Here is a 70,871-nt window from a genome sequence, read left to right on the forward strand (position 1 = left end):
GCCTCGACTCCACACCACGCGAGACACAGCGCTGCCTCGGTGCCAGGATGGCTGCAGAGGTGGTTCCTGAAGGCCTGGGGCGTCGCGCTTTGAAATAAAGGGGCTGCATCCCGGGTGGACAGCAGCCCTGTGCCCGCCCTCCCGCCTGCTGGCTTCGCACGAGACATCCCCAGTGCCCTGGGCGAGGGTTGGCAGAGCAGGACCAAGTGCCCAGTGGAGCAATGGGAAGGCAGGGATGCCTGCCACAGAAGGAAGTCAAAAAAGCAGCCAGCCCGGCTTGTCCTGCGTACTTAGCTGTATCAGAGCCAGAGACGGGGAGAGAGAGAGAGAGAGCGAGAACAAGAGATGGGGGAGGGATGGAGGGTGGAGAGAGGAAGCAAAGATTCTTCACTTTCCCAAGCATGGCTTTGTTTCCAGGTCCAGCAGAGGTGAGGGGAGGCGGAGGGTGGGGCTTCCTGGGCAGAATCCCTCCCCAGCCCTGGGCTCCGGGCAAGGGACGTGGGACAAACTGGGGCCCAGAGAAGTCTGTCATTAAGCATTCCTGGTAAATCACACATCACAGCCGGGTGGGAATCCCAGGGCAGGGTGACCAGGAAGCCCTGTCCTGGGCAATGCACGCAGCTTGGGCCACCTGATGGCGCAGTGTCCTCAGGTGCCTGCACCTGCTGTGCGGGGCCCTGCCGGGGCTCGAGTCTCTGAGCGGCAGCCCCCTGATCGCCTAAGGCAACTGCTGAATCTGTAAGTAGCAAAATACAATAGGTGACGCCGCTGCCCCCACCCCAGCCTCCTGGCCCCCAAAGCTCTGCCAACACACACACACACACACACACACACACACAGCGCCACGGCTCGGCAGGGCCCGCTAGACTGGTTATTACCAATTGAATTTTCAATAGCCAACTTTCCAAGCCCTAACTTTGACAAATTTTATTTCACATTTGTCAGAGGAAATAAAGCTGACAGCATTACAGGGCCTGTGTACCCTGTAGTACCTCAATTCCAGCAGTCTGTCCAACCTTTTGTTCCCGAGGGGAGCATTAAATCTAGACCCAATTCACAGCTTTGTTTGAACACTATATTTTGCCTTTTCTTTGCACCTTTGATATTTATTTCAGTGTTAAATCTATTCTTCCCTTCATCTATTACCCTGTTTTATTTCTGTTTTTGAGAACCTATATTTTTGCTAATAAGTATTCACTGCACCGTTTCATCCCTGTACTTAATATGCCCAGTGCACGCTGGCTGTGCTAACTTCGCAACAGATTGAGTGGACATTCCACTGGTGCAGCATAGTCATAAAAATCAGGAACTTATAAAACCTGCCTTTGCCTTGCATGGCCGCCGTGCCACCCGCCCGTTGTGCCCTGGCCTCCCCGCGCTGCCGCGGCCCTGAGCAGCGCCAGAGCTCCCCCCAGTGGCCTCCTGGGGGATGGCTTCCTGGCCAGCTCCCAGGCTGTGGTGGCCGCCAGGGCCACCCAGCGCACATCCTCCTGGCAGGTGCCAAGCTGGAGAGGGAACTGTCCTGGGAGCCTGACCCTGCGCCCAGGAAGCTTGCCAGCTCTTTGCCCTGCTGTGCAGCCCGCGCTCACACAGGCTGTTGGCGTTCCTAGCGCTGGGTGGGGACCCGGGACCCTGAGATGTGCGTTCCAAGCCGTTTAGTTTGCACCCAGAACATCCTACGCAAGCTCGTGGCCAGCTTGGGGGAAATGTTATGGAACGGAAGCGCGGTGCACTTGCGGTAAGGTGAAATTATAGCCAACGTAAAAAAAAAAAAAAAGCTTACCATATGACAGCAACTCAGCCGGAACCCTGGAACACATCCTCACGTATCTTTGATCTTCCACATCACATTAAGTAACAAAGACCCGAGGACTTCAGATGTGTGCTAGATGGCTGCGTTTGATCACAGTAAAATGCTTCACCCCGTTCTGGACTATAGATTCGTCATTGATTTTTCTTGTTTGGGCCTCCCCTGCCCTGCCCCCGTGAAAGCAGGGCCTCTTCTAAGTACGTCTGATTCATTTAATTAGATCATTACTGCTATTGTAGTGGCTACTGCAGCCTGTTCTCTGACCAGCACGGGCTTCTCAGCAGTGCATGCAGTGCTGCCCCCAGTATCGTTTGGGAAAATACACTTAAATGGTTAAGCCTGAATAATAGATATAGCAGCTCGCGCTCTCTCATTCACACACACACACACACACACACACACACACACACACACACACGTGCTTTAAAGTCACTTTTGAAAAACACCATCATTTGGTGTTACTTAGGGCAGGCCTGCTGAGACAGCGGCGCCCACCCTGTGTCCTGCGTGTAGTTGCCGCGGCCCACGGAGCTGCGCTGGCCGAGCATCCGCCTGCGTCTGAGAACTGCAGAGAAGTTTGGGCTGCGCTGCCCTCGCTGCTGCGCAGGGGCCCTGCTTCCCAGGCAGCGTCCAGCTGGCCCGGTGGCCAGGCCTGAGTTTGCGTCTCCTTCTTTACCCCCCCCCCCCTTCCTGCTTCCATTATTCTTCTCTTTTATTCCCTCTGCTGCCTTTCCTGCGCTCTCAGCCTGGGTCTGTGGAGTCTGGGACCCGGACTGGCTCTCGGCGGACAGACTGCCGGCCCGTGGAGCTGGGCCGCTCCTCGAGCGTGCGGAGGACACGCACCAGGCAGCATCCCGCTCCCTGGCTCGCAGGCGCTTAGCAGTGACTTCAGACTGTGGCTTTGCTGTAGACTTAAACAAAACAAAACACAAAACCGTGGCCACCGATTTTTAAGTCAGTGCCTCCTTGAGGTAAGGATGTTAGAAGCCATTTCCCAAGACAGCGGGGTCGTGGTGTGAGCGGACTCCTCCGGGAGCCAGCGGGCGAGGTGAAGCGTGGCCAGCAGCTCCTGCCCGCACGCGGACAGCCGAGTTCGAGCCCCAGACCTGAAGTCAGCCAGTGGATGAGGATGAAAGGCCGTGTGCTTAGTGGGTGCCGGGTAACTTCCGTGGCCTTGCCTCTTGAAAGTATGTTAAATAATAAATAACTTATTAAAACATGTTCGATGTAATAATGGCCTTTTTCATGAATTGTTGTAAAGGAGAGATTAGAAAAGTACAGGAAGCAGTCTTTGGGGGAAAATAACGGAGTTCCTAGCAGTAGAGTTGTGTAATGGTTCTATATTTTTAAAATGTGCCTGCACTCCATTCATACTCATTTAAGTGCTTAAATAAGCACAATAAATGTAAATAATTTACTGCTTTGCAAACAGAAAATTGGGCAGAAAAGTAATTTTGAAGAGCAAGTTGGCTTGCAACCTTGGATGATTTGGGACCCTGTAAAATGGAACTGACACGGCTGTTCATTAAGCTCGCCGCTATTGAGCCTTCTTCACACTCATTAGCGATTAATTCAGACAGATATTTAACTTAATAAGGTAAGCAAATAAACAAAAAAATCACTTTCTGTGCCTTAAGGTTTGTGGACCTCTAATTGCTTTTGCGCCCCAATTACCGAGATTAACACCTTAGACTGCGCTTACTCCGCTCTGCCTTGAAAAGAAAGAAGTGTGGGGGTGGGGAGAGGTTAGGGAGAGAGAAAGAGGGGCGAGGGGGAGAAAGAGGGAGAGAGAGAAGAGAATCCATCGCCGTAATAGGAGTGTTTTGAATGACATCTTTTAAGTGGGAAAAGCTAAGAATTGTTCCTGCTGAAACAAAATGACCAGGCACGTCAACGCGAGAGCCTGGCGGAGCCGGGCACGGATTTTTTAACCATTAGCCGATCTGAGGAGCGGTCTGTGCTGAGAGGAGCGCTTGGACAAAATGCTAAGACAGCAGAGGCTTCGGCTGCACAGGCAAGCCGCCTGCAGGAGCCGGGGCTGGGCGGCGGCTCGGCTCGGCTCGGTTGCAAGCGGCAAGCAGACAGAATTCATCACAGATCGGCTGGCTACGTGGCGGTTACAGCTTCAAGTTGATGTGAAGTTCAGGTCACAGGTGATTGTCAACACTGTGTAATGAGGAACAAACCACTTGCAGGTCCTTTCGTATTTACTGTAATAATATTATTCATCACGGAGTCATCCGCTATTCATGTAGATATAATATGTCATTCCATTGTAATTTAGCATTAATTAATGTCCACTTATTGCAGCATATTATAGTATAGGAAACAATTTCTGAGAAGAGGCACCAGTGTCATTTAAGGGGGACTCCGGCTGTCATTTGAATAATCATATGCGCTGCCTCGTGCCTCCGTGGCCCTGGCCCTCACCCTGTTCTCTGATTTGCACAGGAGCTGAGGAGTCCTGCCATGGAAGCCCCGTGCACGCTCACACGCTCATTGTGCGTGTGTAACCAAGCCCCTGCTCGTTCGTGCTGTTGGGGTTCCTTTCATGGGTCTTGCTGATGAATGTCGCCATTTCTCGCTGCCAGGGCTTCTTAGGGCCACCGCGGTCCCTGCACAAATTGCTTTAGTGCAAGGACAACTATTTGTAAGTGACAGTTACAGAGGGACTTGATAAAGAAAAGTAAACACTGCCAACTCCCCCTCTTTCTCTGGCTGGAGCGGTAGCCTAGTCATCGGTCTGTGGGGGGTATTTTCCTGGGTCTCTTTGCCTCGGTCCCTCCCGGAAAGTGGCCGTCCTGGGGCAGGCCGCGTGGAGAGCCGAGCGGGGACAGGTGCTTCAGCCAGAAGAGGCCGGCTGGCCGTGAGACGCTGGCTAGAACGCTGCTCCTGCACCAAGCCCGCAGCCAGCAGATTGCAAAGTACTGCCTGCTGGTCTCGGGAGGAGCGGGGACGCTCTGCCACCACTCTCACTTGAACTTGATACCATATTTCACTCGTTCCTGTAGCATTAGGGGATTTGAAGCCTCCTTTTCCTTTAATTCTTTTCTTTCCTTAATGGGTGACTGGATAAATTCAGCGGTGGATTTCCATGACACTAGAACAGCAGATAAGTCGATGATGCACTCTCGCTATGCGGTTTAAAATCCCTCACCATATGTTTTCTCCCTGGAATGCCTCATGCCTCGTCTTGCAAAATTACAGGAACCGAAGCTTAAAAACACAATTAGGTAGTTTAAAATGAAGTATTAAAGAAATACCACGCATATTCACACGCCCACGGCGCTTTCTTCCTCTTTCCTTTCAGGGTTTTGTTTTGTTCTCGGAGTATTCCAAAAGCCCCGCTGTATTTGATTTTCACACTCATCATGCCCCATGCTTTTTGGATTATGTTATATAGGCTGTGGTTAAATTATAAATGAAAGAGTGGACTACCAGGCTTCTTGTCATAACAGCAGCTTTTGTGTTGCTACAGAAAATGCAAAAAAGCGCCTTTTGCCACGAAGGGTCCCCTCGCTTATTTTGTTCAGATTAACATATACAGGCAGACAAGCAAAACGATTTGTAGAAATGTTTTTTTTTTTTTGGCAGTATTTTTAAAATTACAACACCCCCTGCATCCTCTGAGGGGAAAAGGAAAGAAGATTAAACACACTGCATAGCTCGACCCCATCCCAACAGCTCTCTGTGCTCAACTGCACTTCATGCATTGCTTCTTGGGGAGCACGCAGGCGTGCGTGTGCACACACCACACCCTGCCAGCCAGCCACTCTACCTCTGCTTCCCAATTAGGCTGGGGCCCAAGTCACAGGTTTCCTGGATGGCCTTACGGGAGCCATGGCCCCTCGTCTCGAGTTCCTTCTTGGAACACGGAAGAGGCAGCCTCACGCCTACAAGCTCGGAGCACTTCAGGAATGGAGCTAAGCCGTGGCTCGCACGTGCTGGCCCGCAGCTCAGGGAGCCGTGATCGACCTGTCGTCACGTGTCACCCCGCACCTAACACTTCGATGCACACCACCTCACGTCCTGATCCTAGAAGGCTGGGATTTTAACTGGTAAGACAGTGAGTGGAGGAAATATTTGGCTGATGGGCTGTGGCACTGTGGCTCCACCGCCACTGTGCTGCTTAAAAGCCATCGCTGTGGTCACAGGCACCAAGCGTGATTTCCTGCATTCAGTCCACTGCCAGGCTGAAGTATTGGGTTAATTCATCCCGAACTTCCACCTGCTGGAGGGGGGGCGGTGAGGGGCCCCGGAAGCCTGAGGACGCAGAATGGACTGGCCTCTGCGCCAAGGCGGCTGTTTGGGGTTCTTCCTAACAGAAGTGGGAGGTTTCACCGACTGTTCAGGTGCTTTCCACAAAGAGCGGGTCTTATGCAAAAATCAATAGCTTGGCTGATGCCCTTCATTTGTGGAGAGATGTACTCCTGGCTGTCGGCGGGAATATTTGATGTGCAACTTGAAACAGTCGTCAAAAAATATCTTTGCCTTAATTGCCTTTCATTCAGGAGGGATGTGAGCCACCTCGCGGAGCGAGCGACTGCTGGGTACAGCAGCTAGGGCCTCCTGGATGCTGTGCGGTGGCTCTGCGCTCTCCCCCACCCCGACCCCCTGCGGCCTGCCCCAAGGGCTCTGGGTGCTTGAGTGTTGGTGTCACTGGCTGAACTGTCTTCCAGGGAGAGCAGTGAGCTCTCACATGTGGTGGAGTTTGGTTAGGGGCTACCTCTGAGCAGCATGACTTGGCCCTGCTCGCACCTTACACCTGCACCGGAGGCCCTTAGGAATCAGGGCGCTCGGGAAACAGCCTGCAGCCAAACACCTGAAGATCTCACCGCATTTGCATGTTTTCAACAGTAATGGGATGGCTTCCATAAATGCTCCCAGGCTTCACTGAGGTGCTAAGTGGTGGTTTCCAGTTTCTTCCATCTCTGCTCCCTAGAGGGCTAATTCCACCCACCCATTCAGAGCCCGAGGTCTGGCTGGTTGGCAGAGGAAGCCCGCTGGGGCCTGGCAGCGGGTCCCAAAGGCCAGTAGTCAGTCAGCTGCCAGGCAGGATGTTGGAATGGGGGCAATGTGCCCCCCAGGCAGCTCTGCCTCTCCTGGGCAATACCCACCGTGGGAAGGGGAATCACCCAAGTCCCACCTTGGTCTGCTGTGTTGGCTGCTGCGGTGGGGAGCAGGAAGGTTGACTGCCAGAGGCAGGGGGTGGGGGCTGGGGGTGGGGACTGTGGTGAGTCCCTGGGGAGGGGCCCGGCCTCGGTCCTGCCAGCTAGCTAACAGAGAGGGACAGGTTATTGAAAAGAGCAATTGTGCATTTTTAAAGCATGATTTTGATCAAAGATAAGACCTAGAGGGAGCTCCACGTCTGTCCTGATGCCTTTGTGCCAGCCCCAGCTGGTCCTGCGGCACACGTGCCTGTGTGTGGACTGCCCTCGTCAGCGGTGCGCTCCGTGGCTTCGCCGGCTGTCCCGTGGGCCTGGGATCCTCGCTGCAGGGATGACCCTGGAGAACCACATACTCGTTGGGACCCCAGCGAGGGATGGGGGCCTGGGGTGTGGAGGGCAGCCTCCACACGCTTCTTCAGAGGCTTGTATACCCAGGACCCCTGTAGCACCTGTGGGACCCCGGGCGGGAGAGTATGGCAGGTCAGGTACCCGTGGAGCAGCACAGGGCTGCTGTCCTGCCAGCCTGGCGGGTCTGCTGAGCTCGTCCAGCCTGGTGTGTGAGATGTGGAAATGTGGAGTGTCCCAGGCCCTGCGAGGCCACAGAGCATTCTTTATAGGCCCTGTCTGCAGAACTTGTGTACATGGGTGTGTGTCACCCCCGAGGCCTGGGAGACAGGGGGCATGGGTATGTCACCCCCCGGAGGTCTGGGCTGAATTGTCAGCTCCAGCGTTGGCCTGGGCCAGTCCTGACCATTGGGAACATTGGGGAACAGCAGAGAGGCACTCCGTGTCTACCTGTGTGTCCCTCTTGGACCAATGAATAGCCAGCATACTAACACGACACGCCCCAGTGTACAGACCCCTCAGCTCTGCGATGGCTGACAGCCGATGGGAGCCTCGGTTCTCCTGCATGGCTGATGTGCAGTGACATCACTTTTGTCCAAAGATCACCGTCTCTGTTTGTGATATGCGCATGTGACTGTGATCTAACGGGGACGTCTGCTCAGTGAAACTGGCCGCGTGTTGCTCTTTCTTGCCCGCTGGAGTAGCAGACTCTACAATACAGAGCTTAACTTCAGAAAGCCATCAGCCTTTTCCGAATTTTATCTGTGCTCTGCAGTGGTAGAAATCAAATACTTAACTGTACTTTTCTCTTGTTTTGAAGGTCTGTTTATTTTTATTGGAAGGACAGATTTACAAAGAGGAGAGACAGAGACTCTTCCAACTACTGGTCTGCTCTCCCGGTGGCCGCGGTGCGGAGCTGAGCCAGGAGCTTCTTCCCGATCTCCTATGTGGATGTAGGGGTCCAAAGACTTGAACCCCGCTTCCTGGTTTTCCTAGACCATACGCACGAAGCTGGGTTGGCAGTGGAGCAGCCGGGACACAAAGCAATGCCCTTAGGGTGGCAGCTCTACAGGGGAGGATTAGCCCGACACACTACTGTGCCAACCCCTTTGTGCTTCTTTCATCAGAGGGACACCCAAATGAGGACCCGAGCCTTTCTCTCTGGAAGGCCCACCTCGCTTCCTATGTTTGGTTTCATTCCCTTTGACAAGGAGAAGAATGAGACGGAGTGATGCGGTGAGAAGCTTGTCCTTGGTGAACTGCAGAAGGGCAGAGCAGACCGTGGCTCTGTGAGCTGGAGGCCAGCTGCTGCCACGCTCACGCTGAAAGGGACTCTGCCAGGAGGGACTAGACACATCAGAGGCACCTGAGCACAGGAGTCTCTGGCCGAGCCTCGGCACAGCAGGAGTGCCGGCCCTGTCCAAGAGACGTGGAAGAAAGGGCGGCCCGTCCATCCCTTCTCGCCATCCTGGCTGGGAGGCGGGCAAAGTTAATTCCTTCTCAGCGCAGATAGGAAGCAATTGCTATTGATCTCCAGCTTTCACCAGGAAACTGAAAACAACGGCAGAAGAGGGTGTCGCTGGGCTGCCCTGCACCGTCCTCCCTGGGCCCTGCTGCCCTGCACCGTCCTCCCTGGGCCCTGCTGCCCTGCACCATCCTCCCGAGGGCCCTGCTGCCCTGGGCTTTCTTCCTTGGGGCCCTGCTGTCCCAGGCCGTCTTCCCCAAGGCCCAGCTTCCCTGGCAGTCCTCCCCAAGGCCCTGCTGCCCCAGGCTTTCTTCCTTGGGGCCCTGCTGTCCCAGGCTGTCCTCCCCTCCCCAAGGCCCTGCTGTCCCGGGCCATCCTCCTCAGGGCCCTGCTACCCTGGGCTATGCTTCCTCATCTGGCTTACTCCATAGCCAGCTCCCTTCGATCACCTTGAATCAACATTATGCACAAAAATCCATGGCTTCGGGATACTTCCTTGAAATTCTTGTTTCATTTTGTGTATCAGGCTAGCGCCTTGAAAGCCGTGTCAGCAGACACAGACTAAAATTAGAACAAAGCACCCACTTTGCTGTTTGTAACAAGGTAAGATGATCGCTTTCCTGTTTGGAAAACAGACTTTGTAGGCAAGTGGCCTGTCCTTGGTTTAGCTCGTGGAGTGGCAGTCATGCACACACATGGCTGTATATTGCTTGCCAAGCGTTCTGGCATTTGGCTTTTCCTCTGCTGTGCTTCCATGGTGTGTGTTAGCATGTTGTGTGTTTACATGAAGGCACCCATGGGTGCTGTTCTCTGTGTTTGCCCATGCACTTATCTGTAATCAGACCCGAAAATACTAGAACGTTCCACAGCCTTGCAAAGGTCGCTGAGAGTCTGTTTTTTCAGATGCGCCCGAGTTCCGCCCCCCACACTGTGGCTTTTGGCTCCCCTTCTGCTCCCCGCCCTTCTAGCTGCTCTGGGAACCCCATCACTTCAGCCCACACTCACGCTCTGACCTGTGCTGCTCAGACAGTTTGGGGCTGAAGTCATCGTGGCTTGAGTTACCGAAGGGATGTGAACTCGTCCAGCTGGGCCGGCTCAAGGCGGCCAGCTCTGAGCCCTGACAGCCACTCTAAGTGAGAAGCCGCGCCAAGGAAGGCAGGGGGAAGGCTTTTCTTTCCCCAGAAACAGTTGATGCAAATGGACTGAACGAGACAAACGTCAGCCTGGCACGGTCTTTGTGAAAAGAGCCTTTTTAAAAAGCCGGGATTTGAATGAAGGCTCATTTACAGTAGGACCAAATGAACAATGAAGTATCCCTCTAACTACAGGCATTGCCGCAAACGCACGCGCTAACGCGGGGAACACAGAACTCAATAGTGCAAACGTGTCCACAGTGGTTCCAAAGCCCTGCGTGCACGCTGCGAAGTACCTGTGCTGCCATGTGTAGAATGTGTCGTGTGAAAGACTTGTGCCCTGTGCTGGGAAGCGAGGGCTGAGGAGGCCCCCACCCCCAGGTTGTGACATGCCGCTGACCCCCACACGTTACAACATAACATCCAGATGTCCTAAAGCATTTTTGTGTTAACTCTATGAAATTCGATCGAACGTGAAATGTGATAGTACATGAACTCAGTGGCATAAATTGTAAAGCAACGCCCATGTTCTCCATCTACAAATGCAGCAGTGTCCTCCCAGGCTGAGACCCCCACCGAGTCCTGAGGGGCCTCACAGGGGGGTCTCCCCCTGCTGCCCCTGCTGGTCCTGCGCACACAGGGCATGGGGGGCAGTGTAGGGAGAGGAGGTGGGGGCCATTTGTCCCCCAGCTGTGACCCCCGGCTCACGGCTTCTGGGACGGTGAGATGAGGCTCCCTGCCCCCGCTTGTGGAAGCAACTGCAGACACAGCCAGATGGAAGCAGAAGTGTTGAGGACATCCCCCGGACCCCAAGAAGGCAGCGGGGTGCAATCTCCGGCACAGGCACCCGGACTGGAGGGGCGGCTGGCGTTCCCCAATTCAGCTGCTGCTTGGGTTAAGAGCACAGGCAGCCCCTTCTCTCCCGCCTCAGCCTCCTCATTGTAGTTGGAGACAGTTAATCAGGCCAGCAGTCCCAGCCCGAGGTGCCAGGTCCGTGTCCTGCTCATGAAAGAACCTGAGTGCTTGTTACCAGCTGGAGAACAGCGGTGCTGAAGGAAGCCTCTCTTCTCTCGGACATTAAAATGTTGCTTTTAAGAATCACAGTACAAGTGCTTTCTAGAGATGGGGTAGCTGTGCTTGCTTGTAACCTCACTTCCTTTTAATACATTTTGGAAACAGACTGCTTTCCATAAAAACGACTGTATTGATGTCTGCACGCGTGACTTTGCACACCGTTGCTTTCATGCAACACTCAGCCATCCCCTGTTATGTGTGCAAGATGCCATGAGCACCCTGGTGAACAGCAAGCACCTGCACAAGCAGTGCTTCAGCTGCCCGCATGGCTTCTCAGGGCTCGGCTGCTGGGATCCCGTGCTTGGGCATGAGGGACAACGATGCCCCGAGCACCTGTGTGTGGGCTGCTTGGCCCGGCTCCAGGGCTGTGGCTTGGTGGTGGGTTTCAAAATGGAGACTCTCCAAGTGAGAAAGCCTTGCTCCCAGCAGCGCCCCAGCAGCCGGAGCTAGCCAGTGTGTGGCGTTCCTCGTGTTGCTGTCCAAAGCCGCCAACAGTTGGGATTAGGATTTGCTGTTAATTTGAAATATTTTTGTTAGTTGTGGCATCAGACATTTTTGTTTCAGAAACCTGTTAACTGTTTCTTTTTCTTTCAAGATTCAGTGTAGATGTGAAAGCCTCAAAATGTAACATTTGGGGAACCATTCTAGTGGTCAACTGGGATTAGTGCACAAAGTTGCAAAAGTTCCCCCTTGAAAAAATGCACAGAAGTAAGGCATTAGGCAAAGACTGTTCCCTTCCCTCCAGCCTTTTGTTGCCACTAAATTGTTTCCATCTCTCTGCTTTTGCAAAAGGCATTAAGAATGCACCAGCGCCCTTATGATTCTACAAGCTGAATAAAGAGACACAATATCATCCAGTTTTACCAAACAAATATTCCCATGTGTTCCACAGGAGGATAGCCCAATTATGGCCATTTATAGGTTAGCATTGTTAACCACTTCACTGCCGACCCCACTGAGAGAACATGTGTGAATCCGGTGAGAAGTTGACCTACCAAAATGTGTGCTCAATGACTTAAACCTGGCGTGACAGTGGGACCAGACTTGCAGTTTGAGTTGTGAAAATTGTTCCTTGCAAAACGAAGACACGTCTGGGGATGCCTACACACGAAGGGGAGGCTGAGGCTTGCTTCCGCATTGGCTAAAAATATTAGGCTTCCATAAGTGGGAGTTGTGGAACTTGCTGAAGTTCTACAACATGTTTTAAAAGCAATAGACTCTGAAAATTTCATTTCGACAAATTGCATGTTTGTGGTACCAAACAGAATTATTTTCAGCACTGAATGAAAAAATTTGAAAAGCATTTTCTCCTGGCCCTCTGGAGTCTTGTCAGTGAGGAAACACTTGTCACCAGGGCGTGGTCTGCAGCTCGGGAGGGAGATTTCTGGGTGGGCCGCCATTTTGCTCACCATGTTCCCAACCTTACATTGGCTCCTCGGATGTGTACAGCCTCCATCTAGGGCCTCATGTGGACACCGACATCCAAGAGTGCCCTGCTGGAAACTGGCCTCACGTTTGGACTTGTCACACGGCGTCTGAGCTGTGTAGGTAGTTGCCATTCTGCATTGCTAAGTGGATAATGACAACACAAAGTCTATATATGCCAGTGCAAGCATGAATTTTTTTCCCCCAAATCTTCGATCCATAGTTTATTAAATTACGAGGTGCAAGGTTGGATTGTACTTTTATAGGACTGATACATTTAAAGAAGTTAAAGAGTGGGCGATCAACCTAACGGTCAAGACACTCACTAAGATACTTGGATTACACAGTGGTTTCCTGGCTCCACTCCCGAGTCCAGCTTCCTGCACATTTCAACTCGGGGACAGTGATGGTGGCTTAGGTGGGAGGCCTGCTGGGAGCCCCCAGCCCCCTGCCTCAGCCTGACCCAGTTCCAGCAGTTATGGGCTTTGGGGGAATTTTGGGCCAGCAGACTGGAGTTCTTTTTATATATCTTTCCCTTTGTCTGCCTTTTAAATAAGTAAAATTTGAGCAGAAATTAAAATGTCTGAATTGAGAACACACGCTTTATTCTGCAGCTGTCACGGGGTTTTGGAAGATGTCCCAGCTGAACTTGACATGACTTCAGGCCTTGACGAAAACCTGGATAAAGCAAGTGCTTAAAGACGGGGAACTCACGGTTGTCCGAGTGTTGAGTTTCAGGAGTTGTTTTCCTTTTGACTCTCTCTGCTGATATCCAGTGTCCTTCCCCACGTGGGAGATGAAGGCGAATGGGGGGCTGGGAACGCTGGTGATAAATGTCAATTAACATAATACATTCATATTCTAAACATAGGAAATTCCTCAAAGATGGTGACCTACATGGCTAATAAATCTTATTGGGTCTCAGAATATCCAAATTGGCATCTACAGAGGAAAGATTTCTGTTTTTTGTATTATCCCATCCTAAGCAACATGCAATTATTGTCATTTTAATTTGGAGTTTTGGACATAAGCCTGTGAAGTGGCGTCTATAGATGAAGTTTGCAGCTGAATAATAAATAAATGAGTTGCCAATAACTCCGAAATGGTGGAGCAGTACCTCTTTTCTATTGTCAATCATCTTTAGCACAAACTTCTGTGGTTAGAATGTCCTAATGAGTCCCTCCCGACTGTGCAAAGCTCCAAGTTTTTGCAGCAGAATCACAAATGAGGTCAGGCCCGTTGCGGGGGCTGTACTGAAGGAGTCTGGGCTTCGCACGCTTAGCATGGTCATAGAGTGCACATACACACAGGCTCACAGCACGCACATGCACGCACGCACACGCCAAGACCCAGGGAGGATGACCACCTACTCAAGTGGCTCTAACACAGGAGGATGGGTAACACAGCAGTCAGGCTTGCAAAGCCAGTTCACACGTATGCACACACTGTGACCAGTACACACGTATGCACACACTGTGACCAGTTCACACGTGTGCACGCACTGTAGCCAGTTCACATGTATGCACTGTGACCAGTTCACACGTATGCACACACTGTGACCAGTCCACACGTGTACACGCGCTGTGACCAGTTCACACATGTACATGCGCTGTGGCCAGTTTGCACGTATGCACACAGTGTGGTCAGTTCACACGTGTACACGCACAGTGGTCAGTTCACACGTGTACACGTGCTGTGGTCAGTTCACACATGTACACGCACAGTGGTCAGTTCACACGTGTACACGCGCTGAGACCAGTTCACATGTGTACATGCACAGTGGTCAGTTCACACATATGAACACACTGTGGCCAGTTCACACATGTACACGCACTGTGACCAGTTCACACATATGAACACACTGTGACCAGTTCACACGTGTACACGTGCTGTGACCAGTTCACACGTGTACATGCACAGTGGTCAGTTCACACATATGAACACACTGTGACCAGTTCACACATGTACAGCGCTGTGGCCAGTTCACACGTGTACACGCACAGTGGTCAGTTCACACGTGTACACGCACTGTGACCAGTTCACAGTATGCACACAGTGTGGCCAGTTCACATGTATGCACACACTGAACTGGAGAACGGGCTCCCTAATCCGCACTATGACCTGATGACCACAGCCTTGAGCTTGATTTTTACAATCAAATTCAAACAGCACACGTTCTAACTGCTGACCCCTCTCCTCCCACTCATAGGGTTTTTTTCTTTCCCCTTGTGGGTTTCAAAAAGCATTCGTTCCCAATATTCCACTAGCAATCTCTCTTTCTTATTATGGGTCGCTAGTTCTTTTCTGAGTATGGGGACAGCAAATTATTTACTCAAGTTTTAAATTTAAAAAGCAGTCAGGTAATCTGGTGGAGAAAGCACTGTCTCAACTTAGGAAAAAAATGAGTATGTGTTTAATTCCTCTGTTGGCCCAGCACTGTGCAACCCCTGTATAATGGAAGGGTTGAGACAGAGTGGTCCCCCTCCACCTTGCCTTGGTGTAATGCAATTTAGCTTCATTAAATTACTGGAGGACCAGTTACTTAAGCAGAATATTGATTTTCAGTCTGGTCCATGTTTAACATAATTCTGCGTAGGCAACAGCTAATTCTGCATTTGAATCTAACACCCTAATGGAATTACAAGATGCTCCTGACCACAGGCAACCAGTCAACCATCCACTGCACACCTCATGCAGCCTCTCTGAGACCCAGGGCTGAGATCCACAGACACGGGGCCACTCTGCCCCACGGGCACCCAGTACAGCTGCTGCTCGCTGCCAAGGAGGTAGAGGGAGAGAGCAGAATGTACATGGGCAATTCAAACAATTTGGGGAAATTGGAAGAAAAATAAGTCTGCTTGATGCATTATATTTTTGTAGTCAATGCAAAAAGGTCTTCAAAAATTCACACACACACAAAAATGTGTATTTACAAATGACTGCAAGATTTTAAAAAGCCTAATTAAATCTAATTACCATTGGCTCTGTCTTTCATGACCTTCAAGGAGTACCTGTCTTTTCAGGTGGCAACTTATTTCTCAGCAGCTTTACCTCCTGGTCCAACTGGACGCTATGTGTGTCACTTACTGAAACTTGGTGGCTTGCATCCTCTGAACGTGGGAGTAGCTTACTGGTTGGAAGGACTCAGTCCAAATACTGATGTGTTGTCATGTAGGGGAAGTGACCTACAGGAAGAGACCCAACAGGACACCTCAGACAATGAGTACACGGCAGACAGCCCGGCCGGGAGGTTCGAGGAAGGAAGCTTTGTGCTGCCCAGAGAACTGGCATCCCTATCTGAATCCAGGAACCCAGGGCAGGCGTTGAGGAGATGCTGAGCCAGGTAGTGCCCTGGGAGGGCTGCAGCCCTTCTCCCCAGAGGCTCAGGGAGCCCTGAGCAGGGCGGGAGATAGGGCCGTTGGGAGACGGAGGGCGCTTGGCACCTGCTGTGCCTGCCCAACCCACCTGCTCCCATCGGAGTCACTGGAAGCTCTTGCTGCTGGTTTCTGCTATCCTTAGCCAGGCCTGGGACTTCTCCCTGAGAATCTGCACGTCCACATGTCCCCTGGGTTCCAGGATGCAGTAAAATGTCGGGGCGCATGGATGACCAGCTTAAGGGCAGACCCCATTCTTCTTTACCGTGGCATATGCAGCTCGGGCACTCCCAGGAGTCCCAGATGGTAGGCGGCCCCCTAGACCGTAATTGGCAGATTTCAACAGCTTTGTGACTCCTGAGGATACTAAAATGTTTGAGCTCATCTTCCCTGCTGTAGGCTAACCAATCAGATCACATCGTCTTTGTGGGCTGGCCAATCAAACAGCTCCATCCTCTTGGACTGGTTAATCAGATCAGTTGCTCTCCAGGCTCTGCTTTGTCTGGCTCAGTGACCTGGTCTGAGGTTAGGAAGGCCGTGGCACCTATCCTGACTGGACGGGACAGTTGGGGCAACTGGAGCCTGTGGGAACGTGGACCCAAACCAAGAGAAGCTGATTCTTAGCGGTGAAAAAGGAGAACACGAGCACTCCATTAACCTCAGGAGCAGGCCCAACTAGACCCGCCTCTTGGCTCCAAGCAGTGTCTTTGTTTTGTTCTAAGATTTATTTTTTGAAATACAGAGTGACAGAGAGGGAGAGATAGACAGGCAGGGAAGCCCTCGTCCCTGGCCCCTGCATAGGTGACCCTGCAGAAGTGCTTGGGCCGCTCTCGGCCACTTTCCCATGCTTCAGTGGGGAGCTGAACGGAAGCAAGGCAGCAGAGGACTCAGCCTGGCGCTCTGACGGATACCAGCACCACACATGCTGGCTTACCCCATGCATAGCATTGCCACATACCGCGATGTCACAATTGAGTTTCTATCCTTAAAATCCACCCAGCCATGCCTATGCCTCCTGCTGCCTCCCACGGAAAATTCCATTCTCCACAGAAAACTGCCTCTGCTCAGCCCCGGATCGAGCCAGCAGCCCTCCTCCCTGCCAGAGAGCCGGGAACGAGAAGTTGTTGCAGCAGCACACGGCCGAGCAGAGAGCGCCGGGCAGCGGGCAGCGGGCAAGCTGTGCCTCTGCGACTGCGTCTGAGCGCCGTGCTCCCTTGTCATCCCCTGCTCGCAGGCACAGCTGACAGTCCCTTCCTCCTTTGCCCCTGCAGCAGCTGCCTCTGTGCGGCCAGTGGAGATTTCTATGAGCCTAAGAGAATGTGGCATAACGAAAACACATCCGGCGAGCACAGAGCTGCTGTGCCAGACACATCCAAGTTCCTTGCAAGTACCCAGGTTTTGTTTCTTTCCTATAGGGTCCACCTTACCCTGTTTTGAATGTGTAGTTTCTGATCTACATGCGAGGACAGGCTTCATACTCTACAAATCATTTTTAAGTCAGACCCACAAAATCAATGACTTTCTAGTCAGTGCAGTGCGTTTTCTTACCGGTGGTGGCCTGACATTCGTTAGAAAGAAGTTTCTGCATCTGCGGGTCAACAGCAAAAGGATGGGGAGCAGGCAGAGATGGTGGAGGAGGAGACAAAGGCGGCAGGGGAAGGAGATGCACAGGGCGAGATGTCAGGCTGAGAGAGGCTGCAAGGTGATAGGATGGGAGAACAGGCCACGGTCTAGGGAGATGGTTCTGAGAGACTAAGGGGATGGTGGTGCGTAAGGGCCACTGCTGCCCTGACAGTGCACAGTGGAGTCTGTGGGCAGCACCCAGGGTGCAGTTTACACAAAAGCAATGGCTGGGAGAGTTGGGGATCTGGAGGCCCAACTTCAGAGAAAAGGCGTGGAAAGATGGCAGGTGGAGTGACATCAATGAAAATAACACGGTAATGGTGCTCAGTCGACTCCCGCACCGGGGCTCCCCATGCACAGCCAACCACCAGCAGCCAGGTGATGGTGCTCAGTCAGCTCCCGCACAGGGGCTCCGCATGCACAGCCAACCACCAGCAGCCAGGTGATGGTGCTCAGTCAGCTCCCGCACCCAGGGCTCCCCATGCACAGCCAACTACCAGCAGCCAGGTGATGGTGCTCAGTCAGCTCCCACACCCAGGGCTCCGCATGCACAGCCAACCACCAGCAGCCAGGTGATGGTGCTCAGTCAGCTCTCGCACCGGGGCTCCGCATGCACAGCCAACCACCAGCAGCCAGGTGATGGTGCTCAGTCAGCTCTCGCACCGGGGCTCCGCATGCACAGTCAACCACCAGCAGCCAGGTGATGGTGCTCATTCAGCTCCCGCACCCAGGGCTCCCCATGCACAGCCAACCACCAGCAGCCAGGTGATGGTGCTCATTCAGCTCCCGCACAGGGGCTCCCCATGCACAGCCAACCACCAGCAGCCAGGTGATGGTGCTCAGTCAGCTCCCGCACCCAGGGCTCCGCATGCACAGCCAACCACCAGCAGCCAGGTGATGGTGCTCAGTCAGCTCCCGCACCCAGGGCTCCGCATGCACAGCCAACCACCAGCAGCCAGGTGATGGTGCTCAGTCAGCTCCCGCACCGGGGCTCCGCATGCACAGCCAACCACCAGCAGCCAGAATCATTTGGGGAAGAAAGAGAACATCTGTACAGAACATGTTCAGACTTTGTCTTGTCATAATTCCCTAAATCAAGAAGTACAACAACTATTTACATAGCATTTACATTGCGTGAGATATTCTAAGTAATCTAGAAATGATTTACAGTGCGTGGGAAGATGTGGCTGCGTGGATACCAAGCCACCCATTTTCTGTAAGAGAAGTGAGCAGCTCAGAGTCGTATCCCAGGATGTCTTGGAATCAGTCTGCCATGAAAACCAGTGGACAACTCTTGATGTGTGTAGGTGTGTGACGCACGCAGACGTGTGCATAGAAATCCGTATTCACCATGCAATATTATGATATTACTCCTTTTACTGATTCTAATAAGTACTGATTCTTTGTTTCAGCCTCTTTGGTAGATAAGCTGGCCTCTGTCCTGGGGTGCACTGACTTGACGGAGTGGGAAGTAGTTACTGAAATGTGGGGGTGGCCCCCTTTCTCAGAGGTGCTGGGGCAGGACCCCATGGGAGAGCATCTCTGGCCCTCGCAGGTGGTTCTCTGGTTGACTGGGACTTTGGCTGGCCCCCACACAGAAAGATTCATGATGGTAGTATGAGTGGTGGCCTGTGTGGGCTCCCAGGGACCTGGGCCCAGCTCCCGCTGCCGCTCACTGCTGCCTTCACTGTCCAGCAGGCGTGGCGCGTGCCATCTCCTGGATGTGCAGGTTGACAGTGGAGACCATCGGCTGCCTTCTGCACCTGTGCTGAGCCTGGACTGGGTTTGGAGTGGCAGTCTGAGAGGAAGCACAAGGCTCCCCGGTGTACCCTTGGGCGTGGCCAAGGACCTCAGGGTCTGCGGGACCCTTCAGGGAGCAAGCCTCAGTTGATAAGTGACTTTGTGCCATCAGCTGTGGGAGGGGAGGGGTTGTTAATGTGTCTCTGTGTCTCCTGGGAGCTGGCTGGTACAGGACAGCCATGGCAGCAAGGTGGTGCACTGGGACATGGGCGTCTGTCTCTCCACACCGTCCCCCTCAGCTCTCTGCAGTGCAGCAGCCTTCCATGAGGGAAAGAGAGGAAGCTGCTAGAACTGAGGAGGTCAAGGCTTACCAGGTGCATAGCACTACTGCACACTTCTGCCAAGAGCTGTGCAGTCGAGTCAGGCCACCCAGCAGGTCTGACACAAGGGCTCAGAGGGGAGACCTAGTGGCCGGAATTCATCAGTCACACCAGGCAGTTGTCTTAGGCTCAAGGCACTGGGCCAGCTCAGGGTGCCTCCTGAACCCTGGCAAGGGACAGTCCAGAAGGCAGGGGAGGGGCAAGTGCATGCTTTGAATGGAGGGGTGAAGTAAGAGAGAGGAGAAGCAGTCACCACGGCAATGTTGTTCGTTTTGCCCCAGAGGTGAGATTTCCCTGATCCCCAAGTGCTTGCCTTCATGCTCAGAGGAGCAAAGCTGGGGAACACATTTGAATAAATACACAAAATCCTGGTATTGTTTTTCCATCTGCTTCCACTAACAAGTCTCCATCTCCCCTTGATAAAACACAACGTTGCACCAGAGGACACACTCTGGGTGGGAAAACAGGCCAAGAACTTGTGGAAGGCTATGGGTGCAGTGTGGTTTCTCTACCCCAGAAGCAGCCTGCTACAGAGCCTGGCTGCTTGGCCAAACGTCAATCATTGGATGGACTCCGGCATATCCTGCCCTGCATGCTGCCGGACTCTTAGGTGACTGAGGGAGAAACCTGTGCGCTGGCAGTGTCAGTATGTACTCTATGTGCTTGGAATGAAGGAGTGATTGTGTGTGTGTCACCTTTCTGTTACTATAACAAAACACTGGAGGTTCATTTTGTTTCATTTTGGCTCTGGAGGCCCGAGGTCCCAGCTGCACAAGCCAGGCTCTTGTGAGGTCTCCCCAATGCTCTGCATCCTGATGGGTCCTGTGTCTCCAGGTCGATGTGATTTTCTATGTGACCACAGGCTAGGATGTGTCTCTCTCTCTCCTCCTTATAAATCCCTGCACTCGGTCAGGGGAACTCTGCTCATTACCTAGTCATGTCCCAGTGGTCCCACCTCTGAAGTCCACAGTCACATGAAAACTCCAGCCTGCACCGTTAATACAAGGCTTTTCGGATTAACCCCTGCAAAAGATGGGAGAAGGGAACCACCGCACATTTAGATCTACTATAGGCATAAAGACAGAGTTTTGTTTTTTAATTTATTTGAATCCCTTGTGGTAGATTAACTTCCAACAAGCATTAGCTGATATTTGGAAAATATCCTAGAGAATTCGCACTAGGAACTAGTAAAAATACTTATTCAAAATGTCATTAGGTTTAATATAATTGATGGATGTGCAAGATTTGGAAGTTGTCAGCTTGACACTTAATATCAAAATGCCATTTTGCATTTTTCTCTTTTGCTCTTGAAGTAGAGGCAGTCAGTGACGTTGGATTCTTTCCTGGAGTGCTGTGTCCAGGCTGTCCTTGGGGGTCAGCGCTGCGGCTAGCACTGGGTGGTGTTGGTCTCCCTGCACTGTGCTCTGCACAGAGAACATCTTCTCCTTCTTGCACTTGGAAATGTCCTCGGCACTCTCCGGGGGCTCCCTGGTCATGAGGGGAGTTGGTGAATCTTGTAGGAATTGCTGTAATCAGGTGACTGTGCTTGGCAAACATCAGCACTTTGATTGAGAGAGGCATAGGAAGGGGAAAAGCCCCGAGGGTCTACCCAGAAAGCCAGAGCTCCAGCAGCCCACCCCCTCCAGAAAGCACACGGCAACCTGCAGCCTCGGGTCCCAAGGGTGCTACTTCTGGGTGCCGTGGTGCTGGCTCCATAGTTGCTAGCATCAAGGTTTAACTTAGGGATGGTTCATGGAGTGTGCTTCCACGTGGCTGTTGCTACCAGTCAGTAAACCCTGTCTTCTTATTGCTAAGCACAAGAAAACATGGGCTTTCCTTCTCTTTTCCTGCCTTTTCTGAAAGTCCTGTTAGACCTGGGCAGCCGTGCGAGGTGTTCCCAGCACTAAGTTAATGCTTTTTATCCTCTTCTGCTTGTAAAACTTCTCAATGTGCTCCAAAGTCTCCTACAGGTCCCCCTCCTCATAGTGGAGCCTCATCTCAAAGTCCTCTGTCCTACAGTTCTTTTTTTCTTTTTAAGATTTATTTATTTTAATCGGAGAGGCAGATTTACAGAGAGAAGGAGAGACAGAACGGAAGATCTTTCATTCACTGGATCACTCCAGCTGCAATGACTGGGGCTGAGCTGACCCAGAGCCAGGAGCCAGGGGCCAGGAGCCAGGGGCCAGGAGCCAGGAGCCAGGGGCCAGGAGCCAGGGGCCAGGGGCCAGGGGCCAGGATCCAGGGGCCAGGATCCAGGGGCCAGGAGCCAGGGGCCAGGAGCCAGGAGCCAGGGGCCAGGAGCCAGGAGCCAGGATCCAGGGGCCAGGAGCCAGGATCCAGGGGCCAGGAGCCAGGAGCCAGGAGCCAGGAGCCAGGAGCCTACAGCTTCTGCCGGCCTCCCACAGGGTTTGTTCCCTACCGGAAGCTGTCACCTTTTCTTATTTATTAGTATTTTCATTCCATGATGATGAATTTTGAATTTTACTAAAATTATTGCAGTTGACAGTCTTTCAACTCAAACGTGTCTTTGTGAAAAGTCTCTTCCATTAACTTCTCTTCTAGTTTTCTGGCTGTTTCCCGTGAAGTTCACGTTAGTTAGAAGTGAGATGAGTTCAATGTCATCTGGGCATTCTGACTGGTTTTTGTCTCGATTCTGTTTTTTCTTTACCTTGGATAAAATCTTCAGTTTTATATTTCAATCTAATTATTACTTTGTGAAGAAAACTCAATATATTTGAATTTCAATTTACAGAAGCCTTCCCTGTTCTTTCTCATTCTGTTTTCTTCCTGTTTCACGTACAGGAACTTCCGACCTTTGAGAATATCGATGATTGCTCACATCTTAGTTTCTGATTTGCCCGGAGTGGTGGTTTCTGCTTATCATGGTTTTCGTTTTTTTAAAGATTTATTTATTTTTATTGCAAAGTCAGATATCCAGAGAGGAGGAGAGACAGAGAGGAAGATCTTCCGTTCAATGATCCACTCCCCAAGTTACCACAATGGTTGGTTCTGTGCTGATCTGAAGCCAGGAGCCAGGAACTTCCTCCAGGTCTCTCATGCAGTTGCAGGAACCCAAGGCTTTGGGCCGTCCTTGACTGCTTGCCCAGGCCACAAGCTGGGAGCCGGATGGGAAGTGGGGCTGCCGGGATTAGAACCAGTGCCCATATGGGATCCCAGCGTGTTCAAGGCAAGGACTTTGGCTGCTAGACCACCATACCAGGCCCTACGGTTTTCATTCTTTATGTCCTATTATAAGACTTTTCCTTTAGTGCTTGCCTTTGTGATATCGAATTCTAGAAGGATCTTTGGGCAGCTGTGGATCATCTAATCATCTCTTTAAAAAAAGATTTATTTATTTTTATTGCAAAGTCAGATTTATGGAGAGAAGGATCTTCCGTCTGCTGGTTCATTCCTAAGTGGCCGCGATGGCTGGACCGGAGCCGATCTTCTTTCAGGTCTCTCATAGGGAGTGCAGGAGCCCAAGCCGATCCCACAAGAGTACAGGAGCCTGGAGCCTCTTCCTGGTCTCCCGCATGGATGCAGGGTCCCAAGGCTTTGGGCCGTCCTCGACTCTTTCCCAGGCCTCAAGCAGGGAGCCGGATGGGAAGTAGAGCAGTGGATCTGAAAGCCAGTCTTGTTCCCGAACCTCTTGGGCCCCCTTGGGCGCCCCGGATGTCTTTGCAGCTGGCTCTGTCTTCCGGAGTCTTCTGACCTTTGACTCCTGCGTCCACCCCACTCTTCCCATGGCCACGTTTGTCTTCTAGAACATGTGGAAAGCTCTCAGAGGTTTGCAGATGTGCTTCCAGTCACACTTCGCCTGTTCAGGATTCATCATGCCTAACTCGCCCCCTCTTTTAAATGAGAATCTCCCAATTCTTTTCCAAACTATGTTTTTGTTCATGTACTTTATCCAGTTAGTAGCTTGCAGTCACGAGTGGGGTGGGGATAAGAAGACGCGCCTCCTGCAGCTGTACTTTACTCCGCAAGCCCTGTTGGAAGTCTGCAGTGTTGGAACCCTGAATGGGAAATGCTGTGGTTTGCACTGAGCACGGGCTTAGGCCCGGGGAGCTGAGCGCAGGGCGGGCGGCAGCGTTCTCTGATGAGGCCAGAGGCAGATCCTGCTGCTTCGAAGCACGTAGTCCTCCTGACCTAAGGATTAGGCTTCCTCGGGAAGACGATGTGGAGCTGCCGAAGCTAGTGTTACCCTGCAATTCCGACGATTGGCGGAAGCAGGATTGTCTGGATTTGTGCCTGAGGCCTCCAGGCTCAGCCTGCACCTGCCTGACATGGAGGGCTCCAGGAGGCAAGCAAGCACTGTCTCCAGCGGGCGGGGGCCTGCTGCCCCATCTCAATCCCCGCTCTGTTTCTGGGCTCTTCCTTTTCCTAGGTCAGTGGGTCTGGACTCTGTCACCTGTACAGTCACAGATGGGGAATGACCCAGTTTACCCACCGCACAGGGACACAGAGGCCTCCTGCCCCCAGGCAGCCTGGCACTCCCATTGCCCAGTGGGTCCCCCAGCTCCTCCATCTTCTGCTTCACACCTGCCCTTCCAACACCATGGAGACCTCTCCTTGTGGTTTGAAATGCCATCAGCAGACGCCATGCAGAGTGCACTTGTCACTGGGAGTCACTGAACAGCTGCAGGCCCTTCCTGGTCTTCTGCCAGAGCTGCGGGTTCCCGGTAGCAGGGAGCCGGCCGTGTCCTAGGGATGCAGAGCAGGGTTTGTCCTCTCCTGCATCCGCAGCACTTGGACCAGAGTCTTTTAGCAGCTTAGGCACGTGCTTTTGATTTTTTTGAATCTTCTCAAGATAATAATCTTTAAATCAACCAAACCAAGCATGAGAGCCAAGTCATTCGCAAGATGGCTCTGGGCAAAGTGGACACAGCCAGAATGGGCATCTTCGGAGCATGCTGAGGCACTCACAGAGCCCTCTCAGAGGAGGTGAGTCCTGGCGTCCATCGGAGGCCGGGAGCAGCGACTGGACTGTGTCTACACCTGCACGTCTCGGGGGGAATGTGAGCAGAAATTCCCAGACTGGAAGGGACTTCACCTGCCCAAGTCTGGCTTCTCTCTGAGCAAGTGTCCACTGTCTCTCCAGGGTCCTGACCAAGGACGGGGTTGCACACTGCCCTCCAGACACCAAAAGAGTATCGTTGGCCAGTACGGCCCATTTGGCTTCTGCCCAGCTCTGTCCCTGCTGCAGCACTGCCTCTGAAGTGGCCCCGAGAAGGTGGGCTGGGGTGACATACCAGAGCAGGTAAACTGGCAGAAAAGAAGAGCTCAAGGTGGAAGAAGAAATACGTCCTTCTGCTGGGCCGGCAGTGGGAGGAGCCTGCCTCCACCTGGGAAAGACCAAGTGCGGGGTGGCGAGCTGGCACAATGTGGCCACCATGACAGCTGTCACCTCTCATCTGCTGGGTTACTCAAGGTGACCTGAAAGTCTGCAGGACACTCTTCTGACATTGCCCACATCCAGTGCATGGGGCCTGGACTGCTGCTCTCAGGCCCAGTGCTGGCTGCTGCTTAAGCAGGCAGGCCTGTGCTCAGAGCTTTTCTTCCACGTGGTCCGCCCTGGGCTGTGATTCACCGTCCACACCTGCCGCTGTGTGCCACGATCTCACCTGAGCCCTGAGCGCGGACTGCGTGTTCTGCCCTAGCGTTGGCCAGAACTGGAGCCTGAAGAACACAACCTTCCCTCCAGCAGTGTGCCAGGCTTGGGCGCATGGGTGACCTACACTGCCTCTCCCATTGCGACTGTGACTTCCAAGACCTGGGGCGGGAGAGGGGATTACTGGGTTGCTCCTGCTGTGAGTTCTGAATACTCAAGGCTCAGGGTTGTGGTGTTCTCTGTGCACAGCGTTGACTCAAAGGACAGCCCAGGCAGTGCAGGGTCAGGTGGGGAACGGCCACGGCACGAGGGCAGAGCTGTGGACTGAGACTTGGAGGCCTGCCAGTGGAACAGTGCAAGGACACAGCAGCGGCTCGGAGACTCTGCTGTCATGCCGACAGTGCCCCCATCCCTTGCCAATGCCCCTCAAAGCACGACCCGTATCCGAAAGTAGGTGTGCCTTCAAGTCACAGCCTGATTACGTGGGTTGGTGTAAGATCATTAGACTAATGGAAACTCAGACTTTCTGTACTTAGCCTCTAGGAATGCTGGCCTAATACAGGTGATCCTCATCAGTTCTTTTCCAGTAACGATTGTATTTATCTATTTGAAAGGCAAAGTTACAGAGAGCAAGAGAGAGGATCGACCATCTGCTATTCACTCCTTAAGTGACAGTAACAGCTAGAGCTGGGCCAGCCTGCAGTCAGGTGCCTGGAACACAGTCCAGCTCTCTCCAACAGGTGGCACGGGTTGCCCAGGGACTTGGGCCATCATCCACTATTTTCCCTGGCACATTAGCAGGGAGCCAGACTACAAGAGAAACAGCCAGAATTTGAGCTGGTGTCCCTATGTGATGTCGGTGTCACAGGTGGCAGCTTGAGCTGCTGAGCCATGAGGCTGTTGGGTGATGGGGTGCCCTTCACTCAGGGTCTGGCCCACTTGGGGCCTAAGGATGGGGCTCTCCCTGCTTTCCCTGGCCCTGACTCCTGGAACAGGAGCTCTGACTTCCAGGGAGCCCAGCTGAGGTCACCTGGTTGCTGTCTCGTGTAGGCTCAAGGCTGGGCAAGCAGGGCCCCATAGAAGGCCAGGACCATGCCAGGACTCCAGCACTGCTGTCCCTGCTGACCGCCTCCCCCGTCACTGCTGCCCACTGCTGAGGCTGAGGTCGGGACGCTCTGGCCTTGCCACAGTGTGACGTGGCCGGCCTGAGATCAGCTGTGCAGCCCTGGCCAGGAGCTGTCCTGAGAGCTGAGTCTGATGGAGGGGACCCGTCTGTAGGGCCCTCTGCTGCTCCGTGCAGGTGTGGGCCGTGGTCGTGGGGAGTCCTTGTGATATGCATCCAATGCCTTGTTTTGGAGCGAGTGGGGCTGTCACTGGCTCCTCTTGGGGGTTGCTATGGACACAATGCCTCTGCCCTGAGGCAGATGGAGTGGCTGGGGGCCAGGGCTGGCCATGAGCTTTGTAGCTCACATCTTTGAACTTGAACATGACCCTCCCGGCAAGCAGCTCTTTGGACTGGTTATTTGCTCCACTTCACTGAGCCAGTTTTCTGCTCAGCTTCGGGTTCCCAAAGCTTTCAGGGCAACGTCGGGTCCCCGTCAGATCCGCCTTTGCCAACATGATAGAAATGGCAGTGCTGAGATGGTGGGGGCCAGAATGGCCAGCTGTGTGTCCAGAGGACACGAGTGCCCCTGTGTTCCCCACATCACCTGCCTGCATCCAAGGGAGGGACCGCCACTCTTGGCTGTCCTTTGTAGGAGATGCCAGAGCCCACCAAGCAGCCTGGGTCGGGGGAGCTGGGGAGATGCTTCATCGGCCAGCATGGTCGCAGAAGGCAGGGAGAGGACTGTAGCTGCCAAAGCTCAACAGAGTGGAGCCCTCTCTGCTTGGATGCCAACGGACAATGGACCGTATCACCTGCCCTTTCCGTCTACAGCTGGCCTCTGCATGGCATTCACTAATGCCACCCGGGGCTCGTGTATGTGCAGGAGAGGGCATCTCTGCAAGGCCCGATTGCCCTGCACAGAGGGGCAACATGTCCTGTACGGAGACATGTCTCAGGAAAGACTCCAGAGCACCCTGGCTGGCAGAGCAAGCTACAGGAGGTGGTGCCATTCCCAAGCCGCCCCTGCTCCTCCCACTGCCAGCGTGCAAAGCAGAAGCAGCTCCCTGGGCCACCCGAGTGCAGACCACAGCCTTGTCCTGCAGGCTTTGGCTGTCACCTAGACCAGAGCCTGCTGAGACGAGGCCCGAGGGGGAGCACTCTAGAGCTGACCCAGCTGCCCCCGCCTGCAGGAGAGCCCCACACTTGGCAATCTTTGCAGGCGAGGTCCACCTGAGGCTCTACTTGTCATGTCCTAACCTCTCCTCCTGCTTTAGGGAGTCGCATGCAATGGCCCTGGTCCCAGAGGCAGGTCTTGATTCTGCCTGCCCTGGGACACAGGGGTGAGGCAGACGGAGGACGGGAAGCCTGTGACACCGCTGCAGCCCGGAGCAGGCTGGCAGCAGAGCCAGGCTTTTCCCCAGGCCGAGGCCTGCAGAAAGCCCCTACCTCCACGGCGGAGCAAGTCCCATTTCGGATCAGTTTCTCCTCCTCTAGCATGGTCTATTTATTTTTATTGGTTTGTTTCTCATTAAATCCTTCAATTACTCTGCAGTGTAAAATGCTGAAATTATTGGCACGTGCCACTTCCATCATGTCTTTGAGTTTGCTTATTACAGTTGCAGAAAATTCCTGAATGGTGTTTGGTTCTGTTGTGGATTGAGACAGAGTTAATAAATATTATTTGGTGGTTTTTTTTTTTTTTCCCTGAGAAGCACTGCTTTTCTTGATTGTTTTTTACAGTTGGATTGGGAATATTGATTTATTCACCACTGTTACAATAATTGTGTACAAGGAACAAAAAATGCGGAGGTGACATTCCATCAGCTCCGGCAGATTAATTAGTTGTAGTAGATTAGGCAGAGTGTTTCAGAGAAGATTTGCATTCCAAGAACACAAAGTTTCTTTTTCTTTCTTTTTCTTAAATCTTAAAAAAAGCTGAGAGAATTTAATAGAGATGTTCCTCTAAGCTGCCACACTCATTAGTCAGCGGGCGCTTCCCGAGCAGCCAGAAGGAACGAAACAGAGGGAAATGTTGGGAGCAGGGCCTGGGAAGCGGGCGGGGTGCATCCCTCCCAAGGCAGGTATCTAAGGAACTGCGCACCGTTCGGCCACGCACAGGTGTGTCAGTTCCTCCTGCCAGCTCCGAGCGGGCTTTCTCACTCACGAAGCACGGGAATCTCTGTGTTTGTGTGGCTTTGTTTGCGTTTGTTTCGCCAGGCCCTAGTAGGGCTGTGGGAGTAACACGCTCAATGTGTCTCTCGGGTGCACTGCCACGTGACGCATGTGCACAGGGCTCTGTGATGACACGGTGATGGCGGAGCACTGAGCAGTGGGTGCCAGGTCAGGCGTGGTGCATGCTCACTGATCTGAGCTGGGCCCGTTGAGCAGGACTGTTACTTCCTGGAGCTGGACCTGGGCGCTAAAAGGACTCCTGCCTCCTTCTCCCCTTCTCCTGAGCAGAAGGCACCACTTCTGATGTCCCCAGACCCCGTGCAGCTGTCCCACATTTGGCCGCTGCTCAGGGATTTCTCTGTCGTTGAGTTTGAGGGGCCTGAACTTTGACGCAGTAAACTGTGGCTTCCTTGGTTGGCAGGTTGGCGTTCTGTATGGTCACTTCTTGGAGTCCCAAGTGTTTCATATGCAATCCCACTGAGATGCCTGGGAAAGCAGTGGAAGATGGCCCAAGTGCTTGGGCTCCTGCACCCATGTGGGAGACCCTGAAGAAGCTCCTGGACCCTGGCTTCCGGCCCAGCCTGCTTATTATAGCCGTATCGGGAGATTGACCCTGTGGATGTCTCTCCCTCTCTCTCCCTAAGTTTAAAAGATGTTTCTCTAAGCTTCTGTACTCAGCCAATCGGCGCTTCCAGAGGAGCCAATTTTAATTAAAGAAAATCTCAAACAAAACAAACAAACAAAAAACACACAAAGAATGCTTGCAACATCAGAGCCTCCACTTGATCTTGGCGTCCATGGAAGCCTGCGGTCAAGGTGACGGCCATGCAGCCAGCAATGGGGGAGTCCAGGGAAGGAAGCTGAAAGAAGGGGACAGACAGGTAGGCCAGTGGGAACAGCCGCCACTCACCTGGGGTCACCTTGACTCTGTCCACATAGATCCAGGACCTCCCAGCCACCAGGCTGGCAGGTGTCAGAGCTCACATGGCAACAGAGCCATGTTGGCCACACAGGGTCTCTGCATTGCATTTCCTCAGCCCTTTGTTTTACATGTTTCCAAACTATGGAAAGCTCAGGCAGGGGTGGGAACATCTGTCTGGTCGCTGGGCTGTGCGAGGCCTACAGAGTCATGTGGTTTGGTCCTGCCCCAAGGGAGCCATAGGTGGGACTTGAAATTCAATAAATCTGTGGCAGGTTAGAGTTTAAGTTGTTTCTTGTATGGCCTGTGAGTGATGTTGCCACTGTCCCAGCAGGCCCTTGGCTGGAGAAAGACTCTCCACCCTTGGCTCGGGGTGCATGCTTTCCAAGTCACATAAAATATATTTATAACAAAAGAAATGGCAAAGATGAGAGAACTCACGGAGAATGTACACCATGATAAATTCATGCATGCGTTTCAAAATATTTTGCTTCCACACACACTCAGTTTTCCTTCTGGATTTCCAAAGCCTTGTGAAGCACAACTCGTATCGAGTGTCCTCAGCCCCGCCTAGCTGGCCACGCTTCCCCCGACGACAGGGCCATGCCTCCCGAGCGCTGCTGGCTCGTTCTAGCCACCGGAGGACATGCGACAGTGCCTGACATCCCCCAGCGTCCCCAGCAATGGGATTCCCAGAAGTCCCCTCCCGATGTCTAACGAAGGATAACACCATGTGCTTCGTTGTTCTATAACTTTTGAAGAAATAAGGCTTTTCCAGCCTCCAGTCATAGTACAGGAGTTCCGGTTGGCTGGAAGCCAGTGCCCAGTTGGGAGGCCTTTGTCTGCCACTGGGCTACGGCAGGCACGGGCAAAGTGTCTGGGGCAAGCTCCTGGGTGGGGGTGCCTGCATAGAGGCAGACCAGCTGTCCCTCAACTGTGGTCCTCTCGCGGTGGGCACTCCCCAGGGTACGGTACCCTCTGACAACTGCACTGAGTGATGTGGTGCTCCTGTGGTGGGCACTCCGCAGGGTACGGTGCCTTTTCTACACAGAAAGAGGAATGGTGTTCTATAAGTGCTGGCGAGAAGGGGGCAGGAAGGAGACCTGCTGGTTCCTCCCCGTTGTCCACTCGGCCTTCTGGTAGAAGCTCTGGGACGAGGGGAAGGTGAGGAATGAAGGAACGCCTAGCCAGTGGGAAATGGAAGCCCCTCCTCACACACCCTGGGTGAGTGTCGGGAGGGCTGAAGCTTTCCCTTGCTCATTGAGGGCTGCGACGGGGCGAACTCCCCCGAGTGTGGGGAGTGCTGCCCTAGGCCAGCAGCTGACACTTGCAGGCGGGTCGTGGGAACGGTGCAACTGGGACAGCTAGCCAAGACAGGCCGACCTCGGACGCGGTGCTAATACATGTTGTGGATTTATTCTTGTACTTGTGCCCGGAAGTGTTCACAACAGCCATGCATACTAGAGTGGGAAATCAAACACATTCCGCTGCGGAGCAAGCAAACGCCCCCACAAGGCAAACCGTGCTGGAGCCGCTTGTCCCTGGGTGCCAGCGACACCTGTCCTGGTCAGTCATACATGTGCACGCGTGGGATCACTGGGAATGTACCCTGCTATGAATACAGGAACACAGCCCCTGCTCTGAAGGGAGCCCCCTTGCTGGATGCTGGAAGCAGGAAGTTCTGATGCGGGTCCAGGGTGTGCAGAAGACAAGCCCCTGGCTGCACGTTGGGCTGGAGCCTAGGGCAGCCCCAGGACGGTGGTCCTCACTCGCCCTGTGGTGGTGGCAGGTGGAATAGAGGATTTCGGCTTGTCTTCCTCCCGAGTCCTCTGTGCGTGGGGAAGGATCAGCCAAGACTGCCTGGAGGGTCTTCCTCCTCTTGGAGCTTTACAGAATCCCCCCACGGTGGAGGGAGGGGCGTACTCCTGATCAGTGGATCTGCCAGGGGCGGGCAGTGAGGGTCTTACACGTACAGACCCTACGGCCACCTTCCAGCACCCAGGGCAGGGACCCCAGGGCCAGCCAAGCAGAGTCTGCCTCGCAGGTGGGTGGGGACCCCTAGCAGACCCTCCTCCACTGCGCTGGCTTTCCATCAGAAACTCGAACGCCGTCTTGGGGCTTAACATTTTTTTGGATAGAGGTTTCTTCTGGACAATGGAATGAGGATTGCCCAGACATCTTTGCAATTCTCTGGATACAATGAACAGATGCTGATTAAAGCATACTTGACTGACGTGACGAGCCACGGGCGGGCCCGTCCGCCTCTGCAGTCGAATAAAGTAGTTCCAGACCCCACCGCACGTGGGAGAGGGCAGGCTCCCTTGGCTCAGGCCGCTGGGCAGCCGTGCCTTTCCCTCCTCCGTCGTGTGCGGAGTCCTGGAGTGACCACGGCCAAGCTCAGTGTCCTCCCTGGCCCGGCAGCCGCCAGGTCACTGACTGTAACTCCGTGTTCGCTGGCTCGGCACCTTGAGCTGGACCTCAGTCTGTTGATTGGCTGGGTGCTGTAGCAAGGGGGCACGTCCCTGGAGCCTGAGCCGCACTGGCTGCCATGTTCCAGGAGGGACTAGCACTCTGGGTGTCACACCGACAGAGTCTCCATGCTGTCTCTGCTCCCTTTGTGGCTGTTTTTTCTCCAGATGTTTTTCTTGAACATCAGTTTCCTCAAGTGTCAGGTGGAAGGAATTTTCCCATAGAAGACCCTGAACTTGGGCCTGGCATGATAGCCTAGTGGCTAAATCCTCACCTTGCATCCACCAGGATCCTATATGGGCATCGCTTTGTATCCTTCCCACTCCACTTCCCGTCCAGCTCCTTGCTTGTGGCCTGGGACGGCAGTAGAAGACGGCCCAAAGCCTTGAGACCCTGCATCTGTGTGGGAGACCCAGAAGAAGCTCCTGTCTCTTGGCTTCGGGTTGGCTCGCTCTGGCTGTTGTGGTTACCTGGGGAGTGAACAGAGGATCTTTCTCTCTGTCTCCTCTCTGCATATCTATATTTCCAGTAAGAAAATATAATAAACCTTTTTTAAAAAGCCCCTGAACTCTTAGAGGAAGTTATGTGGTGGGCATGGCACTCGCCAGCTGGGCAATGCCTTCCTGTGGTTCAGCAGTGCCCCCAGTCAGCAGGATCCGGCAGGGGCCCCAGTGCTAGGACTGGGAGGCACCCCAGGCAGGGGCACCCACCCTGGCTCCTGAGGCTCCCATCTCGGAGGTGGCAAGTCCAGCTCAAGTGCCACCTCTACCTCAAAATCAGCTGTTCAGGGTGGCTCCCTGGGGGAGCGGGTAGAAGGAAGAGCCTTAGTGGAGGGAGGTGGTTCCTCTTAGAACTTCCCAGCTGCTCAGAGGAGGCTTGGGGCTTAACAGGGGCTGCCTGGGAGGGGTACCCCATGAGTCTCAGGGGCCCTCAGCAGCTGCTCCAGAGATCCCGTGCCAGCAGGGGGTTTCAATCACATTTCCTGCCAGTTTCCAAAGGAGGAGGTTGTTTCCTTGTCCTGGTGTTTGGCACTGGGTGCCATGGCACTTGGAGGCCTGAGGCAGGCAGTGTGGCTCTAACGGTCCTCCTCAGTATACACTGCTCTGGCTTTTGCTGTGTGTCTAAAGGCAGAGTAACGGAGAAGGAGAGAAAGAGTGAGAACGAGAGAGAGAGAGAGAGTCGAATCTTCCCTCTGCTGACTTATTTCTGAAAAGCCTGCAATAGCCAGGACTGGGCCAAGAGTCAGGAGCTTCTTACTGGTCTCCCAGGTGGGTGGGAAGGACCCAAGCACTTGGAGTACCATTTGCTGCCTCCAGAGGTAGATTAGCAGGGAACTGGATTGGAGGAAAGAGCAGCAGGGACTCTGGGATGCTGGCTTGGCGCGATGTCACTTGCACAGGGCACATTTCTGACCAAGCCAGGGACAGGCAGGAAGGAGCTACAAGAATAAGTCTTGGGAGGCAGCTCTGACAGAATCCCATTCCGCCTTGACTTGAACTTGTCCTTTGGCAAGTTCAGCCCCAGCACGCAACTCTCCCAGGAAGACCTGTGCTCTCTCTCAGGGCCACGGTGTGCACTGAGGTTTAGTGATGTGAGAGGAGTGACTTGAAAATCACCCCCAAAGACCAGTGAGACTCCAGCCAGTTTAGACTTGGTGCTGTTTTGGATGTCTGTTTCAGTTCTCCTGAAGTTTCAGTTTTGGTTTTACTTCCGTAAGTCTCCCAATCTTTAGTTCTGTGCCCAATTTTGTTCTCTGCCAATCTACTGTAACCCTGCTGTTCATCAGTGCAATAAGCTATGGCCTCGTTGCACCATTCCTGATGGCTGTGTCTGCCGATCCCTGGAGGCCCTCTCTCTCGGTCCTGGGGATTCCTAATACCTGCCCCCTTGCTAAGGAGTGAGTTCTCTCTCTCTCTCTCTCTCTGCTCTCCCATCTGCCTCCCTTGGAGCCCCTGTCATTATTGCAGGAGACCTCTCTCTCCCTCTCTCTCTCTCTCTCTCTGCCTTCGCTCCCTTCCCACTGTCACCCCTCCTGCTTAAATAGAGACCTCCTGTGTGACTCGTGGGTGTATTGGGTTTATGGTAACAATTCCTGAACATGTGAACTTCCCCCCAGACACCTGCCAGGAGCAACATCGTGCATCCCCGTCTCCCAGTTCCCCAGCAAGCCTGGTGAGCCCTGGACAGTGGGACTCTGAACTTCACGGGCGTAGGTAGCCACGGGTGAGCCCAGGCAAGCCCACAGGCCCAGCTTGAGGCTTTCTGATCCCTAGTGAGGACCTCAGCCCTGTCAGGACCCATGCCAGGGCCGGCCCTGTGCAACAGAGGGAAGCTCCTGCTTGGGAGCTGCTACCCCACATCCAAGTGTTTGAGATTGGAGTACTCCACTTCTGATCTGTCTTCCTCTAATGTTCCCAGGAAGGGCAGCAGGTGGTGGTCTTCCCTGCCGCCCTCTTGGGAGACTCGGATGGAGCTTCTGGCTCCTGTCTTCAGCCTGGAACAATCTAGATGTCATAGCCATTCAAGAAATAACTCAGTGGATGGAAGAACTCTGTCACTCCTCAAATAGATGAATCTTTAAACGTAATTTAAAAACATACATGTGTGCTGAAATCAAGCTCTAGCTTCTTGATAGAAGCTTCTGGACTGGTCACCCAGGGCCAGTGTGTGTGCATGCCCCTGGGACTCTGGCTCGGCTCTGCTTAGTGTGAGTTCAGCACAGCTGCCAGCTGACTTGTGCTGTACAGAGAGGACTCGGGGCTTGGGAGAGTGGCTGCTGGGCCGCGTACGGCTGTGCGGGTGGACAAGCAAGTTGAATCTGAGAGTCCAGCTGTGGTTAAGCAGACAGCTCCAACAAGATAGCCAGACACTTCCAATCAGGACATGAGGGGACTGACCTCAGCTAACACCCAACACCTGCAGTAGGGGCTCAACAGTTGTCACTCCTGTGGGAGGCCAGTTCCGGCTGCAGAGGAGGCCGGCTGATCCTCAATACTTCTGGGGGTGAGCAGCTCCGAGCCCCAGTCCGCTATGGTATCTGGTTGTTTCTCATAGTAACCCTGACAGGAGAGGGGCATCATCAATAGGTTTGGCGTCCCCTGTGAAATGGGGACCCGTACATCACCTGGCTTGTGGGAATGAAGATGGGCTGACGTTACATCAGCCTAAAACAAAGAACCATCAGGCTACAGGACTTTCTTCAAGGTCAAGGTGTTCCCAGATGGCTACAGTGGACACGGGAAGAGGGCAGCTGTGGCTATACTGTGCCAGCCTGGCTTTGTGCAAGCCACTTAGCCGGCCTAAGTGAGCTGAGAGGAGGGAGGGACTCACTGCCTGGCCTGGATTGGAACTGCACAGCTCATTTTCTGCTGCATGGGTGACAGCATTCGAGGCTGCCAGACCGGAACCAAGAGCCCTATAAAGGGGTTGGGCTGCCCAGCTGTCCTTGGAGGTGGCCTTGCCACTTGCCTAACTCTCCCTGGGAGGCTCAGCAAAGGGCAGGGCACTTGCCAATCAGGTGGGGAACCACAGCTGCTGGGGGAGTGAGCCACCAGCAGGGCCCAGCTGGTCCTCTGGTATCTGGAAACTTCGGCGGGTTTAGACACAGCCTCCAGGGAGACTGCCAAGGGACACTGCCCTTCTGGCCTTGGGACCACAGGAGCCATCAGCCTCACAGCGAGGTTCTGCGGGGCCAAGAGAGCCTCCCATAGTGACCGCTCGGACGCAGCACCCACACCACGGATACGGCCGCCTGTCCATGTTCCGGGGCCTTGACCTGCACTTGGAGTCTGATTTGCAGAGAGCCCTGGGTTTCTAGTTCCTATGAATGGATGTGGAAAACGGGGCTTTAAAAATTCCCCAAGGGAATTCTGAGGGAAATGACAGAGGTGTGGGTGAGAACCAGTGGGTGTCCCTTACAAGGCAGTTAGAGAAGGGCCTCTGGCAGCCACAAGGAACCGGGGACGGCCAGCTTCCAGGAAGGGTGGGCCCAGCAGAAGTCGGTCTGGCGGCGGCAGAACAACTTAAATGTCTTTCCCCTCATAACTAGATTATTCAGTACAATGTCATTTGCCGCCACTGACATTTTCTTTAAAGCCATAAAGGCCTGCATAGTAATAAAAGGGCTCGGAATAAAATTAGGAATATCATGTATAAATTATCTTTACCCTCAGCTTCATTTGGACTGTGACTTTTTAGACCTGATCAATTTTCATGAAACTATCCACATAAAACTGAGAAAAAATATTTGATCCCTGGCTCCCATAAAAGGTGGTGGTAACAGGGCCGTCCCGGTGCCCGTTTCTTAAAGGCTCCATGGTGCCCGTCTCCAGGGGCAGCGCGGGAAGCGAGGGGGCATGCCGTAACATGATGCGATTTTCCTAAGTATGGCTAGGGGAAACATCACCCACTGACCTACAAGTCTCACGCATGGCGTCAAGGACGTTCCGGAGCATAGCAGAAACTGTGTGGTCGGGAAGGAGCCACGTCCAGGACTGACGCGTGCCTGTGGCTCTGCAAGGACCTTTTCTTCTCGCGTGCCTCATGCCTGAGTGGGCTTCCATGCAGACTGCAAGGGGTGTGCCGAGCCCTTGGTATGGATTTGGGGAGTGGGTTAGGAGCATGGCCAGGTAGGATAGTCCTGTGCTGGAAGGCACAGCCTGGTCTGGCTGCGAGGACTGGGCGGGATGCATGCAGTGGCTGCCCTTGGGCATTGGTGCCTCCTCCCTAAGCTGGTGCCCTTGGCACCCCTAGTGTCCTTGAGGGATGCTGACCACAGCACTCCTTGGACTCTGGGTGGAAATGTTAGGAAGGGGAAGGGGCGCTGCCCAGCCCGTGCAAGAAGCATCTGCAGCCATCAAGTCCCACCTTCCTGGAGAGAGAGCATGGGCCCTGGGCAGATGCTGTCTTTGGGCTCTGAGATCTCTCTGCCTCATCAGGACTTTGCTGAGGAGCTCAGGGTCTCCAGTGGGGAGCTCCTGGCAGCCTCCAGAGGCTGTGCAGGGGACACGGGAGCCTGCTCCCCGGATGCCCCACTCTCAGCTTCCTTGGTGAGGACTGTGGTGGAACCACCTGTGTACAAAGCGAGGCAAGTGCCGCCTGGTTGCCACATTCCCAGGCCTTTCCTCTGGGTGGCTCCTGAGGGCTCTGGCACATGTGCCAGCCTGCGGCCCAGGAGGCCTGCATTCAGGCAGGTGAGTGTGCCCTGCTGCCAGACCCCCAGACGTCTCCCACTCTGCAGAGCCACAGAAGTCTCCTGCCAGCCACGAGGAGGAAGCTCCCCTGCCACATTCCTTTCCCTGTTTGGGAGCCACCTGAGCATCCAGGGAGGTGGGTGGTGGGGTCCCCCAGCCAGTGGGGATGTTCAGGATGGGGCATCTCAGTGGGAGTTCTGTGTGCCTGCTCAGTTCCCTCCCCAGGGCACCTCAGTGCCCTGGCCTGCTCCTGTCTGCAGAGCGAAGGTGGGCCCACTGCCTGTTGCCTCCAGGGTTGTAGGTGTTGCAGTTGCTCCACCCCAAAAGCCCAGCCCCCCGACATTGAGAGTCAAGGACTGACCCCCTAACCAACATCCCACAGGGAGCTGAGCTGCCACCTGGGGCCTGGGTGGTCATGCCAGGGCGAAATGTTTCCCTACAAGGTGTCTGCAGGAATTGCCGGGACACAGGATTGTATGTCAGTTCTGCTCGCCCAGACCTGCCGCTGGAAGCTTGCCAGCGGCACCCGGGAACTCATTAGCCTCGGGCTCTTTGGCGCTGCTCTGTCCAGGGAGCCATTTAGGAAACCGAGGCCGGAGAGGAGTAGCCCCATGGTGTAAAGCAGGCAGTGCTGCTTGCGTTGGGGTGGCTGGGTGCCAGCAGTGGGGGCTTCTGACCAGGCAGGGGCTGGCTATGCATGGGGAGGACTAAAGCTCTCTCCCCCTGCTAAGCGGGAGGTGGAGGCAACCTGGGTGGTGGCACATTCTGGATATAATTGTCCTTGAAATTGCTACATTCTGGGGAGGCATTTCGCTAGATTTGGGCGGCCCTGGAAGAGGGGACCCCACAAAAGCACATCTCTGTGATTAATAAAAGATGCGGCCCCCTACAGAGACCCCCAAGGAATGCCCACCCCCCAGGCCTCCCGTGTAGGAGGCGGGGCTTCCAGCCTGGGTCTCCTAGGCTCCCTGCCCCCTCGGGCGCCGGCGTGGGGCCTGTAGAAGCTCCAAGAGCCCTGGATGACAAGTCCGCTGTGTCCTGAGCAGTCACATCACGTTCCCTGCCCCTTCTGGCCCGTGCAGGTCTGTCCTAGCGGTCACTGCGATCAGCCTGGGCACCTATTTCCTGTGCCTCAACCCTTGGAGGGGTCCCTCGCTGTGGACAGGCCCATGGCTGGTCAGCGCGGGGAGCAGGGAGCCTGAGTTTGCAGCAGGCTCTTGGGAACACTGGACTCCTTGTGCTAGCTCCTCCTCTTGCTGGCCGCAAGTGGTTCTCGACCAGCCTGAGCTCTGAGTGCGCCTCTGACGGATCCTGGCGCACTCTGACTTGGTTCGCCCTCTGGCCTTGGTCCCCCAGACTCTGGGACCCTTTCCAAGTTCTAACCAGAAGGTCTTCCCTGATTTCTGATGTTCTGGGAAGCCCCCTCCCCTCCTGCTGCCTGCTCCATGTGCTCACAGGTTGGTGGAGGCTCAGGGGCTCGTGTGTGGCAGGACAAGGGCCATGCCCTCCCAGGGGTCAGAGACACCGCAGCTCTGAAGGACCTGGCTGCAGGAAGTGGGGCTCTGGCCCCAAGACACAAGCCTGGGGGCAGGCGTGGTTGACCCTGAGGGTCTGTGGAGTTTGCCTGACAATTCAGGACCACAAGGGTGGTGAGGTCAGGGAAGTGGGGAGCTCGGGTGTCCTCGGGCTTCTGAGGGACAGGATACATGTGGCCTAAAGACCCTCAAGGGGCCAACTGACTGGGACCTGGCGTGGAGGTGGTAGAACCTGGCAAGGCAGAAGCAGCAGGCCTGGCACCTGGGGCTAGGGTAGACTTCGGGCACTTCAAGGAGCTGATTTCATTCTTGGCCGTGAGGTCGCTGTACTCCAGAATCTTCCTGAATCTCCTTCCTTCCGGTCTTGGGTTCAGCTGCTGGAGTACCTGGCACTAGGGCCTGTCCTCCCCTGCTCCCAGAGAAAGTTCTTCATCCCTTCCTTGTGACCCACTGGCACAGAGGAGCAGGAGTGGCCTGGGAGCCAGCCGCAAGGCCCTGTTCCCTCTGGCAGCTATGCCACTCATGCAGTGCAGGTGAGCCAGTGGAGCCCAGGCCAGCCAGGTGAGCACGGGTGACAGGAGTGCCCACTCAGCGGCGTGTCTACTCTTCCCATCCCGCTCCAGAGAGGACCACCCACTTGTCATCTGAGAAGTGCTGTGGAGCTTGGTGAGCTGCTGAGAGAGTGTGTTGCAAGTTGCAGACAAATACAATTGCACATCAGAAAGGCTTACCTGAAATACCAGGCTGACTCCTGCTGCTGCCTTTTGGGGTGACCACGCTAACCTGGTGACAGCAATGCTCCTTTAAGGTGGCAGGGCCTGTGTGGGTACAGCACGACAAAGCTGAGTTCTTCGGGAAGCTTTGACTGTAACCGCCAGCGATCAGCCAATCGTTTCCCTGGGTTGGGTGGTGACATCATCAGTAATGATGGTGTGATAGCAAAGAAATAAAAGCCATGTTAATTTCAAGCTCCATTAAAATTCCTGTTTTTGTTTTTTTTTAAATCAATATTTCTTGAACGTAAATGGGAAAAAATTGGTAGGAGACGAAATTCTATTTCAAGCTTTTACGTCTATGGCCAGCAAGGGATGAAAATATTGGCGGAAGGGTGGGGGCGGGGATCTTCAGGTACGTGATGCTGACCGCTGGAATGCTGTGCGAGGTGTTTGGGGGGCTGGGGAAGCATGCTGGTGACACAAGCACTGGGTCTGGGTGGCAAGTCAGCATGTGTGGAGGGAGTGTCCCGAGTCCTGGCGTCCACGCACGCGCTCAGCTGTGGTGGGCTGCGCTTCGTGGCAAGGAGGCACCTCACCACCCTTCCCCTCCCAGGCAAAGCACATCTTCTGCAGGAGTGGGGAAATGAGGGGAGCACCCGGTAGGAGAGCCTGGGGCCCCCGAGGGTTTCTGTGAAGCTCTCTGTGGGTGTCTGAGGGGCACGCTGCTCCACCCCTTTGCTGGCTGGTTGCTGGAGATCGGCCTCACGTGGGAGTACTGTGTACCAGTGACCAGAGGGCGGGGCAGGATGGCTGCTGTCTTCTGTTGGCCATATGGGTCATATGGACTGTGCATTTGCCCACCCTGCCCTGGAGGCAGCTGCCCAGGAGCCTGAGCTGGTAGAGCACCCCAGGATTCTTCCCCCGACCCCTGCCCCGTTCAAGCCCCCTGAGGCTTCCAGCACCAGCTTCTGATTGGGACTCACTGAACTGAGTTGCAAGAATTTGCCATCCCCCAGGCTGAACCAGCCTTCAGTGTCACATCCTATCTTAATCTTAGGGGAGAGGGGCATTCACCTTGCGTTGGGAGCGCTGCTGGGAAGCCCCGGAGGCCTCATGGATGCAGCCTGAGCTGCCCTGGGTCCTGAGCTGCTACAGGAGCCCTGGCTCAGAAGGCAGCTCTCCTCCCTGGCTTTGGGAAAACATCACCCGCTGAGACATGCGTCTTTCTGGGGCCCACTGAGGAGCCCTGACTCTCTTCTCTCTAAGGGACCGCAGTTTCAGACCCACAGTCATTCCAGGCAAAGGGTGGGTAGAGCCAGGCCCAGCTTGTATCACCTTTGCCCTTTCTACCTGCACTAGCTCTGCCTCCCTTTCAGATGCCCAGTTCCTTGGCGCCTCCACCCATAGTGCTTCTAGTCTCTGCGTGGGTGGCAGCACCGACTGCTGAGCGAGTTACCTACACATCTTCTCAATCAGGAAATGTCTGGTTTGGCTTTCTTTGGAATTTTGCATTTGTCACCAGCACTTTCAACAGCTGGACTTCCAAGGCCTGGTGGGGCTGTGTCAGCTCCTCTGCTGGGGCGGCTGGTGACAGCACAACAGAGACACACAGGCTGACAGATGCAACCCACCCACTCTTCTGCCACTCCCCTGGTGGCAGCTCCCCTGCCTTCCTATGCTTCCTTTAGGGCTTGCCTTAGAAACATTGAGGAGGACGACTGGAGCCCTGCTTGGGTTTGCTGGAGCAGCTGTTTGTGGATAATTCCCTCTGAATGGCAATACTGAACTTTGGTAATGGGGTGCAGATGCGCAGGCGCTGACTCTGAGGCTGGTGCTAGCCTGGAATGTCGGGGATCCCTGAGCCTTGGGCAGCTCACCCTGAAGTCATTGGGGAACCTGTATGCATAGGAAGAAGAGACTGAAAGCAAAGAAAAGGGCCTCATCTTTCCAAACCGCCCCGTGTCCCCATCATGAGAGCATGCACTGAAATGCGGAGTTAAAATCAGTGGTGTGTGTGGAGATGGCCAGCTTCCCCTTTATCTGGGAAGCCAGATTCAGGCCCATGAAACATGCCGTCAACGCTAATACGAAACTGATGTGCTCATCAATATTTATGAGCGGTTCTCTGACAAGGCCCCCAGCTGGTTGTGGGTTCTTCCCATCAGTCCCTTCTCTGACACTGGAGGAAAAGTAGATCCAAATAATTCTGGTGGCCTCGAAGCAGTGGTGGTCCTCCCTTTGAACTCGAGAGGGTTCATCCCCCTAAAATCCGGAGATCCTGCCAAAGACTTACAACCCCTGATGCCTTGCACCCCTCATCCCTGGCGAAGGACCCAGGGAAGGACTGAGCCTGCTGGGACACGGCTTTCCAACGTCCCCACCATGACCATAGTGGCCGCTGTTTTGCACACAAGCAGAGGTTCCCAAGTGCCAGTCAACCTGGGGATGATTGGCAGCACCTTGGCTTAAAGGCTCCCGGGGTTGTGGCTGCCAGCCCAGGAGCCTGGCAGTCCAGGGCCTGGAGCACCTGGGCACCCGGGCACCTTCCTTGCAGACTGTGCGTCTCTGGAGAACAGGGTGAGGTTGGGCCTGAAGCCTCGTCCCAGGATGGCCACAGGAAGGCCCCCCAGCAGGCGTTCCTGGAGTAAGGAGGCCCCAGGCGGTGCCTCGGCAAGCCCAGGTCACCTGTGACTCTGAAACTTGACCCGAGGAACCTTTGTATGTTCTCCCTGTGCCCCCAGAGTCAGCTCCTTCACAAGTCATGCGTTCTGCGGTTGGATACCATTGGCATGGGCTCAGAACTTCTGAACTTGATTTTATAAACCCAGGGAAGGAGACAAGCCAAACTTGAGGCTCATAATTAACAGAAATTAATTTTTAAATACACATTCCTAGCATATATTTACATATAAAGAAGGATCTTGGTTGGGAAAAAAATCCCGTTATCCTAACATTGTGACTATCATATGAAACCACAGGAGGTAAAAGTGATGGGTACACAGCAACCCTAAATGCCCAGTTTAATGCCAGAGCAGATGGGCCAAGCATTGAAATAAAGTGTGGGGACGACCCACGGCTCCACCTCCAGAGTAGGTAGGTGTGGCTGGGTCCTCCCCTCACATGGGGAAGGTAATTGCAGATGAAAATTATGCTCAACGCCCAGCTCCATGCCGCTCTCAGGACGGCTGCGTGCGTCAACAACAAGAGGGTCTATTCTGCCTGCACCCTTGTCAGCTTGGTGTCCTCGGTAGCACTGCGGACCCTGGAACACGAGTCAGGGTCTGGGGCTATGGGGCACATGCTCAAGCCTAGGGTTGTGGGGTGCAGGTGGAGTCCAGAGCTGTGGGGTTCAAGCTCAAGTTTGGTGCTGTGAAGGGCAGCCTGGGGTCTGGGAGTGCGCATTGTCCAATCCTGTAAGTCTCTCTGGGGCCTATCATGCCAGTGTGACCAGGCTAAGGGGAGAGGATGGCCTTCCTTCTGAGCCGGGGACAAGACGGAGGGAGCAGGGACCAGCACATCTGTCAGCTGATGCCAGGGGAGAACCCAAGAAGCCAGGGTTTGTTCTGCATCCTCCCTCAGGGCTCCTCTACCAAGGCCTTTCAGTGGCTCCTAACGGCCTTGGGGTAAAAGCCAAGTGATGCTTGGCACCTGGCACCTGGCTGGCTGTTCCTAAACCAAGTGCATGCTGATACGTGGCAAGGGGCACTGGTAATGAGCACATATCCATGCCCATTCTGTTGCCAGCCTCTCCTGGCCCTCCAAGGTCACCTGACCTTCAGGGGAGATGTCCACACAGCCCCTTCATTGCTGAGTAGACCGAGTTGTTCCCAGTGGTTTCTCCTGCTCCCTGCACAGGAGCCAGAAGGTGGGATTGTGTCCCATCTGCACCAACTGAGCCACCTGTGCCCTTCCCAGTCCTGCCCTGACCTAGCAGGGTGTTGGCTTAAGGGCGGGGGTCTGACCCCTTCTGTACCAGGTCCTCTTCTGGCTGTGACAATTGTCTCAAGACTTTCACAAATTTTATTTCCTCATCTATTTTATCGTGTCTCCTACTGCAGACCCATCATGGAAGACCAAGAATACAGGGGAGCCCAGGTGTGCTTCTGTGCAAACACACATGGACCAGGGAGAGTCTCCCGTTCAGTTCTACCCTGGGGTCTTTGAATCCCCCTACCCCGCCCCATCTCCCCAGCGCAGGTGGCTGCACCTGCAGGGTGTCAGCCAGCAGCTCCAGGGGGCCATCTTGGTTGGCCCAGTGCCCCTTGCCACTTGTCATCTGACAGTTACTCAACTCCTTGCTTTGGCTCAGAGGGCACGGGCACTCTGCTGCTCCCACGCTCACACACTGGAAGCGTTGGAAGGAGCTGCTCAGTTCTGGCCAGAGTGGCACTGAGGGGCAGCACTGCCCGCCCCAGGACATGTCGACTCTAAGATTCGATGGGAAAATAGGTCCTGTTTCACCCTAGTTGCTCCAGGGGCCATGGGGAGCTTTGAAGGGCACATTCTGGAAAGGAGTTGGTGGACTGCTGATGAGGAGTGGAGTTCAGGCCTGGGTCATGCTACGGTGCTCCTCCAGGACAGACACTCTGAGATGGGCTCAGTCTGATCTGGCATCCTGTGAGGGACCAGGAAGGATGCACTGGGTCCTTGCCCTGGCCTGGCTTTACCAAAACTCCATTTGTCATTGGATAACTGGGTCATTGGATGCAGCCCACACGTCGGACTGCCAAACACTCTGAATGCGATCAAGGAAACAGCGCGATCAAGGTGGCTGGTGCCATCTGCTTGGTGATACACCTTCAGGCTCCCAGCCAGCTTTGCACCCTTCGCTCCTCATTGCAGACAACACTGGCGTCCATCCAGCTTCTTCCAGGGCCGCCCAGCCCTGCAGTGAGCTAGAGAAAGAACACCACATTCCCCAATGCACCTTGAAGTCACACTCAGGAAAGGGGTGAGTGGATCTGTCCTCCCAAGTTTGAAGTTTTCATGTCGCCTTTGCAAAAATGTGACAAGAGCCAGGAGGTAGGCCCGATGCATACAGGGCACCTCAGATCCCCACCTGGCTGGCAGCTGTGGTTCAAAAGGTGGACTGTGTTGCGAGAGAAAATAAAAGGCATCTTAGAAGATCAGGTTTAAGACAGATCATCAATAGCCCTGGAGAAGACTGTCTCCCTTGATTGACAGGTCTGCTAGGAGCAGAATTCTGATGAGAGAAGACGTAGTTGGCAGGGCTTGTGTGGACAGGCCGAGTGTGTGCGTGGCTCTAGGTACGTGAGTGTGAGCCTCAGGGCCAGGGTGGGGAGGGGGGCAGTGACCAGGGCAGAGGAGGGCAGTGCGGCAGGAGAAGGCAGAGCTTTGGCCCCACGTCAGCATGGGCAGACCAGGTCACGCGTGAGCACTTTTCTTCCAGACGCTGGAGCTGATGGACACCTGGAAGCTGCAGCAGTGCAGAGCGCCCCCAACAAGGACACACATGATGAGGCTGTCCCATCCCACAGGGTCTGCCCTCGCCCTCATGGTCCCGCCCAGGATCCCCTGCAGGTGTGCCTGGAACGGCCCTACTGTGCCCCCCTCAGCCACCTGCTGGACTTGAGGTCCGAGTGGTGACTGTCCAGCGCAGTGTTTGTATCTGCTGACGTGTGGCAGCTTTCCCACGGAGGGTTTATTGGCACCTAATTAATTTCCCCAGCCTCTCGGTCCACCGTCTGTGTTGTGTGTTCCTGTGTGCCTGGCACGGCCTCCCAGCCTCTCGGTCCACTGTCTGTGTCGTGTGTTCTGGTGTGCATGGCATGGCCTCATGTCCGACAGTCTGCTACCGGATGTGGCTGTGTCCGGCTGCGGCAATGACTTTGCAAGGCCCTTGCCTCCCTCCAGGCCTGTGCTATCCTGTCCTCATTGCAACTCCTCTCCAGGCTGTTCTCCATCATTTGCTTCCCCCAGTATGAAGTCCAGGTTGCTCATGGAGTGGCAGGGATCTGTCCGCTTGAGTGATCACTTAGAGCTTACTGGGTGTATGTTAGCAGGAGTGGGACTCGAAGCTGAGCTGGAATGGGAACCAGGCTCTCAGACGAGGGATGTGGCATCACACAGCCAACACCTGCCTGACCTAAGCTTTACCCAGGATCTCCCAGGGGACCTTCCACAGGAGTACATGGGCATTGGAGCTCTGGAATTCCTGGAAGAGCAGCCTGCTGCTGGCGTCTGAACGCCTCACGATGAGCTGCAGGTGCCACCAAGGCCGCAGAGAGATGGAGTTTCAAGAGTGGTAACCAGGCACTTGGTTCTGTCTCCACACAGCTCATGACCCTGGGGCTCACAGGGTCCCTCCAGCCAATCCAGATGGATATGTAGGAGCAGGCAGTCAGGAGGAACTGAACTGGAGCTGGACTTTTCCTGGGACCATCTACCCAAGCACAGGGAACGGATTGAGGTGCGTGCCAGGGCATAAGAGGGGCTGTGGTGTGTGGCTCGGGTCCTGGAGCACACTGTGGGTGGCTGTGGCCCCTTGAGCCCCTTCAGTAGGTAACCCCCTCTAGCCACTCAGCAGCTCCAGCAGCCCCCGCAGGGAGCTCAGACACTTGGACATGACCCTCCCTACAGGATGCTGGACCCCACAGGGGGCCACCAAGATGTTTCCTCCTGGTATAATTTGGGGCTCACCCCCAATCCAGTGGCCGGGTGGGAGATGAGACCCCAGTGGAGTTGCTGAGAAGGCAGGCAGGAGGCACTTGCTTCTGGGGCTGGGAAGGGAAATTAGGACAATTTATTATTTCCCTGCTGCCCTGAGTAAATAGACTTCAAGATAAATGATTAGTGCCTGCAGTCTGCTTGCTGCAAACTCCGTGAGAGCAAACTGTAACAGCACTGCTGGCTGCCCGCCCTCCCCACGTCTGCACTTGGGAACCTTGTGCTCTTGGCCCAAATAACGGAGGGATAATTACAATCATTACTGGTGCAGGCCAGGTCAACTATCCAAGGATCTCCCCCCATTGCTAAGCTGTCTTTGCTACGCCTTTTTCCAAGAAATTCCTTGCTAACCAAAAGTCGCCACGTTGTGCACCTTACTTTGTGTCCCGTGTCACTCAGCTGGACCTTCGTCAGCTTTGTGTGAATGGGATCCCAGGGTGGCCTCCGAGATCTGTTTCTGTTCTGTGGCTGTTGGTCTCCCGTGGGGCTCTCAGGGTGCTGCTGTGTGGATGCATCCGCTCTTTTGAGCTGTCCAGGAGGACACCTTCTTCGCCCTTAAAGAGGTGAGGCAAGACCTCATTTCCGGGTCGCAGCCCCCTCCTTGGATGCATACACCAAGGCCTGGGGGCACAGGTGGAGACAGGGAGGGCGGACTCATCCACGAGACAGCCCTGCACCAAGGCGGCTTGGTGGTCTCAATGCAGCTCCCAGCCCTCTCCTGAATCTGCTCCCCGGACTTCTTGCCAGGGGCCACGCGGCTGCAGACAAGCCAGGTCTGCAGCCTGGGACCTGCTAATGGCTGACTGCCTGCTTTGGGCAGCCTTCCTGGTCTGTTTGCTAACTTGTTTTTTCTCTGTGTGACGTGGGGGCGATTCTGCACTGTGTGAGGTCACAGGAGAAGTTTTGTGAGGCACATGGCGTGGCAGATTGCTGTCAGTAAGGTGTGGAAGTGTCCTCTGTGCCTCACAGTAACCACTGCGACCAGGCCGAGGGAAGAGGGCAGCCCGGGCCTCACCGCTCTGCTCTCCCGACTGCGCGCGACCTTGACCCCACCAACACTGGCTGGTGTGACTGTAGCCCCCAGATGTGCTGGGGGATGACTGCAAACTTAAGAAAGCCACTTGAAGGTCAAGGTTGCATCAAGCTAACACAGATTGGGCACAGCACTGTGGCCTAGCGGCTAAAGTCCTAGCCTTGAATGTCCCAGGATCCCATAGGGGCACCAGTTCTAATCCCGGCAGCTCCACTTCCTATCCAGCTCCCGGCTTGTGGCCTGGGAAAGCAACTGAGGACAGCCCAAAGCCTTGGGACCTGGAAGAGGCTCCTGGCTCCTGGCTTCGGATCGGCACAGGAGTGTGGTCACTTGGGGAGTGAACCATCGGATGGAAGATCTTCCTTTCTGTCTCTCCTACATCTGTATATCTGACATTGCAATAAAAATAAATAAATCTTTAAAAAAAAGCTAACAGTTTGTGGTTCCCACCCATCCCTGTCCTGGGGAGAGGAGGGAAAGCCCTGCTGTGCTTGTCCTGGGGCAGGCAGAAAGTGTAGAACAGCTCCCTTGCCAGGCACCCCTGCATTGCCCCAGGTGATGGAGGTCGCCCTTAGACACCCCTGATGTGCTAGGGGAGCCCAGGGCACCCCTCCAAGATCAAGGCATCATGTTGAAGGGGCCGTGGGATCCCCGTGACCAACCGTGGCTTTGGCTCGGCCCCAGCCAGCCAGCACATGGCTGAAAGCTTCCAATGTTCCTCCACCAGCCGCTTTTTGATCGTTAATAGTAAAGTGCAATCCCTTCAGCCTCCAACCCGAATCGGCCATCACCTGAGGGGCCACCACAGCCCGCCTGGGGAGTCTGCTCCACAGCCAAGCAGAGGGATGGACCACATGCTACTGCAAGGGCATGCTGCAAGTGGAGTGGGCAAGAGGGGGTGGTGCCAGGCAAGCCACGGGCATGCCCTCCCGGTCTCCTTCCTTGGCTGGAAGTCAAGTGTGGCTAGCCTTGTCCTCCTCATGCCCCAGCTGAGGCATCACTTCCTTGTTCTCAAGGTGAACTTGAGCCTGGGCCTGGAGTCCGAGGTCGGTGGTCAGGAGGGTCCCCCGGTTCCTTTTGGAGACCTGCTTACTCACGCAGCTGGCACTCGGCTCCCGGTCACGGCCTCCCAGCTGCCCGCGAGATTCCTAAATGAGAATGTATTACCAAGCTGTCATTCCTCCATAATTATCCACAGTCAGGATGCTTGGCGTTGTCTCCATATCATTTGGGATGACACGGAGCAGAGTGCACCCTCGTCTGTCCCACGCATGGCGGGCTCAGCTTGTGAGCCCTGGTCCATTTGCATTTTGGAAGAGGCAGAGGCCTGACAGAGCTTTTTCCCTGAGCTATCATGAAGCACTTATTAGTAGAAGTTGAACCGATTTGCCCCCACCCCATTATCTCCCCGCTCATAATCATTATTTCTACAAATTCTCGGCACCTTCGGAAAATTCTAGGACGTGCCTTCTGCGTCTGGGTTAACAGCCCCAGGTGCTAGTGGTCCCTTTCGGAGCATTTCTGCAGAGCGCAAGCTAGCGGGAACACGGGTCCGTGGTGCCTGGATATATACCTGTGAGGGGCCTGGGTTTGTGTGTGTGCAGGCAGTGCCCACAGAACAGGGATGCTGTGAACATGTGTGTGGGTGCGTACACCATGCCTGAGAGACGCTGTGTGTGTGCACCGTGCTATGTGTGTGTGTATGTGTGGGTGCGTACACCACGCCTGAGAGACACTGTGTGTGTGCACTGTGCTGTGTGTGTGCTTGCACACCTGTATCTGTGTGTGTTTTGAACAGAGAGCCAACCGGTGGCAGCGGGCCTGCTGAGCGTTGGGGTTCCGTGTACCTTCTGCAAAGACCTGTACTAGAAACCGCTCGGATGTGGCTTGCACAGCTCTCAGTCGCTCTGCGTGACACCCCTTGCTGTTCTCCTAGGTGCCTGGCACTGTGTGAGCTATGGGGGCCTCTGCAGGTGCACAGGTGAAGCGGAGCCTTCTACTGTCCTCAGAACAGGGACGGCACCTGGCCGAGTGTCCCTGCCCTCCCTGCCACCTGCTCAGCTCCCTCTGAATTCCATCTCCTCCTGTGGGAGGGCAGTGGGACAGCAGTCTCCCAGCTCAGCCCAGCTCAGCCCAGGCGGCAGCTGCTGCCTGCCCAGCTCAGATTTACCTTTTCTGGATGCTTGGACTCTCCTGGCTGGATTCCTTGTTGTTCTTGAGGCCCAGACACAAAGCCCAGTGCTGTGCACCTTACGGATGGGCTGGGGCCTGTGAATTGCAACCTTTTCTCACTGCCCGGCACGGGACTCACCCCTGCATGGGGGTGGCTCTCACCTGGGGCCGCCTGCCTGTCTCTTGGTTCTGGCTCCTTTCCATGCCAGGCTTTGGGGAGATCTCAGCTGTTCCTCCTGTGTTCTGTCACCTCCCAGGGGACACAGGCTGCCTGGCATGGCACCTCCACCAGCCCTCGATGAGGCAAGGGTAGTTTCCCAGGGGGCAACGTACCCCCTCTCCCTGGGAGAGAAGGAGCAGGAGAGGCACTGGCGAGGCTGCGTCCTGCCATGCCCTGGACAGTTTCCCACAGAACCTGGAATCAGAGCTGAGTGTCACCATCATTGCCCATTATTATTTATTGCATACCCACCAGTGGCCCTGGCACGCTCTGGGTTTAATGTTTCAATAAGACCTTATTTGTGCAGTTCCCACCAGGGTCCCTGACTTCAGTCCTTGTCCAAATCACCTTTTAAGTGACGCTTTAGTGAGTTTTAGATTCTCAGATTAAACCTTGCAGGGCTCTCATTTCCACGGTCTTTCTTCTCCTCCTGCAGATGCTATGATGATCTTTTTATCTAATGTTTAAAATGTTCTAGTCTTGTCTTCTGGGCCATTTTTCTTTTTCCCTCTCCCCTTTATTCCTTGTGCTGGCAGGTCAAATCCCATCTCATTCCTGTTCTGTATAACCTTGTGGCGGCTGACTTGTCTCCCTGTCTTCCACACCTCCCTGTGCAAGGTCCGGCTGCTGTCTCATGTCCTGCCTGGGAAACTGAGTCAGAAGCTACAGCGTCTGTCCATGTTCCACTGGGTGTCTCAGGGACATGCCGAGACAGGCTTGGGGGAAAGTTCCAGAAGCAGTGGTTATCGCAGGAGCAGCTTCTGAGCAGCCCGGGGCTGGTGCTGTCAGCATGGGGAAGGGGGCTGGACTTGCAGGGGCGGCCCCCTCGCCTGTCCGTCCCTGTGCACTGCTTCCTCAGGCGGTGTGCACAAGTTCAAACTGGATTACAGCAGCTCAGGATACAGGGGAACCATTTCTGAGTTCACTACGGAGTTTGCCAGCACTGTTTTAGGGACCTTCATCGTCCGAGGGAACTATGACTGCCTTGCTGGGAGGTGTCCGCAACTGTGAGGGTCCCTGGCAACCCCACCAACCACCCACAGCTGTCTGCGGTGCCAGGCTGCGGGGAGGGCACCCTGTCAGACGCGGTACCTGCATCCCTTTAGAAGGCAGTCCTTCTGCGGGGGGCAAAGCAGAGCAGAATTCCAGCACCATCCTCCGTCCCTGTCTTTGGAAATCTCAGGTTTAAGTCAAGCAAAGCCAGGTGGCTGCTGATGCTGCCAGGGACACCGAGATAGGGCTGACATAGCCCTGAGCCAAGGCCCGCCCAGCACACACCACACACTGCCATCCACCTGCCCCAGATCTGCTGGACCCCATGGCAGAAGCAGGCACAGCAGTGGCACCAAACCATAGCAGAGGAGCCCCTTGTCCCTGTTCTGTAATCCCCCCTAAACTCCAGCTGCCCTTGGGAACAGCACACTCCGGCTTCAGAGGAAAAGAATTAGTGTTTCATTTTCTGAGACTGTCACACCCCACCTTAATGAGCACTTAAAAGAGATGAATGTGATGGCAATGAAAAGATTTATTCGAGATATTTAAATCATCTTGCTCAATTATATATAGCGGCCGCGCTCGGCTCCCACAATGGTCTGTGATTTTCCTGTGATTTTTGAGAATATTCTCCTAAAGTTTGTTGCTTGTCCTGTTCTTGGGACGAGCATGCCTCGTGTGCGGGAGCTGCTGAAGGGGATGAAGGGAAACCGGATGAAGCAGGTACGTGGCGACTTGCATGACAGGCACGCCAGCTGCGTCATCCCACCTCCACTTTCCCATGCAAACACCCAAACAAATGCATCCTTCCTTGTTTAAAGAAAGATGTGACCATGCCCCAGCCTTTGTATTGCCCAGCCCACTGGAAACCCTTGCACGAGCCGAGGTGCCGTCCGATACAATCAGGCATGAAGTACATTACGAAGGTAATGTGGGTTTCAGAAGGAACTACTGCAGAATGTATATTTTCATTATCAAAAACGTTAAGCCATTTATCCCGCGGAGTCAGAGTAATCATTAAAGGCTGGGAATTTATGGTGCCAGATCTTAAACTAATGTGAATGATCCCAGGTGTTACTAATGGCTTCAGTGAAATGTGCCAGTACCTCACGCTTGTACTAAATCTGGGGTAATAGCCGGATGCCTAATCGGGACAGATGAGTAGCCATTTAACTGACACATTGATTGGGTTCTGTAAGCTGAAATGGCACCCATTGTGGAGGTGTGCTAAGAGACAGCCACGGGCAGGGCCCCTCAGAAGTCACTCTCCTTCCGGCCGCCCCAGCCGGGCTTTGCAGGAGTGGCATGGGGCTTCTCTGCCAACGGCAGCAGGTCTAAGTGTGTGCTGCCTGTTTCATGATGGAACTCTCCCACTTACCTTAAAAACTGCTAGAATATTCTCCAAAGTGGGGTTCCAACACCCAGGCATGCATGGCTCTGTGGGCTCCGTTCAAAACAGGTGAAAACCGAAGCCAGCACAGCAGGGCCCGGGCTCTGGCCTGCCTGCCATGTGCCCCAGGCTGGCCAACCCCCAGCCACCTTCTCCCGGACATTTCCTGGTTTGGAATCTGGAGGCCTTTCTGGTCCACTATCAGGAGCAGAACCGGGCCCGGGTGGTGCCGGGGTGCTGGTGGCAAGCTGCACGGCCCTCCAGTCTCTGCCCCGGGCACTCATTACCAGTGACCGCGGGCACCAGGAGCCCGCCGCCTGGAACACGGTGGCTGCTGACTGGTGTCAACATCTTCTGAAAGTGCATAAAAATAAATTATCCATAGGTTTACCTGTCGGGAAGATAGATTCGGTGCAACCGACTGTTGCAGGCATTTCAAATGACAGGGGTGCCCATCATGTTCCTGTAATAGGGTCAAACAGCTGGACGGGGATTAAACGCTCGGCAAGGCCAGAAGGGCCGAGCACTTGCGGGGGAGGATGAATGGAGTGAGGGGAGGCGGTGGGACTTGTTTATTGCAGCGTTTTTCTGCTCCACTGCAGAGCAGTAATGATCACCACCGAGCCGGACTGATGCGTGCCCCCGCGTGTCTGGCGCTCCTTGGAAGGTGGGTGAAGGCCGGGCAGCCGGCTGCTCACCCACCACTCTTGCCCATCAAGAGTTTAATTTCCTTTCCTTGACAGCCAGCAACTGGGCCACGTGGTTGTCTTTGGTTGGTCTGTGGAAGGTGAAATAAACAGTGGTTTGAGCTGCCTTTCCGAATGCCTTGCCCAGATACGGTCTGTTAATGAAGGGGCAAGTGGCCGCTGAGCCCCTCTGGCTCCAATAGCCCCAAGGGTACTGGTGGTGTCTCTGGCTTTGTGGGACACAGGGAAGCGAGGGGGCGAGCTGCTGCCCTCCGGGTGGCTCTCGGAAGCTGACAAGCAGTGGCAGAAGGATGGTGTCTTTGCTGAGACGGAAGGTGGTGGTGCGCTGTGCCCAGAACAAGGGGCATGCTGACCCGGCAAGCAGCGCTCCCGTGCGGGAGTTCAGGGGTCACTTCTTCTCCAGCTTGAGGAAGACTTGGCCACATCTGGTTGTGTTTCTGGCTCATGCCGAAGGGGCTGATATCGCCATTTGGAGCAGGGGATGTCCCCCAAGGACCCGCTGTAGGGCCTAGGCAGTGTGGGGTGAGTCCAGCTTGAGCTGGAGTTGCCCATTGGCTCCTTCGCTGCCCGAGTGTCAGCTCCTGGGGTGCTGTCTTGACAGGGTTCACAGGCTAGCGGGTGCTGCAGGAGGAGTCAGTGCTGGGCCAGGGGACAGGATGGAAAGGGGCACAGGGGAGGCACCACTGAGCTGGAGATGGAATTGGGAAGGGGAGGAGGGGAGGTCCCCGCTGAGCAGGGGCACGAGATGGGAAGGGCTGGAGGGGAGAGCTGTGTGGCCAGCTGGGTGTTGAGCCTCTCACTGGCACCTCCCCAATTTCTGCTCACCCTTGGGGACTGTGGCCTTGAGTTGGCTGCGTTCTTGCTGAATGGCATTCTAGGAGCTAAAAGGACAAGCTAGGAGATAGGTCAGCAGTGAGAGGCCAGCCCGAAGCTTAGCTCTTCCACCTTGGGTTTTGTTCCAGTCCAGGACAGGGTAGATTCAAGCGCATCCTCAGGGTTGCACTCATGCTGGGTTGTGTGTGTTCAGTTTTCTCTCAAACACACAAGGTGCACCCTAGAGCCCAGACTGGTTTCCAAGACAGAGGAAGGTGCTATGGGAGCCTAGGACGTGAGCCGAAGGGGGCAGCAGGATGACGCCATCTGTGAGCAGAGAACCTGATGGGCACCTTTATCTAACCAAGTGGGGGTTACTCCAGTGCCTTTCTTCCACCGTCAGTTTGTGTTAGCAGCAGCCACTGATGTTTTCAAGACAGCACCATGACACTGCCTACTGCCATGCAGAAGGCAGCCCCCTTTCCATTGGGGAGGCAGCAGGGGTCATCCAGTGGAGAGGCAGACAAGTCATTGGACTTGTCAGCAGGGACTAAGTGGGGAGCTGAGACAGTCCAACCGTGTTGTATGGAATAGGGTGGAGGTACTGGGCACAGACCGAGGCTGAGTGTGCAGCCCTGGGAGGTGAGTGTTCTTGGAGGAAGTTGTCCTGGAGAGTTTGGGACTGTGCTCCAGGAATGGAGCTAACGCTGTGCTCTGACTCAGTAGGCTCAGTTTGCAATAAAGGGATACATCCCATTTTGGGCAGGTCGTGTGTTGGGGCAGTGGGATGGGTGCAAGGGGGGCACACAGCAGAGGGTCAGGCTGCAGAATAGCAGGCCAATGCTTGAAGGACAGGCAGGCAGGCAGGCAGGCAGATTTAGGACATTCTGGAGTGCGTGCCTGCACGAGGTGCACAGGAATGGCTCCTTCTGGGATCAGGAGCAGGGTGGGAGTAGAACTGGGAGGGAAGAGGAATGCCCACATTCAGCATGGCGGGGTCCGGGGGACCAGGAGACAAGAAGTGCAATGGACTCAGCTCCACCCACACACAGAGCAGCGTGTGGGGACAGACCTGCAGATTCCCACCAAATGACCAGAGGTGTGTGTGGGAGGGAGCAGAAGCCGCTGGAGAGCAAGGCCTGGCCTCTTCCCTCTCCTCCAGAGTGCTCACGTGAACTGGGGTCCATCTGCTTAGAGTCTGCCCGTCCTTGTTATTGGTGTGCATGTAAACAGTCCAGATAAAGATTCTCCAGGTCTGCCGACAGGTGCTCTGGTGACACGAGACCTTCTTGCTACCTGCCCCGGGGGCTTCCTAAGACACTGGCATCCCAACGAGCTTTTCCGTACCCTTTCAGAAGACCCCGGGCACACACAGGCTAGCAAAACCCACACTGACTCTCACTGGCCCTTGCATGGGAGGCTCTGGGCAGTTTGCGGAGAATGTCCCCGGCAAAGCCATCCCCAGGACAGAGCTGATGTGGGTTTGTGCTGTATCCCCAGGGCTGTTGTGACAAAGCCCCCCCTTCACCCGCCCCCGCCCATGTGGGGGATGTAGAGCCACAGAGAGCTCCAGGGGGCTGAGGGTGAAATGGAAGAGGGTGCAGAGAACTGATGGGGCAACTCTCCCCTTCCAGGATGTCGGGGCACGCGCTCAGGCAGGTGACGCTGTGCTAACACAAGGCCAGGTCGCAAAGTGCTCAGAGAGGCGGTGTTGTCTGACCCTTGGACACCCACATCCCAGTTTCAATGTCCCAACTCCAGCTTCTGCTCACAAAGGGCCTGGGAGGCAGCAGCAAAAGCTCAAGTGATTGGGGGCCTGCCACCCACGTGGAAGACCTGCGTGGCCCCCGTGTCCTGCACTCCCTGGTGCCATGTGCCAGCTGTGGTCAGCACACTCTGGCCTTCTCTTCCACATGACACTGGGTGTCGGAGCTTCCCTGGCCTGCTTTGTGTTTTGACAAAAACGCACAAGAAATTCTAAAGACCACGCGTTGTCTGCCAAACAACAGCAACCGACTTCACAGTCCCGTTCGCTGCTCAGTCTTTGGTTTAATTGGAGGAAGTCTTATCCAAGTCAGGGGTGAGTTTGCGTGCCCAACAGGGCCCTGTAGGGCAGATCCTGCCCTTGGCCGCTGAATAGGCTTGAGGTTTTTGTTTTGTGGTAGCTAATTCTCTAAGGGTCGCATCATTCTTTTGTTTTGTTTTGTTTTTTAAAGATTCATTTATTTTTATTGCAAAGTCAGATATACAGAGAGGAGGAGAGACAGAGAGGAAGGTCTTCCATCCACTGATTCACTCCCCAAGTGGCCGCAATGGCTGGAACTGCACGGATCTGAAGTCAGGTCTTCGGATCAGGTCTCCCACACGGGTACAGGGTCCCAAGGCCTCGACTGCTTTCCCAGGGTCGTACAACTGCTTTTTCAGACCACGAGCAGGGAGCCGAATGGTAAGCAGGGCCGCCAGGATTAGAACCGGCGCCCATATGGGATCCTGGCACGTGCACGGCTAGGGCTTTAGCCACTAGACTACTGCATCAGGTCCAGATAATTCTTGGTTTTGTTGAGAATCAGCTCATGGCATTGGAGCTGCTAGGTCCGTTTCTTGGAGGTTATCTTAGGTTTTGGAACTGTTAATCCCTTTTCAGAGTGTCCTGTGCCTGGGAAGCCAGCCACTATGCCAGCCACTATGCCAGCCACTGTGTCAGCCACTGCCAGGAAACAAACCAAAGCTGCACCTTTCTTCACATCCCTTCTGTCTTTTCGAAAAAACGTATTTATTTAATAGAGCCACAGAAAGAGTCAGAGGCATACAGAAGGAACCTCCGTTTGTTGATTCACTCCCCCAGTAGCCAGGCTGAAGCCCAGAGCTTCCTTGGGTCTCCTTGCAGGTGCAGGGACCCAGGCATTTTCGCTGTCTTCCACTGTTTTCTCAAGCTCATTAACTGGGGCTTGGTTTGCAAGTGGAGCAGTCAAGATGGAAGCAGCATCCATATGGCATGCTTGCGTGATGGGAAGTGGCTCACCCTGCTACCCCGCAGTGCTACCCCACAGCCTCCACATTTTTTTTGATTTGACACCTTGACTCTGGACTGTGAGCTTTAGTAGGAGGAAGGATGCTGTGCGGTTACTGCAAATGGATTCAGACTGAGTCGGTAACAAGGGAGCACAGCTTTGTTCAAGCAGTTTAGGTTCAATGCACATGACAAGGCCCTGGGCCCAGGGGCTGTCAGCCAGCCACAGAAGGAGGACATGTGGTGGACACACCGGGGCTAGGCTGTGGGATGACATTGCCTCTCGACCATGAGGTTGGCTCAGCCAGCATCTTGGTCATCTCATACCTCTTCCTGACCTCTGGACTCTCTGGAGGTGAGCGGGTGGGACAGGCGAGCTGCCCACTGGGGCATTAATCAACCATATTGCGTTCTCGAGGCGCGGTGCCTCCTGGAGCTTCCTTGGTCCGGAGGTTGTAGGCCTTCCTTCAGGGCCTGGAAGGAGTGGACAGTTTCTTGGGGAAGACATGGCTCAGAGGAGAGGTTTTCTCATCAGACGGTCTGCGCAGTCTCCCACACAAGCTGTGGATAATTGCTGTTTTCAATGGGTTCCACTCTGTAGCAAGTTTTGCAATTTTCTCTTCTCCCTGGGGCTGTCCCCTGGGTCCCTGTCACACCTGGAAGAGAGGATGGCTGTGGCTGCTAGGGCACACCTGCTTTAGGACAGGGCAAGGCCTGTTCAGACCACCTGGGGGCTAATTAGCACCACAGCCCCTGACCTCCGAGCGCTGGGAGCTGAGATGGGCCCCTTAACACCGGTCCTTTTGCTCCAGTCACACGTGGGTGCACCCTCCTGTTCTGCAGTGAGAGCTGGGCAGTCTGTGGCCCAGGCCCTGGATCATGTGTGCTGGCAAACAGGAAGCCATGGCGGGGACACACTGTCAGCACAGCACACTAAATGTTTGAAAATTTACTTCTGGGACGTGTGAAGCCACCTCTGGCAGTGCCAGCACCCCATATGGGACTGGACTAGTCCCACTTCCTATTCATCTCCCTGATAACGTGTTTGGAGAAGTGCCAAGGATGGCCCAGATGCCTGGGCCCTTGTCCCCGTGTAGCAGACCAAGCTAAGGGCCTGGCTCCTGGTTTGTGCAGCCTGGGTCATTGAGGACATTTGGAGAGTGAACCAGAGGTTGGAAGATTTCTCTGCAGCTCTCTCTCTCTTCCTCTCTCCTCTCTCTCTCTGTAACTCTCAGATAAAAATAAAGGAATGCTGCTCTCCAGCCTTCCTCTCGTGCTGCCTCACTGCACTGTGATGCCCCCAGCTCTGAAGGGTTGGCCTCCAGCCCCCACCCCTCCTGCACGCACCTTTCCTGTGGCTTTCACAAAACCACCTGGACCTGAGTCCTGCCTCCTGCCAGCACACCTCTGCTGGAGGCAGTTCCTGCTTCTGTCACCCCCCCGCCCCCGATGGGGGACTGCTACTGCCGAATCCACTGGGGTGAGTTTGGACGAGATTAGAAGTGGTCCCTTGCAGGAACGCTCTCCCAAGACTCAGTGGATTGGCAGGTGTTGTGTATTTCCTCTGTGTGTGATGCCAGGCCTCTGCCAGAGTGTTTCATGGGCAAGTCACACTCCCTCCCCAGGGAATGCCAGCACACTGATGCCCTGGTGTCTTGTCACCTGCTGTGTGGCTAAGAGATCGCTCAGGCCTCCCTTAGCTGCACGCGGGATCTGCCATACTCAGGCCTGTGTGGAACGGGGTCCTGGATCTAAGGACCCCATGAGCGCCTGTGCAGCCTGAAGGACAGCATCAACTTCCATAACAGAATCCAGCTGGAAGACCGTGCTAACTCCTGAACCGGCCAACCAACACAGCATCCCCCAATTAGCCTCACCTTTGATGACTCGATACTTCTCGGACGCTGTCAGGCAGAGTGCAGACTCAACTCAGAGCCAAATAAACGAATGCCCAGAATTAGTTTAAAAGCACATGAGAGACTGGAAACAGAAAATGACTTTTAGGACTCCGTCATTTAAAGGCCCACTCCACGCCACAGGAATATAAATTGACGTACCATAATGGCAACAGTATAGATTGCTATTTCATTTCGTAATTAGAACATTTCAGAAGTTCTACATTACATGGTATTAACTCCTTCTTAGCAAACCTTATGCCATTACCCCTTAAAGTTGAGAATCCACCTTCTCCTTACTTTGAAAGTGACTGGAGTTAAAACTCTCTGGTCATATTTCTCAGCGAGTTTAGCACCGGCACGCTGAGCCACAGAGGGGAGAAACCTTGGCAAGCCAGGGGAAGGAAGGTCTGTGGCCCCTGAGCCCCTGCTCATGACACGTGTCGTCAGACCCTGGGCCCATTTGCCAGCGGACTCGTGTCGTCAGACCCTGGGCCCATTTGCCAGCTGCCGAGGACCTGGGTGAGCTTCCTTGCTGCCGTCACTGAGTTCTGTGTGAACCTGTGCGTCCTTGTGTCTTTCGACAAATAAACAACTCAGCAAACGCTGCCCCCTCCACACTAGCGAGCACAACTCGGCAGTGAGCAAGCACCCAGTCAGGACGCCCTGGCGGAGGGTGACGTGCACAAGGTGTCTCGTCCATCTTCCCTTTGGATGTTGTGCCTGGAACCTCAGAATCACCGAAACGAAGTTCGGGGCAGGTGGTGTGAGCGAGAGGTGGGGCTTGGACCGCTATTCCAGTGGGGAGGCATGGCCATGGCTATAAAATTGGCTCCCTTGTGCCAGCCGAGTACCTGGAGCTGAATTTGCCAAGTACAGCCCACAGTTCAAGGAGAACTGGGAAGCCGTGGGGGAGATGGTGGCTGCTGCCGTGTCCTGGGTAAGAGGTGAGAGGTCTCCGCCAGGAACATGCTTCTGCATCCTCTTTATAACCGCATGCATGTGAATCTTCAATTACCTCCATATACTTATATGTAGGGTGTGTGTGTGCGCGTGCACGCAGAAATCAAGAGCCAATCCAAGTCCATCTTGTCTTAGCATTCCCAAATGTTCTTAGGATCAGGGCATTGTTGTAACTCACAGTGCATCCCTAGCTGCCCAGAGTTGCAACTTATGGGGAGTCCAGGTGGGACCCCTGCTGCTCCCGAGACTCTGAGAGGAGCCGTGAGCAGGGCAGATGGTACAGGCAGGGTATTAACCTGCCAGGAGCCTTGGAAGGGGTCAGGAGGCCACTGTCTCCAGCCTACATGCAGGACCCCTAGAGTCCAGGACTCCACCCCTAGGAGGCACTGCTCATGCGAAAATGGAAACTAAATTAACCTGAATCCACAGGTCTTTAGTGAGGCTTACATCAGAATGGAATGTGGTTATCTTTACACCTGCGGGGCCAGCAGTGGCCACATGGAAGGGCGGGCAGCGCGGCAGAAGTCAAGGAGTCGCAGCATCCTGTGTCCTAGAACTTGCCATGTGCCTATCGCAAGCCCTTCTGTGCTGGTTACCAGGCTAAGGAAGCTCTGGGGTGCTCTGGTCCCCTTCCTTGGGCCCCAGAGGCCTTGGTGGGAGACTGGTTGGATTGCATGACCTGTAAGAGTTGGGAAATATACAGACTGACAGATAACACTTGAGGGATGTTTTGGGGTAAATAGAAAATATTTGAAGATTGCTTTGACTCTAACAGCTTCAGATATTTCTAGAAAGGAAGCATAACTTGCAAGAGCCATGTTCTCTGTGAACTAGGCTAATGGTTCACAAGTCCGATCAGGGGACCAAGTCAGGCCATGGCACCACATCTGCCACCTGCCAGAGTCCTTCTGCAGCCAATGTGCGAGTCTGGATTCCCATCATGAATTCCCACTCTGGGACAATGTGAGTAGAGAGGCTTCCAAATTACAAAACTGCATGTGAGGATAACCTAGGTTCAGCCTCTTCATTGGCTCGGGACTTACTGGGAGCCTCTGCTTTGCTTCATATAGGAGAAGGGTGTTTGGACAACAAATGTACCACGTGTCAGCTCCCGGGCAGGCCCGCAGCTCAGCAGAGCAGGCGTGAGCCAGGAACATGGCAGAGATGCCCCTCTCACTTCAGAGCAGCCCCCTGCCCGAGCCTGGGGGGAGGCATAACAGTGCTGTAGGTATGTTGAGGAGGAGATGAAATCTCTTCCTCCCACTGAGAGGGGAGGGGCCCACTAGGGTTAAAGATGGTTGAAAAGGTGCTCCCAGCTGTGCTCTGGGGTAAACAGACAGGCAGAGATGCAGCACCTGTTTTGCAAATGCTTCTTACTAATTCAAAGTAGCGTTGGCTGCCTGGTGTGGGTGTGGAAGGTGTCTGTGCAATGAGGCAGAGCCTGAGTGAATGGCAGTGTGGAGGTGTTGGCATTCCGGCTGGACGTGTTGAGAACACCCAAGGCTCTGGGTGTGTCCTAGTGCTCGCATCCTGAGATGTGAAGGCCTGCTCACCTTCAACCCTGGGCAACTTCCCATGCCCTCCACGGATGGGATTCAGTGATTTCAAGCTGAGTTCTTAGCATCCCTCTGCTCTATCTAGAAGGTTTCTTTGCTACTTTAATGGACATCAAGATTATTTCATTGTCTATCTCCTCACAGCCTGAGCTTAGTGACCGTCTTGTGGTTTGTTATAATTGGTCGCAGCCCTCCGTCCTAGGGGCTTGATTAGCTGGGAGTCAGCTGAGTATTTGGGGTTTCATTGCCATGAGGTTGTCAGAGGTAATTCACCCATCATTAGGAAGGGGGATTTGGCCTTCCACCAAGAACCGCTACCAAAGCCGCAGATCCGTCAGGAGGCGTCGCAGGAGGCAGCACCACTCTCCTGGGGGGACAGCGAGAACTCCCTCTGTGGGTCTCAGTGTAGGGTGAGACCATGCTAATGTGTGTGTGTGTGTGTGTGTGTGTGTGTGTGCATGAGAGAGAAAGAGAGAGATGTGCTGGGCGACAGCCCACCTCGGGATCTTCCTGTCCCCCAGGCAAGCCTGTGGCTTTGGTCTCTGCATTCTGAAGCCCCAATCTGATAGACGCTCCACAGTCTCTGGAGTTCTTCTCACAGAGGAGACCCGAGTCCTTGACACCTGCTCCTGGTGGGGTGACTGACCCCAGGAAACTGGGGCGAGAGCGTCTCCGTATATACGCACCTGACTTCTCCTGATGACTGGAATCTGTGTCTTTAAGACAATAATTGCAGAACTGAAATCTGAGACTGTTATCTTAATAACCAATTACTCAAATAACTTTGAAATTGGCTTAAATTGGCTCGTCATGCTACATTTACCTGAATCTTTTTATGGGAAAGTTAGGAACAAGGGGGAAAAAGTCTTGGTGGTCTGATTTGTTTGGGATTGCTTAGTAGTCTTGCTTGTGATAAGCAGGTGGCACCGGGTCCTCTTGGCGTGGACCTCTGCCTCTTCTCTTGGTCCAGCATGCCCTAGTCTGCTCTTCTGCCACAACCTGCCATCCCACAGGCCACAGCCTTGGTGTTCTCAGAAGCCAGCTCCAGTGCTGCGTCGGCCGCGTGGGGCCGAGTGTATCTATGTGTGTCATGCCCGTTGACAGAACTCTCACGGACGGAAGTGCTGCTTTCAGAAAGTCCCAAGGTGAGGTCACACGGTTCTCATTTTCTTCTCTTCCAACAGTTATGCAAGCTGAAAGGTGAAAGTCACAATCTTTAAACTAAAGGAATTCACCATTTATTAGTGGTTTGAACAGAAGAGTTAGTAGCTGGGAGCAGTGTACTTGGGTTTTATCTCTAGCTATAAACCTAGTAATAGAATATTACATCCTTTTGTCTAATAGAGTCATATCCCCTCATTATTCTCACAGTCTAAACTAACGCAATGCAGGCTCTTCACGTGCTCGGGATGACACTGCCCTTTCTTCACACTGTTGGAAAACGCCGCTTTTGCAAACATTTTACTGATTTTGCCAAGATCTGATTCTTTCAATGGTAGAAGCAAAAGTGTAACGTGGTGGGGTTCGCTCATCATGTACAATTCTGTGATGCAGAAGAGCAGTCTGCATAGAAGCCAAACAATTAGCACAGACCCTGGACAGCCCCCGCCCCGCCCTGCCAGTCTTTGTCTTCAGGTCTTCATTCCCTGGCAGGTACAGTCCACGACCCCCCGCCCCACCCCGTGTCCCAGCTCATCTTCCTCCCCCAGTATTCGCCCTCTGACGCTTGCAGCTCATGCATGTTGTATGGCAAGCTGGAACCCCTGCCACACACAAGGGCTTGTGCCAATTCTACCCCCCAAGGGCACCATTCCCTTTGGCCACACACTTACAGAAGAATCTGTATGTCAGAGTACCCCACCACGGCCCTGTGAAAGGGCAAGAGTTCATGTGCAAGGTCATCATATGCTGTGCTCCCTCATGAGTCACTGGGGGGACACCAATCCAGGACAAAGCTGATTTTTTTTTTCAGGTTTGGCATCAATTCTGACTGTAATGGGAAGAAATGGCTCCTTCCAGGTACATGATTATCCTCGGGGAGGGCACTCCAGGCTGGGGGGCAGCAGGAAGCTGAGCAGGTGGAGGGAACCAGGCGAGGCAGGCGAGGCAGGCGTGGGATGTTACAAGGCCCGGGCTGTACAGGCCTGTAGGCCCCGCATCTCAGTGGTGATATGTGGAACACTGGGTGGCACCTTCAACTTGGCCTGCCTGGAGGATTGTGGCGATACCAGTGGGGAGATGGGCAGAGCTTGAAGGAAAGACAGAGGATTGCAGACACGGGAGCCCCTTACCTACGGGGTCCTCCCGGCCTGCCTGGGACCTCCGTTTCTCACCCACGGAGCCCCAGGGGATCCTGTGTCCTGCTTCCCCTCGCGTCTTTGGGGGAGGGCGAGATGAGAAAAAGTCCAAGACAGAGTTGGAAACTGTAAAGTGCTCCATCTGAATATGAAATATTAGAACTCTCCCGATGCAACACGCTCTCCAACCCCATAACTCACCCCAAGTCCAGGAGGAAATCGCGTTGTCATAAAAACATCTTGGAACAGCAATCCATTATGCCTCCAGACCGGGCGAAAATGCAGAGAGGTTTCCAAAAGAACGCGATTATAAAACCGTACAAGAATCTAAGCTCAGAAGCCCTTGAAAACTGCGGGACTGAGCTTAATAACTCAAACAATCCAGCCAAAGTTGTTCTTTCTCATGTCATAAAACATGTGTTTTGGACAAACCAGATAACGTGTCATAAAAACCTCAGGTAGGATCCAGAAGACACGGGGCTGGGGCTCCTCCTGCAAGGACGCCCAGCCCGGGTTCCTAGGTGAAGGGGGCAGTGGTGGGAGAGGGCATGGCGCCAGCCTTGTCGGATTCTCTCCTGCCCCATCCTGGCTGTGTCTCTGCTGCCCTCAGCCCTTCCTGCTGTCCTTCCTCCTTCCTTCTTCGTCTTCTTCCTCCTCTCCGGGGGCTGTCACTGCTGCCCTCTGACCTTCCTGAAGCAGCTTCCTTGTCCTTAGCATCCCAGCCCAGGCTGAGAGCTAGCTTCGGCTCCGAGCTCTGAAAAGCGGGCATTGACAGTGGAGGAGGGCTTGGGGAGAGTGCTATTGGCCTTTTCTAGATTGTTCTGTTTTTGGCAACGCTGCCTCCAGTGTAAGATTTACGAGATCATGTATTTATTTTTCCTGGAAACTCTTTAATGGAAGAAACAGGTTTGCAGTTCTCTGTGATCCGGAGAAAGAAGCCAACTCCAGCACGCCGCGGACACAGCCAAGGGCTGAGACCAACGTGGTCCTTAGGGTCACAGTTTAGCTTCCACCATCACACAGAAAGTGACGCTGGAGTTTATGAAGGTCAGGCCTTTTGCGTCCCCCCCCCACTCCCGCCCCCTGGGACTGTCGCTGGAGAACATCAATGAGGCAGAATAGGAGACTCGGCTATTGTTTGTTTCAGGAATCACTATGACTTAGAACAGAAGGAATTCAGTGCGGGTGGGGCCGTTCAAGCAGGAGTGACACCCCGTGAGCTCTGGAGGTTGACCAGCTGCCACCCCGCCCCAAGCAGAGCAGCCCCAGGAAACCCTCCCCAGGCAGTGGCACGCAGCAGGCTTCAGGTCGCCACTGGTGGCCTCAGCCAAAGGCAAAACTGGCTAGGGAGGACCTGCGGTGGCTCTGGGGCTCTGGGCTCCCCGCACCCCGCCTGAAGGCTGAGGGCACCCCCTCCCAGACACGTGGCTCATGTGGTTACAAAATCGCCCCATTCTAGAAGGAAAAGAACAATCCTACTGTTTCTTCCATGAGTCCCTCTCCCAGAGGAGGACTGTGAGGACGTCATGAGCCTGCTCCGAGTCGGGCTGGGACCACAAAGACTGGATTTGTCTCGAGGTGTCCCCCCCTGTAGTTTGCTACCTTGGAAGTACCTAGGTGTTTTCTGCTGTTGTGGTTTCTGCCTTGCTGGCTTGGCCGGGGGCTGTGTGAGCTCCAGGCCTGGCAGTCTTTGTGGGGGCTGTGTGAGCTCCAGGCCTGGCAGTCTTTGTGGCACCCGGCAGGTCGCACAGGCAGAGCACACCTCAGGAAGGAGACCCCTGGTGTTAGACAAGACCCACTGCCCTATAGCCCATCAGTTTGTACTTTTTGGAGGTTGCTTGCTTCAAACCCACCAATAGAAGCCTGCAAGCTTGTTCTTTTCGGAAGAGCAATCATGACTGTATAATTGTGTGGAATTGGCCTGAAATGTATAAAACCCTGTGCTGTTTAAGGTCGGCCACCCCCCCCTTTTTTTTTGTTCCTCTTCTTCTTTTGCCCCTTCTGCTGCAGGCCAGCAGGGCTGGGGCGGCGGCTGGGGCTAGGCTGAAGAAACCGCCTTTATGCCTTTGCATCAACTTATGACTCCTGATGATTTTCTGGGGAATCGCAAAATCTGGGCACAATACCTTCTCACCTCCACCCATGTAACCTACCAGGGCAAGGGCTGATGCTGGCCCCGCCTGCGTGCGCTGTGCCTCCGTGCCGGAGTCCCAGACAGAAGGGAGAGCTGACAGTCCAGTGTGCCGTGGACGTCTGACGGGGAAGATACATGGACAAGCGTCAGATGTATGTGTCCAGAGACCTCGGTGGGGCCTTCAGCGAATCCCATGTGGCTTGAGCAGCACGTCTAGGCCACAGGAGAGGGGAACTCTAATGACCATCCTGGGAGCTGCAGTTAGGCCGGAAAGGGTGCTTTGTGTTGAAGGACATGGTCATGTCGAAGCTGGGCAGAGGGCACACTCACACACAGCTCTCATCACATCAGTCACCTGACGTTGCCCCGACCACCCCGGAGGTGAGGGCCGCAGAGCTGGGTGCTGGTATCTGGGCCTGGATCTCAGGAGGTGCTCTGTTCCCGGAGTTGCACACACCTGTCCTGTTAGGGTGACAGTCCAGGCTGAAGGTGCAGGCTCCAGGGGCAACGTCAGGACAAGAGAAGGGCTAAGGCAGGCAGGAATTCACTTCTTCCCACACCTGCGGATTGTGTCCTGCCGACAGAGACTGACCCCACATGCTCTGGTCTCCTCTACAGCCAAGTTCAGGGGCTGGGGGGATTCGTAAGAAAGTTAACTCAGAGTTGAAGGCAACCAGACAGTGGTTTAGGAGTTGATTTTCTCCCAGGGTGAAATGTTGGTTGTCTCCAGCTGCTGAACACCACACACAGCCACAGCCACTGGCAGGAAATGGCTGTCTCCCGTGAGCCTTCTCTTCCGGCCTTCCACTCTACTCTCATACCCAGGGTGTGGATCCAAAAAGTGCAGGAGAATGCCAACCCTACATGGTATGCCACTAAGGTACTGCTACATGCTGGTTTAAACAGGTACAAAGAAACGGGTGGTTGGGGCTCCGGCCCGTGCTGCTGAACCTCCAGCCCAGTTCAGGTTTTCCTGGGAGCTGTGGACTTGGTGTGGCTCTCACAGACCCAACATGGTCATTGTAATGCAATTGTAAAATCTCCTGCATTCAGAGGAGAGGATCGGGCCAGCGCTGGACACCTCGGACACTCTGCTCGCCCGTGAGAGCCAGGGAGCAGCTCAACAGTGCCATCTTTGTCATATCCAGGTCCCGTGTGTCTAGGCATCTCTTTGGGCCTTCTTGGCTCTCCACGTGCCTGAGGCTGCTCTGGATCCTTCTCTGCCACCCCGCCTGCCACATGCAGAGGGACACAGGGAGGGACAGTGGCCTCCAGGGTGGCCTGGAATCTCCGAGAGGCTGACTTGGCCTCAGTTCTGCCAGTGCTGGTGAATGTGCAGGGTGCCAGCTGAAACCGCCGCCAGGGCCCCTCCTCCCTGCCATGAGCGCTGTAACTGGGTGTCTGTCTCCCCACCCCAGAGGTGAGAGGGGCTGGCTTCTCTGACTTCTTGCATTTGACTGAGTTATCTCCTGGCCCGAATGTGGTCTCATCATTCAGGGGGAGCTCCACCAGCTCAGCTTGAATGAACCACAGGGATGTGGTCCTGAGTCCAGCAGGTGCCCTCTTGGCAGCCATACTGCTGGTGGGGCCACAGCCTGGGCCCCTCATCTTTTACTGTGTATGTGCCCAGCTCCCCAGCCTCACTGACAAACTCCACTGGACAAGCAGGCATTTGGAGAAGCCAGAGGATAAACACAAGCGTGGACAGATGGCTTTTAGGATGTTGTCCTTGCTACAGCTGACTTGGGAGCATCCTGCTATCCTAGGGGAACTTTCTGCCCAGCCCACCTGTGGCTTGTGGCCAGTTAACTGCCGGGTTCCTCCTGGAAGCTCTGGTTCCTAGTCAGGGCTCAGCATACGAGGGATTGGGAGTCATGTGGGTGCCAAGGAGGCACACTTGGGTCCTGTCCTCTGACCTCCCTTTCAAGATCTATGTTCCTTGGAGTAATAATCCATTCAGAGTGAAGAACTGTAATCTCAAACAGCCCCTGCAGTCAAAGGCACGGGATTGGCGGAGTGCCTGTGAGAGCACAGACTTGGAGCTGTGGTGTGGACGACAGGCACAGCATTATCCAGGCTTGGAACAATGTCAGTCATGTCCTGGCAGCCAAGTAGATGGACCTGGAAGACTGGCAGATTGGGCACAGAGTACCAGTGCTAATCAATGCCACATTCGTAAGAATCTCAACTAGCCGACGACAGACTCAGAGGGCAGAGCTGTGGTTGCCAGGAACTGAGAGGACGCGGGACTGAGTGTGCCATGTTTTAACAATGCAACATGGTCAAGTATGGCCTAGGGCCTTTAGTTGGCAACACCAGGCTGCATACTTGAAACACCTCGTCGAGATGGTGGATCTGAAGATAAATGCATTTGTCACAAAGGAAAAGCAAATTTGAAGAATTAGAGAATAAAGTAAACGATGTCTAGTCAAGGTAGGAACACCTATGACCTTGAAGGGGCAATGACTTCGCTCTCACACAGCTCTTGTCCGTCAGGCACTGCTCCCTGAAGACAGCAGGACCCAGGGGCCGGAGCTGTGCTGTCTGGATGACCACCGAGGCCCAGGCCTGCAGCCCACGGTGCGGAGTGAACCCGCACATCTCAAAGGCAAGGTGCACATGGAAGACTCTTCAGGAACACAGGCTGCAGTCGCCAAGGAAGCTCACGTGCGTGGGAGCCCGTGGGGGAGGGAAGCACGTGTTAGCTTGTAAGCAAGAGACGCAGGATTGTGTCGCCAGTGTGAGGGCAGTGAAAGCAAGGCACGAGGGAGAAGGGCGGCTTCGCTCTCCGGGAAGGCTGGCAGGTAGGGTGGCTCAGGCGCAGGTGAAGCCCTCCTCCGTCCCGGGGACTTTATGCCTTGGCTTCACAAGCAATGTAGTCCCCCTCCCAGGTCCTCCGTGGCACCCACCGTGGCCAGATGGGGTGAGCCCCCTCCCAGGTCCTCAGTGGCACCCACCGTGGCCAGATGGGGTGAGCCCCCTCCCAGGTCCTCCGTGGCACCCACCGTGGCCAGATGGGGTGAGCCCCCTCCCAGGTCCTCAGTGGCACCCACCGTGGCCAGATGGGGTGAGCCCCCTCCCAGGTCCTCCGTGGCACCCACTGTGGCCAGATGGGGTGTAACTGACCCTTTATGGTATGAGCATTTGCAACCAGTGACAGACCATGGACTACATAGCCACAGGACTCGCCCACAGGACTCCTCACCCTCCTGTCCGCCACCCCCCCCCGCCACACCCCACAAACAGCAGCCTGTGCACTCAGAGCCACAAACTCCAAGCACCTGTGTTTAATTTTCATCAGGAGCACCGTGCTCATTTCTGAGCTGCAGAACTTCCGTGCCCCTGGCCTCTGCTATGTCAGAAATGCACAGTGGCAGGTTGGCACGTTGAGGTATTAATAATTTGCTCTATGTGTTACAGATGTTGCATAAATGAACAGTGTTCTATCACGATTTCTTGACATTGGGGCCCTTAGGGTGGCAGGCTGAGACCCAGATCTGTCTACAACCTGACTATTGTGGAAAGAAAGGGGGGAAAAAGTGGCCCCTCGGAGCAGAATCCCATTCCAGCTCACAGAGCCAACTTTTTCAGATGTTCGCTCTTTCCTGTCTCTGTCCCCCCACTCAGCCCTCATCTGGCCACGATGAAAAATGATGTGATGTGGTTTTTTATTCTATGCCTGACACTCCGCTGTGGTTCGCTGACTCCAAGCTCTGCAAAGGTCAAGAAATGAGGAACAGAACTTTCTGGAAGTGGCCCAGGAACAACTTTGGGCTTGGCTCACAGATACCCAGGAAAACAAAACCGCTAATTGTTACCCCTTGTGCTGCTCCCCCGGGGGGAGCCTGTGCAGGATTTGGGGGGTCGGTCCCCAGCTGCCAGGTGAAGTGCGTTTCCATCTTCGACAGCAAGCAGCTGTGGGATTTCCTACGCTGGATTCCAATAATGAAATCAGTAGGTTAGGCTGCAGTTTCAAGTTTCCACAAACAAACTTATATGAAAAATGATATTAATTTATCCGAGATGACTTCACCCAAGAAAGAGATTTTTCTCTGTCACTTCTGAGGGGTTAGGGGAGACCAAAAAAAAAAAAAAAAGTCTGAACTATTACCAAGAAAGAAAGAAAGAAAATGGAACTTGCATAGTTGAGGGCCTAACAAACAAATCGTGTCTTCAGTTCCGTTCATTCTGCGGCGGCCACCATGTTGGAAATGCTAATCCACGGGCCGCCTTTCCGTTCCTCTGGCCAGGGCCCTTTCCAAACATAATACACATGTCGGCAGCCTGCCCGAGTTTTTCTGTTTTTCATATCATATACACTTTTAAAAAATGCCACACAGCAGTGAGCCCTCTATTGAATAATTCCAGTATGAGTAAAACCTGAGGCTTAGCGCTCCAAGTTTAAGCCAAATGGTGCCAGATAAAACTCTGCTGTGGACACGGTGCCAGCTCACACTGCTCTCTGCCCGCAACCTTCCGCCAGCAGCGCAGCCTGAACAACTAACCGTGTCACCATCAGGGCACACGTAAATAGCAACTTTTATTGGTCACTATTTTGGAGATGTCAAGAGAGCTGCAATGTGGTTCTGGCTTGCACGCAGCAGGCCCTGGGCACACGGAGCAGTCTCAGAGCATGGGTTTTCACCAGGGAGTGTCGGAACTGCACATGAAGAGGGGTTTTCAGGCTGGAGGCCTGTGCTGGGCCTTGGCGTGGTCTTCGTTCCCCAGCGGCGGCAAGGACTCCGCGCCCTCCTGTGGTGATTCCCTGGGCTGGTGGGCGAGGGGCTTGGGGGTCTGTGCACGGTGTGGGGATTTGGAGTGATACCTTGTTCCCGGGAGGCTCCTGGTCCCTGGCAGAGTTCACACAGAGTAAACTGTATGAACAGAGAGCCGAGGCCGAAGCTGGTCAGGACTGGGCCATGTGGGACCCAAGCTGAACCGAGGGTGTGGCTGGGAGAAGCACCTGCCCAAGGCATGTGAGGACGGTGCCCGAGGGAGGCTGCAGATGTGTTCAGGACCCCAGGGTAGCATGTTCATGGCGGTTCCAAGCCCTTCTTGTGCACGTTCCGTGGCAGGAAACACACAAGGCCTTCGCGTGGGACCTCGGTGGCCCATGGCTAGCTCAGCACGCATGCTGTGGTCCCAGACACCATGTGTGAGCTCCAGGTCTGTGCCATGGGCCAGAGCAGCTCGGGATGCTATCTGAGTGCCCTGGAGGCAGCACAGCACAGCCTGCCCCGGAGCCCAGCAGCCCAAGCCAGGCCTCACAGACCTTTGCTGGATTTTCATTCCCTGTTGCTCCTGGACCACCCCTGCCCTCTCACCGAGCCAGGAAGCATGCCGAATCACGGCCTCCCGGGCCGAGGAGCCAGCGGAGACACGCAGACACCACCCAGCTGGCCATCCGTGCTGTTCGTGCCCAGTGAGCCTGCGAGAGCTGGGGCCCAGCCACCCTCTTGGCCTGCTCTGAGGGGCCCCTGCCTTCGCCTGCTGTCTCAGATCAGCTCTGCAGGCAGCAGGGTGGGAAGCCTTCCTCTTCCGTGCCTGGATGGCAACAAGTCCCCAAGGACAACCCCGAATATAAAAGCAATCTAGGCGGAAACCCATCTTGTTGAAGGAAACTTGAGAACTTTTTCGTATTGCAAAGCCAGCTTGCGGCCTTCCCTGTCTCATTCATCGGTGACTTCTACAAATGTTTTCAACCAAATTTAGAACAGCTGGGTTTCCAGAAACCGCGGGAACACT

The sequence above is a fragment of the Ochotona curzoniae genome, unplaced genomic scaffold, assembly GCF_017591425.1.
Source record: "Ochotona curzoniae isolate NIBS_2020 unplaced genomic scaffold, NIBS_Ocur_1.0 contig_66, whole genome shotgun sequence".
NCBI lineage: Eukaryota > Metazoa > Chordata > Mammalia > Lagomorpha > Ochotonidae > Ochotona > Ochotona curzoniae.